Here is a 72,089-nt window from a genome sequence, read left to right as displayed (position 1 = left end):
AACTCTCTCGCCCTGATTTATACAATAGATGTGAAAGAAGTTACCCTGGCGATTAAGATTAGTCCTGCTGGGAACTCCCCAGGCCTGGACTAGGTCCTAATGGAACTGTGCAAAGAGAATAGTCCCTTTTCTGCCCAAATATTACCTAACATAATTAGAGCAGCTGTAGTTTGCCCAATTCCAGCATCATGGAAGGAGGCAGCAATAGTGTCTATGTTCAAAAGATTTGCACAAAGGTTACAGTCCAATCTTTTTATTGTATTCCATCACAAAAAATCCTGGACAGAATACTTCTCCCAAGACTGGAGACATGGACAGAGAAAAACCGCGTACTGTCTGAGATGAAATTTGCATACTACCCAAGCCTGGGTACTGTAGAAAAAGATTTAACCACATGCGTGCGGTGGTTATTTTTGCCTGTGCGGCTTTTTTCTAAAAGCCGCGTTACATGACGAGCGCAGCTCGTCATCCGCAAACGACCACCGTGGCTGATGACGAGCTGAGCTCGTCATCAGCAGCGAAGGGGTGAAATCTCTTTATCGTCATTAGAAAGTATGTTAAAGCCAGAAGAGGAGCCATTAATATGGCATTTATGGACTTCACCTGTGTGTTCAGCACGGTAAGCTGTTCTAAAATATGGTGGAAAAGGCCCTAGTCACTCTGCTGAGAAGAATACACTCGGAAATGTCAGCTAGGGTTCAATAAGGGCAAAATGAAGAATGTTCAGTCCCATAAGATCCACAGCTGTGGTTCCTCGGGGATGTGTACTAGCTCCTTTTTTGTTTACCATCTATATGAATAGGTTAGAAAAACACCTGACCACGAGCTCGAAAAGACATGCCTTAATTGGGAAAATATCCAGTTCTAGTCCAGCTGCATGCAAGAGATTCGCTCCTTATTTCGAGGACTGCAAATAGCCTACTAAGTCTAGACTCCTTTACAAGTTTCATAAAGGACTTAGACATATATAAACACCAACTTATCTAAGTCATTCACCATGACATGCAGACCTAAAAATACAAAGGGCCTTATTATGAGTATTGCAGTCCTCAGGACTCACCTTGGCGGTCTAATCACTGCCAGCACTGTAAGTTCATTCGCAGTATTCTGAGTGTTGTGGCCGGACTGCCACAGGACCACCGCCTTCGCTGTGATCCAGGATTCCGCTGTGGTGGCACAGCGGAAAGGGGCAGCAATATGCTTGTGCTGTTGCTGCGGCATTGCTGAGCCTATTACGAATTGCCGATCTATCGCCCATTTCATGGCAGAAATCCCAACGTGAAAAGAGTGGTGGAGAGGCAACTAATGGGGCCCTAATGGGGTCCCCTGCCGCTTCTGGGACTGGGGGTGCATGCAGGGAGGCACATGTTGTGCCCCCTTTGGAATTGGAGCCCCGTTCCTGCCCATGCCACACCGTGCAGGAATGTGCTGCAGGCGCTGTGATGGTGGCGGTCTGCTTTTAAAGCTCTCCTATGAGCCTTAAATAGCCGCTTCAGTGAGACCGCTGCAGCACAACCTTTCCACCATGGATTAAAGTCGGAATCTGGCAGGCATCCGAGCGCACCACGGGCATAGCAGTCCTTCTGTGGGCGCAGCGGTGGTGGACCCACAGGAGGACTGCCAAACTCGTAATCAGGCCCAAAGTCAAACTCCCAACTATATGAGGGAGTTCCAGAAGCTAAAGTTTAAACTTTTACGTACTTAAGTATTCTGTTTAACTCTGCATTAACCTTGGGCCATAAGGACTTTAAAACTGCACAAAGCCATAGAATCAGTATTTCGATTTGCTCATAAACTGGGCAAATTGGTCTCTGTGAGCCAATATGGGGCTGGTGTATTTTGATGTTGAAATGTTATAGAAGGTAGAAATTACTAGTCATTCCCAAAGGTTCCTTAACATGTCCATGTCATCCTGAAGTGCGGCTGAGCTATTTGGAAGAGGTAATTAATGTATGTCCATAGGTATAATGGCTTGCAAACTGTTGGAAACAGGGAACCAGCTTCTCAATGGCAGTAATCTAAGGCTGCCTAAATCTAAACAACTGCAATCTCTTGGCTAAACTATGTGAAGCAGTCATTCAATACTCAGGGGATCTCTGAGTTTTTTTCAAATCTTGAGTGTCTAGGTACCACATCAAAAGATCTTAAGCGCCAGCTTTCACCTGATTGTGAGAAAGCGCACAATATGAGGACAAAAAGCATGCAGTCAGTAGTTCCTTATTTAGTTTTATCAACTATAACCGAGACAGAGCTTCATTAGGTTTATTACGGAACCCCAACATAGATTCTATCTTATTTGTCTCAGATTTAACACTTTGCGCTTTCTGTTTGCATTTCTAATGTATGGAACTTGATTTGCAAATCTTCTTAAAAGTCCTTGTACTAACTCCTCTCTACAAAGCACTTCACACTTTATGCTATTTTGCACCATCTACAGCACTTACCGAAAACGTTTCTTGGTCCCAATCTTACGAGCTGCCAATGTTATACAGCGCAAAATTGTTATGATATTTTTACAGCAACTTGGGTCAAAGCAAACCTGTTATACAGTGATCAATATTCCACGAGGAGGAGCGGCGGTGAACGGAGACCATATCACAGGTACCGTCGCGTTCTAACGCGAACTTCACCCCCACCGAAGCCGGTTATCTTACCGAGCTTACTGACCCCCCCTCCGCCCTGGAGCCCCCCCAAGGGGTCCCGAATCAATACACTTCTTGACTCTCCATAGTGATATTCTCCGGCCAATCCGGGGGACTCGAACCACCATTCCACTTGGAATTGAGTGTGAAGCACTTTTCAGGAACACACTGTGATCTACTGTGATCGTCCTTGAACCCGATTTCCTAAGAGGAACCACATCGAGAATCACCGCATGGACTTGACTGTCTAGTATATGCCCTGATGAAATTCCCAAGACACAAATGGGAATGAAACGTGTTGGCTGTGCCGTTGTATGTGAAAATAAAGAATACTTTTAAAAAAAAGAACAGAAGATCTACACATTTCATGGACTCTCTTGTATCACTGACTTCATTGTGTGCGCCTCTCAACTCTTATATATTACAGTGATCAATTGCATCAGGTGCACTAGGAAAATTAATAAAATGAAGTTAGTTATTGATCCTCTTGATCCTTAGAAAATGTTGCTGTTGCCCCTGGTTTAAACTATCTGATTTTATGGTTGCTGGTATATCCTTATTTTAATTTAGTATATGGTTCTTTTATGTTTTTAATGTGTGCATTTATAGTCCTGTACATTTATGACTTTTATAGTTGAATAAACATTAATGACCTGAACTGAACTAACAAGAGCATTGGGGTGAATATTTTATTGACCACCGTACGTACTCTAAATGAACTTAGAGAAGTCCAACATGAAGCACCTGACAATTACAAGGAAGGATGGATTACAGTAGGATGCAGCAAAGATGAGAATAATACTTGGGTTTCAAATGATGGTAGGCTAGTGTTGCCTGATTCACTATTTCCTTCTATGGGGCAACAATTCCATGGTCCTTCCCATGTGAGGAGGAATAGATTGATCTGTATCTTTCAGAGGTACTTGTTCAACACTCATTTCAGGTCCATGGTTGAAAACTTGTGTCTGTGATGTATTACATGCCAGCAATCAAAGGCCGGTAAGAAAACAGTTGTGACCATGAGTCACTTAGGAAAGTTAGGCAGTCCTTTATCTCGCATTCAGGTTGATTTAGTTGAGATGCCTGTTTGCAAGGGCCTGTGGTACATATTAGCCTCCTGACAGTCCCACTGTGGCCAAATTATTATTGAGGTAATTGATCCGTTGTTTTGGCATGTCTGTTTCGTTTGAATCAGATGGTGGTCTTCTTTTTAAAAATAATGTAATGGAGTTATGTGCCTAGCTTTGGGCACAGATTAGAAATTCCATTACAGTTATAGACCAAAAGCATCAGGAGTGGTGGAACAGGTCAACTGTGTGGTGAATCCAGACTCACCATATTATGTGCCTCCACCTCAGTCAAATGTTCCAGTGCATTGCCACTTGACTCAGATACACACCAAACAAAGGAACAGGACTCTCCCTTCATGAGGTACTGCTGGGGAGGGCCAAGTGAATACCTGCTGTATCTGCAGCTGCACTTGTGAACATCACAGATTACATTGTTCTTGAGTATTGCAGAGGTTTGGCAAATGTGGTGTATTGTGTGTTTTATCAGGTCAAATTTCCAGCCCCATCTGCGGTACAGGAACAGTGTTACACCCTAAAACCTGGAAATTGGATCCTAGTAAAGAAGCATGTGCACAAGAACTTTCAGGAACCTCGTTGGAAATGCCTTCACATGGTTATCCTTGTAGTCAACTCTACTGTGAAATGCACAGTATTGTTACAGTGGGATCATTTGTTACACGCAAAGAGGGTGTGACAAACTGATAAAGCAGCGGTGACAACAGCCAGCGGTTTACCGAGCCTGACCCCAATCAGACATGTGTAGGAGAGGACAGACGTGTGTAGGAGAGGAATCTTAAGTTGAATCTCTGCAAGATGGGTACCTGGATGTGCAGTGTGATCAAGCCCTAGAGTTATGGGGAAAGATCTAGGTAGAGATACTAAAGAATCTCTCCTCCAGGGAAACAACAGAAATAATAAAGGTCCTGAATGGTTTCATCTAGTTTTTGTCCAGCAAAGTGAACAGTTAGATGAAGGAACCATTGTTTTGGTGGATAGTAAATTCATGTTTGAAAGTCCACCATGAACTGAGAGACAAGCGTTCCTGAATAGCTTGCTGATGGAATATTTAACTGAGATTCGAACTGAAATGTTAAAATTAAAGTTTGTTTTGTACCTTAGGTTTTGAAGATATTAGGTTTCCTTAGGTATTCATCTGAAGATTTAGAATTTTAATTTTAGCTGTTGGGTTCAAGAGTATTCCTTTCCTTAACTAACATTAACTATATGTACTGAAACTGTTGTTGGGATCATGAGAGATTCTTGATTTTTGATTTTGTACTGTAAATCTAGTAGTTAGATTTTGATTTTTACTATAATGTTTAGTATTAGTCTTAGTGATTAAGATATTGATATTTATAATAGACTATGTGATGGGAAATAATGCTGAAGTTGGCTATACTTCACCCAAAATAAAAACTAACCAGACCTTAGAAGATGAGATCATTCAGTTGGATATTAAATGACTGCATAGAGATAGGAAATTTTGGAGAAAATGTTGATTTTAGGTTATTAGATGATTATTTAAAACTCATGGAAGCACATGATTGCTATATCTGTATCTTTTTTGCCTGCATCTGCTACTGGGAGGATGACTTATTACTATATTCCATTAGCTATGCCCTAACCTGTTTTGTATTTATAAACTTGTTTTATCAACAAGATTAGATTTTCTTAAACTGTATCTTTCAAATGTTGATGTCCTCTAGAGTGTGCGCTTCTTTGGAAGGAAATGCAAAAGCCTCTGGACTATGTTCGTAAACATTGCACACATTACTCAAATTTCCAACCTAACAATGATGATAATACATTTACATGTTGATTAAATTGAGGTGAGAAGGACTTTGCAGAAGAGCTCAATGAGTGTATTGGGAGATTTAGTGAAAAAGTTGAGGAAGGGAAGAAGACGGAGATAGATAAGGAAGAAGAGAAGATTGGAAATTCAAAGGCGCATTCAAAATTTAAGGCCAGATGTACTAAGATTATGAACGGTGAGTTCCTGATTGCGATTATCTCTGAATCGCAATTGGGAAATCGTCATTACTGATGTATCCTATTATTTTTTGTTTTCAATTAGAGACTTCCAGTGGGTTGTAAATCAACCTACCTCATGAATATTAATGAAGTAATTCACAATTTGAGACCCAAAAGGAATGATAGCCATCACAGGGTCGGCGGCCTGCTTGAGTCAGCAGACCACCAAATCTGTATTTGCTTTTTAATAAAGCAATCTTATTTTCTTTTTCTTTTAAATTAAACCCGCTTTCCTTAAAGGAAATCGGGATGCATTTAAATAAAGAAAGTTAAGCATTTAGCAAATGCTTAAAAAATACAGTAACAAGCCTTCATCAAACACACACATGATTAAATATTAATATTGTATTTAAATTCACAAACAAATGTAAAAAAAATCTAAATATTAATTTAATTTAGTGAGGAAGATAGGATGTTACTAAATTCAAATGAGGCCACTCATCATCCATATTACATTCACTTTGAGGCACTTACGCGACTGCCACAAATTAAGCTGTGGATACTAACAAAATTTCAGCCCTTCTTTATTTATGTACACTTAATAATCTGTTAATATTATTGAATTTCCTAACGGGTCACCAACCACCCGAGTAGGCATTGTAGATGCAGAGGGATCATTACACCGCCGTTAAGAACCACTGCTTTAGGGGATTTGCACCGCTCCCGTTCATCAGTAGGCACGTTAGATTTCAAACAGGGAAAAAATGCTACACATCATGGATGGAAGTATCTGGTATTTGCATAGCATGAACATAGGCAAATGGCAGCAGTAGCTGTACAGGATCAAAGATGAAGCATCAACATTTGATTGGATGTGTAGCAGGGTTCAGCCTGAATCAGTTGTCTCTACTTTAGAAGGAAGCTAACCTAACCCACACACTACAAGGAGAGTATTTTTATGTTTTTTCACTCATGGGTGACCCGCTCCACAGATTTTACTTTATGTGCGTCTATATGCTCACTGTGATCATGAAGGTATATACTCTACAATAATAATAATAGAAATACGACTACTACTACTAATAATGAAAAGAACATGTCTTTATATGTTCAGTATTGCCTCTTGGGCTTAATTATTAATGACCTCTTCATCAGTCCAAATCGTCCCAATCTTTACTAGGTCAACAATAGTCTGTTCCGGATACAAAGAAGAACAAAAGGTAGCAGTGGGATACTCGAGACAGCCAGCACCTCAGCTAGGTTTGCAATGAAGTCAACTTAATTCTCTTTCTTTATAAGCGTGCTCAATTTCTTTACACTGTGCCACCTGGTAATCAGACAAAATATCGAAAAAAAAATATCGGAAAGACAAAATATCGAAGTTAAAATATCGAAGGTCACAAATATAGGAAAGCAAAAATATCGGATACAAAAATATCGGAATAGGTAAGTTATAAAAAATATCGAAAACAATAATATTGTGTGACAAAATATCGACAAAAAAAAATATCGTGTAGTAATGGAAATAATCAATAGTATAGGAAAAAGTAAAATAATTGTATATAAAATGTAGTAAAAAAGGTGTATCCTTAAAAAAAAAAAATTAATAAATAAATTAATTTAAAAAACATATCTAGGTTTAGGAGCGGGTTATTGGGTTTATAGGGGATAAGGGTGGGAAGTAATTTAATAATAATTAATTAATTAATATATGTTATTAAATATTCCTCAATTATACCTAATTGGTAATTATTTATAATTAATTAGTTAATTAATTAAGATCATATAGTCCATAATATTAATTACTAATTAATTGTTAATTAATTAATATTTATTAAGAACTTATGTTAATGTATTTAAATAATTTAACATATATACTTTTTTATTTTTATTTAAAAAAATTATAACAATAATTTTTAATAAAAACATTTCTAGGTTTAGGAGCGGGTTATTGGGTTTATAGGGGATAAGGGTGGGAAGTAATTTAAAAATAATTAATTTATTAATATATGTTATTAAAAAATCCTCAATTATGCCTAATTGGTAATTTTTTTAACTTAATTAGTTAATTAATTAAGATCATATAGTCCATAATATTACTTACTAATTAATTGGCAATTAACTAATAATAATTAGTTAATTATATTAATGAGGTTAATTATTTCTACATATATTTTTTGGGGGTTATTTTACATTTTATAAATAAATTTTTTAACAAAAAACATATCTAGGTGTATGAGTGTTTTTTTGGGTTTATAGGGGATAAGGGTGGGAAGTAATATAATAATAATTAATTACTTATTAAATGTTAATCTATATTTCTAATTTTTAGCTAATTGGTAATTATTGTTAATTAATTAATTAATGAATTAAGATCATATACTACATATAATTATTTACTCATTAATTGTTTTTGGGTAAAGGGGTATTTGTTGGGTTCAGGGTCAGTTTTCAGTTTTTGGGTAAAGGGGTATTTGTTGGGTTCAGGGTCAGTTTTCAGTTTTTGGGTGAAGGGGTATTTGTTGGGTTCAGGGTCAGTTTTCTGTTTTTGGGTAAAGGGGTATTTGTTGGGTTCAGGGTCAGTTTTCAGTTTTTGGGTAAAGGGGTATTTGTTGGGTTCAGGGTCAGTTTTCAGTTTTTGAGTAAATGGGTATTTGTTGGGGTCAGGGTCAGTTTTAAATTTTAGGGTTAAGGGGTATTTGTTGGGTTCTGGGTCAGTTTTCAGTTTTTGGGTGAAGGGGTATTTGTTGGCTTCAGGGTCAGTTTTCAGTTTTTGGATAAAGGGGTATTTGTTGGGTTCAGGGTCAGTTTTTAGTTTTTTGGTAAAGGGCTATTTGTTGGGTTCAGGGTCAGTTTTTAGTTTTGGGTAAAGGGGTATTTGTTGGGTTCAGGGTCAGTTTTCAGTTTTTGGGTAAAGGGGTATTTGTTGGGTTCAGGGTCAGTTTTCAGTTTTTGGGTGAAGGGGTATTTGTTGGGTTCAGGGTCAGTTTTCAGTTTTTGGGTAAAGGGGTATTTGTTGGGTTCAGGGTCAGTTTTTAGTTTTTTGCTAAAGGGCTATTTGTTGGGTTCAGGGTCAGTTTTTTGTTTTTGGGTAAAGGGGTATTTGTTGGGTTCAGGGTCAGTTTTTAGTTTTTGGGTAAAGGGGTATTTGTTGGCTTCAGGGTCAGTTTTTAGTTTTTGGGTACAGGGGTATTTGTTGGGTTCCAGGTCAGTTTTCAGTTTTTGGGTAAAGGGGTATTTTTAGGGTTCTGGGTCAGTTTTTAGTTTTTGGGTAAAGGGGTATTTTTAGGGTTTTGGGTCAGTTTTCAGTTTTTGGGTAAAGGGGTATTTGTTGGGTTCTGGGTCAGTTTTCAGTTTTTGGGTAAAGGGGTATTTGTTGAGTTAAGGGTCAGTTTTTAGTTTTTGGGCAAAGGGGTATTTGTTGGGTTCAGGGTCAGTTTTCAGTTTTTAGGTAAAGGTGGTATTTTTGGGTTCTGGGTCAGTTTTCAGATTTTGGGTAAAGGAGTATTTCTTGGGTTCAGGGTCAGTTTTCTGTTTTTGGGTCAAGGGGTATTTGTAGGGTTCAGGGTCAGTTTTGTGTTTTTGGTGTCCAGTTCTACAGGGTAAAAATATAATTATTATACATTCAGTCAATTAAAGGAAATTAAACATATATAACATTACACCAACTCAAATTTACTGTAGACTACAGTTGGAATATTATTTTATAATTAATTAGTGTCCAGCACATATTAAAATTTAATGTAGAATCCAGTAGGAATATTAATTCTTATTTTATTAGTGTGTAACACCTACTCTAATTTAATGTACACTGGATTTGGTATATGATTCATTACATTATTAGAGTCCAACATATACTCACATTTAATATACAGTTAAAAATTATTAAGATTGATACTTTCTTGTAAGATAATGATACAAATTGTTCAACATGATTGTAGAAACTATTAGTTTATTAATGTTTTAACAAAAAAATGTTTTTTCATAATAACATATTTTTATTTACATTTCCTTTGAAAACATTTTTGATAAACACACTCAAAAACAACTATACAAAAGCATTATTATTTTTTAATCTTTTTTAACATAAATTAACATTCTTTCTTATCTCTTTTACATATTGTTATGTCAGAAAATAAATATAAATATCACAAATATTTTTCTATTAAGCATTTTTCTGCTTCATTTGTGAAGATCAAATTTTTATAATATAAGTAACACATTTTTTACTCTTTTTTACATTATTTCATTTTGTGACAATTATTTATATTTTTAAACATTGTTAACATAAACATTATTGTTTTCATAATCTTTAATTATTACATTCATGTAAATTTTTGGTTATGAAATCTTAGTAGGATTAAATAAAATATTTTTTCACAATAACATAAATTAATACATTTTTTTTACATATTTGGTTCAGTATAGATATTATATTTTACACTTGGGACTATTTTATTGCTTTTTGGTGCTTTCTTTTGTAACCGGGTTAGGTCGTTTTGGGTTATTTGGAAGAAGGGCTGATCGCGGTTGGGAGACACTTCACGTCGCTGCAGGTAAGGTTGATTTTATATGTTGTATGTGTATTATTATGATGTTTTTAGACTAGTGACCTTATATTTAGTGTTGTTGAATGTGAGGGAGTTATGTTTTAGATTTTGAAAACAGATATTTACGTATGGTATATACACGTCGTGTTAGTTAGTTAACTAATTATTTATAGAGTGAATTTAAGTCTTTTAGGGTATATCTAACATTTAATCATCAATGTTAATATGTTGGTATGTAATTATTTGCTAATTAATGTGGGTGGGAATGTCTGTTTTCTATGTTTTTGTCATAGGTGTACGCTACATCGGAAGTTCCGTTTTTTTTTAAAAGGAAGTGTTTGTTTTTTTCATTCAACACTGATTTACAAACACTTCTTTACATTTTTCGGGTTTCCAGGAGCGATTCTTTCTTTTTACTACTTTTTCGGGTTTTTTATGGTAGTTCGATGGCTAAGGACCGCGTGGATTTCTTAATTTTGGAACAGTTGTATTTTTACATTTTGTTTTGGGTTAATTTTGCACTACCTGGATTACTTTGGTGGAGAAGGACGTTATTGGATTGACAACATCATTGGTAAGTCATTGCTTTCTATTTTTGTGTGGGTGGGTAATGTCATATTTATTATGGAATTGTTTTTAACTTGTTAATTTTTTTTAATGTGTGCATATATTAAAATAATATCTTTATATATTGCATACATTAAATACTTTAGAAGCTCACGTTACATATTTTTGCATACTTAGGTGCTACTTTTGGTGTTTTATAACTGTTTGAGAATTATTTACAGTAGTGTTTTGGCTATGATGTTTAGGTATTCTATGCCTTTTGTATTAGGGTAAAGTTTAACTTGTTCTTCCAGGTACTTGTGCATTTGTTTATTTTGCTTGGATGTTTTTGGGACAAGTTCTGTTACAGATTGGTCCATTCTAAATTCTTGATAGCTCTGTTCTTTCTGTAGGCATTTAATGAATTTTTTTAGAGTAGGTTTGGTTCTGCCAGTTGATTGTACAAATGCATTGTGCCAACCTTCCACGGCATTGTTAGTTTTTGATTCCCCGTTAAGGGTACTATTGTACACGTTCCACCAGGGTATGAGGAATTTGGATTTCGTCTGTGGCCAGATCTGTGGAGTCTGCCTACCCAGGTGTCTTCAAAGTAATCGAGAAAAGGACTTAATCTAGCTTCGTTTTGTTTGTAGAATGGACTATCTATAATAATGTTGTAATGTTCAGCTACATCTGTTGAAGGGACATAGGCAAGTGCAATTAGTTTTTTGATTTGGAAAGCAAATTATGAATTTGTAGCATATTCGACACTTAGGGTAGTTTTTTGAAGGTGTCTCCATAAACACTGGTTGAAATGATAATAGCAGCCTTGAATGCAGGTATGGGGGTGGATTTTTAGAATAGTTGAGAGCATTGCATGCTCAAAATCAAGAATGATTTTTTCTGGAGAGAAATCATTCGTTTTTTGTTTGATGACATTTAATAATTCCATATATGTAGAATTGTTTTTGTTAGTGTCAGTGAGGTAGTGTGGCTCACTGGTTAGAGGCGGCAGACCCGAGAGCAGAGGACGGCCCGGGACCAGGGTTCGATTCCCGGCGTGGCAGGTTTCTGCACCAGTGTCAGTGGACTCGATAATTCTCTCGCCTCGGTGCCCACTCTGATCAGCGATCACACTCGGCAACTCTGGGCATTAGCTTGCCTCATCTTCACTAACGGCCCCACCAGACCGCCGGGGATGCCTGGTCTCACCCTGGAGATACCCATTAAGGGACCATCTCTCAGGGAAGCCAGGAAGGGTTTCGCAGCGGTCGAAGCGTGGAGATACTCCCCCGGGAGTGATTCTAGCGCTATATAAACACGCAAATTAAATTAAATTAAAATTAGGCAATAGTGCATATAGCAAAGGGATGTTGCAGTTGTGGTAGAGGCCATGGATTGTGTATAATTGGAAGAATGGTTTGGGACAGATGTTAAATGTTCCATCCATCATCCAATATTGGCTTTGCTGCAATTTCTCTAAATTCATATTGGTACCAAAAATTATAAGCCTTTTGTCATTGCTTTCGTTGTCATAAACTATAAATGGTTGTTTATTTAAAGTTATTATTTCGTTTGCAGTAAAATTTATATCCTGATATGTTCTGGGAGATGGTGTTGAAGCAGTTGTAGCTTTTTTGGTTTGTGCTATAGTTCTTTTTAATGATAGGATATTTGGCATTTGTGTTGTGGCTGTTTTTGGGATTTTAGGAATGGCTTCTTTTAAAATGACATTTGTTTGCTTTTGGGAACCGGTACTAGCTTCTTTTATACTTTCCATAGCTGTTCTAACTTCTATTTCTGTAATATTAGGTGGATGATTGTGTTGCCTAGTATATAGTACTGTAGCTTCTCTAGTTGTTGCTCTTCCATAGCACTTGTTCGAATAATATTTACAACATTTCCAATTAACTTTCATGCCATATTGCTTTTCCTGTGTGTACGTGTAACCCATGTAGCATAGTAATAATTTTCCTTTTTGGCTGGTCACAAATTCGGCTCCTTCGGTCATTTTGTACTTTGTATATCTATAAAATATATATATAATAGTTAATGTCAAATTAAATGTGATAAATAATCTATGTTAGTGATAAGTAGGAATGTTTATACTTACGTGTTTTAGAATGTACAGCAAAACTTAGGAGTTTCTTGCTTCTTTAGTTGAGGATAAAGGGTTGTGATGTTGTTGTAGCTGTTATGAGAAACATGAAAGTAGTATATTATTAATTAATGTTTAGGTACATTTGCAATGTTAGAGCTCATTTCTACTACAAAAGTGTATCTTCATGATTGACATTGTGAAGATACTTACATAATTGTTTTGGTTGGTATTTGGCAGTATAATTGTTTCTTCAGCTTCTGGAGAGTAGTTTGTAGTGTTATCTTTAAAGAATAAGGAACATATGAGTTAGTTTAATCACCATGTTGGTAGGTTTTTTTAAACATTATGTGGTAAATATGTTCTTTAATATACTTACTTTGTGATTTGTATTAGTATTATTTAGAATGTGAAGTTCTGTATGTTGTCTGTATATTTATTTGCCGTGTTTGCTCTGTAAATGAACAATATATAATTGAAATTAATTAGAACAGTTATAAATGTTTGTATGGTTTTTCCACATTTATTTCAGTTGCATAATACTTACAACCTAAAATGTATTTTAGAAATAGTACTGAGGTCCTTAGTTAATTAGTAGTGCAGTTTTCAGTAGTCGAATCTACAGAAAAATAAAAATATGTTGAGCACAACTGATTATTTCAGTGTGTTTAGATTTTTGAGCACATAATGAAAACAATGTGACATAACTTACATAGTTATTCGATTCTGTATTCCTATGCTTTGTTCACAGTTAGTTTGAGTAGAATATTCAGTAGTCGTAGTATCTAAAACAATAATATTATGTAATTATTTAGCATGTTAAGTTGTATGAATAGCAAAGGGCCACTGGGTATTTAGCAGGTAAATAATTAGTAGTAGCAAATTAAGCAGTTTCTATTTTATGTACTTACTTAGCAAAAAGTAGTGTAGAAATAGTACTGATGTTCTTAGTTCAGTAGTAGTGCAGATTTTAGTAGTAGAATCTATAGAAAAAAAGAAATATGTGGGGCACACATGATTATTTCTGTGTGTTTAGATTTATGTGCACATAATGAAACAATGTGAAATTACTTACATAGTTTTGTGATTCTGTATTCCTATGCTTTGTTCACAGTTATTTTGAGTAGAATATTCAGTACTCGTAGTATCTTAAAAAAAATAGTTGTAGATAATTATTTAGCATGTTAACTACAATGATTAGCAAAGGGGTACTGGGTATTTAGCAGGTAATTAAGTAGTACTAGCAAATAAAGCAGTTTCTATTTTATTTACTTACTTAGTAAAAAGTATTGTAGATATAGTACTGATGTCCTTAGTTCAGTAGTAGTGCAGTTTTCAGTAGTAGAATCTACAGAAAAATAAAAAGATGGTGTGCAAAAGTCATTATTTCTGTGTGTTTAGATTAATGTGCACATAATGAAACAATGTGAAATTACTTACATAGTTTTTAGATTCTGCATTCCTATGTTTTGTTCACAATTATTTTGAGTAGAATAATCAGTAGTGGTAGTATCTAAAAAAAATATTTTTATATCATTATTTAGCATGTTAAGTAGTATGAATAGCAAAGGGCCACTGGGTATTTAGCAGGTAAGTAAATACTATTAGCAAATAATGCAGTATCTATTTTATTTACTTACTTAGAAGATGTAATAGTAGGTTGATAGTCTGGTTCTTCTAGTTGTTGTGCAGCAATTCGGATAGAGATGAATCTCCTTCAGTGACTTTTGGCAAGTAGTTTGTGCTTACTTTTTCATTGCTTATATAGGGGAGTGTCAGTAGTAATTACTTTGCTATTGGTTCATTTAAAAAATTAGGGTTGTGATTGGTTAGTTAGTATATTTGAATTTCAGTTGTGATTACTTAGTATTAGAATTGAAAAACCAACAATAATTATAAAAGTATACAAAGTAGCATAGAATATTTTTATATGTGTAGGTAATATAATTATACCAATAGTAAATATTAGATGAATTTATAGTGTGTCTATAGTATAAATGAAAGTATTGTATGTTTATTTTGATGTGAAAACATATAAAGCGTTAATTAATTATGTAAAGAAATGCTTATAAAAAGTCGATATAGTTTATAATCCGATATTTTTGTGCATGATATATTTGATGTCGATATTTTTGTTAATGTCATTATTTTTTGCAGAATGCGATATTTTTGTATTACGATATTAATGTAGTCGATATCACAGTAAACAATGTTTTTGTATATCGATATTAAAAAATCGATATTTGTGTAGATATCTAGCTAAGTATAGGAACCCGATAATTTTGATGTCGATATATTCCGATATTTTTGTACATCGATATTGTGGATTTCGATATTTTGTCAGACATTCGTGCCACCCACAGTAACACCTAATATATAGCAGAAGTCCCCCTATATATTAATCAACTTGAACATATAGACAGAGAACAACAATGGATGTTTCAAAAACTAGTTGAGCCCAACCAGTAAAATTATTTAATGCAAAATTCTTCCAATGAAATCTGTTCAACGAACAATATTCTTGACAGATGTTTCGTGGTTACAACATTGACGCAGCCACAGCCGACACGTGTTATGTCGTGTTTTGCGACTTTTTCAAGGCTGTTAGAATGAATCACTGACATAACCTCGACAGACCGAATATCGACTAGACAAAATATCGATGACAAATTATCGAATACAAAAATATCGACTCCCAATACTTAAACAAGAAATAACAAATATATCGAAACAACAGTATCGGTTAAAAAAATTATCGACTACTAAATTATCGACCATCTACATTATCGCATGTAAAAACCTCGACCAGCAATCCTTAACATTAAACACCGTCAAAATATCGACCACCACTATATAGAATACTATAATATTGAAAAATCAATATTATAGACTTTACAAAATGCATACAAAATAGGCTTTCTATTTAAAAAAACATATTATACACATCACAAATATACATAATATATTAAAAAAAAGATACTACATACAATTTCGAAAAATCAATATTATCGACTTTAGAAAATGCATACAAAATAGGCTTTCTTTTTTAAAAAACATATTATACACATCACAAATATACATAATATATTTAAAAAAAAGATACTACATACAATAAACATTTATAAAATAAAAAAAAACATTCACATCAAATATACATTTTAGAATACATATAAAACATTGCAAATAATTATACATTGCTTAATACACATAATAATATATTCTTTCTCTTTAAATGTAAAAAAACGCCATTAAACATTACAAAAAATTGCTTTACCTATAAAAAAAACATTAATTGGCGTCCACCATTTAAGGACAACAATTACCAAAACAAGTAAAGAAATTCTAATAAATCAACAAGAACAAGGTATCAAAGTGGATAACCAATAAACTTTCAGAAACAATTTAACACACCCTATAAAAAGAAAAATTACACCTGCTAAAATCGCAATCGAAAACGCCTCAAAAAAAGGAAGGAGAAACTCTGCCAGTTTGCTGAAAGAAAATGGATTTACTTCTACCAAAAAGCTGCTACACCTATCTAAAGTACGTACTACCACCTTTATATCTTGATAAAACGTAAATCTAAAACTTCTAACCAGTATTTAGAAAACAAATAACTGAAACATCTCTTTTATTCCTACTCTATTTTCTACAGATAAAAAGAAATTATAGAAGAACTGCACAACATCAACACTTCAAAGAAAAAATATAAAAAGTAGGTATCTAATCTAAAAAATGACTAAAAAACTTAATAAATAGAAAACTAAGGACAAACTAGGTAGCTAACCAAAACCAAAGAAACATTAAGAAATATACATTCTTCTAACACATATTCTCCATCTTAACAGGTACAGAAAAAATACAGCAAAAAGAAAACTTCGAAGAAAACCAACAACTGTATTCAACAAAGAAATAAACTGGTAAATAATTAACGTGCAAATCAATGTTATTATAATACTAAATACATGATTTAAAAACGTTTCTAATAATGTAATGTTTAATTTTTCCTAGCACCAAAAAGCAAATATGACTGAAGGAGCTAAATTTGTGTATTCTCAAAAAGGCAAAATGCTTCTGTGTTACATGGGATATGTATACACTCAAGAGAAACCGAAAGATATGAAAGTTTTTTGGATATGCACCGAATACTATTCTAACAAATGTTATGAGAGAGCTATAACTCAGGAAACTACTGTAACTTATACTAAGGAACATAACCACCTACCCAATGTTACAGAAATAGAGATTAGAGAAGTGCTTGATTCCATTAAAGAAGCTAGCACTACTAGTGATACACCAACAACTACTATTCTAAAACAGCAATTAAGTGCTCTACCCCAACATGCCTCGAGCCAACTACCAAGTATAGATTCCCTTAAAAGAACCATAGCTAGACAAAAAAGAGCTACAGCAACTACTCCGCCCACACCTAAAACCTTTGAAGAAGTTCAATATCCCCCTGAACTCTGTGTAACTTATAATAATGAACCATTTACACTATATGACAACAACTCAACAGATAGAAGAATAATACTGTTTGCCACTGCAGACAACATGACTAAACTAAACCAATGCCAAACGTGGATGATGGATGGTACTTTTGCAGTATGTCCTAAACCTTTTTACCAATTGTACACTATCCATGGTCATTTCCAAAATGCTAATATTCCATTCCTATATGCCCTCCTACCAAACAAACAACAATCTACCTACCAAGAAATCCTAACCAAAGTCAAACAACTAACTAATGACTCTTTCCCAGAAAAAATTCTCATTGATTTCGAAAAAGCAATGATAACCAGTATCCTAAAAATATACCCACACACAGCAATACAAGGTTGCTATTATCATTTTAATCAATGTATATGGCGACATCTACAGAAATCTACATTAAGGGGGTCATTAGGATGTCGGGCGGATTGCCTCCGCCAGGCTGGCGGTGGCCACCGCCGGCCTGGCGGAGGCAATCCGCCCGACATGGCTGCATGGATTCCCCCTGCCAGATTAGGATGGCGGGGGGGGGAGGCAGCGGACGGAAAGACTGTCCGCTGCTTTACAGCCGCGGTCGCCTTGCGGCCGCTGTGGTAGTAGGAAAATATGGTGGCGGTGTCCAATGGACACCGCCAGCCATATTACGATTTCTGCATGGATGGGCCTTTCCGCGGCGGCAATGCCACCAACGGAAAGGCAGGCGGTGATTGCTGTGGGGGTCCCCTGCGGGACACCCTGTTGATGCCCGTGTTGAAGGAGGACAGGGGGGCTACCTATGGTACCCCCAACATTTGCATATGCAAAGCAGCAGGCACCGCGCAGTGCCTGCCGCTTTGCATATGCAAATGTGTGCACAAATGTTTATCATTGTGGCGGGCGGTGCAGAGGGCACCGCCCGCCACAATGATAAACATGTAGGATGTGCCCGCCACTGTGGCAGGCACATCCTAATTCCTCCTACGGGACCTCTGCACTTATGGCGGGCGGTCCCGTTCTCCGTTGGGGTGGCGGACGGACAAAGTCCGCCCGTCATCCTAATGAGCCCCTAAGTGTCCAATACGCCACAGATAGCACCTTTGCTTATCAAATTCAAAAACGTATCTCTCTAGCCTATGTTCCTATAACAGACGTTGCAGAGCACTACAACCTATTAATAGACAGCCCGACTATAAAAGAAACGAAGAAAGATTAAGCCCTATGCTTGACTACTTCGAAGATACATGGGTAGGAAGGCTACACCGATCAGGTCATAGAAGACAGCCTAAATATCAAATAGCCTGGTGGAATGTCTACCTTAGCACCCTAAATAAGGAAGCAAAAACAAACAACAAAGTTGAGGGATGGCACAACGCCTTCCAAGCAACCACAGGCAGAGGAACACCTACCCTTTACAAATTAATTCAATCCCTACAAAAAGAACAGAGTTACCAAGAGCTCCGTATGGAGCAATCAGTAACCCTGATAGGACCAAAATTACCTAAACAAACCAAAAAAATGTATAACACACTCCAAAGCCAAGTTACCCTCTATCCAAGTACCAGAGGACTAGAATATCTCTCAATGATAGCGAAAACGATTCTATAAAATATATAACAACTATACAAACATTAGCAATTTATAAAGACACATTTTTCTACCATATGTAACAAATTGTAATTAAATTATCAAATAAATTACAAACACATTTATTACATTTATTTTGATAATTTACTTTCAAACTGTTACATATAACATAGCAATACAACACATTTAAACAGATTCCCCACCCAAAAACATTTCCTTATATACTTACAGTTTTTGTTGCTTCTTCAAAAGTAATCCAATGTCAAAAAATCGATACGAAATAATCCAAAATGTCCATACAATCCAAGGAAGCCCAAAAAAAAATGAAAAAATACAAGCAAATCCATGGCGACTCCTCTCCGATGTAATCCACAGAGTATACCCTTCAAAACCCGAAAATGGTAATTTAAATAAATAAACGCTCCTGGAAAACCCGAAAAACAAAGTATGTGTTTAAAAATCTGAGTATATAATACTCGTCACACTACTTTAAAAAAAAAAGAACGGACCTCCTCCTAAAACTAAAAGGGCAACGACAACCTAAAAATAGAAAAAACACATACCCACCCACACAAATACACCCATACACATATAAAAATACATTTTTATACTATGAACATAACCATTTAGTAACATTTAAACATATAAACATCTTTCACACAACTAGTACTAAAACACGATAAACACTAATCGTACACTCGAGCTAATACCTAAAACACAATATACGATATATATTACAATCCTACTCAAGCTAAATATACCACACATACACTTAAATTAAATTTCTTAGCTTATAAAATACAACAAAAACAAACTTACCCTGTCCAACGCGATGCAGCATCCAACCGCGAGCTGTTCCAGTACCAAATCAAACAAGGTAACATTGGCCGTTAAAAAATAGTCCCTGTATAACTGAAAAGCCTATTTATTTTCTATTTTCTTACACTTACAAATTAAAAATATAGGCTTACATTATATATTATGTCTCCTAATAATTTTTGTAAATAATTATAAATATATATTTATTTAAAATAATTTTTTACAACATTATTTAATAAGGAATGAAAAAAAAATATTATTTATATGTACAATTTGTAATTAATTAAAATGTTGAAATTACTTTAATCATTCACCTTCTGCTAAACCTTATGCTTATAAATATGTTAATGTGATTATAAAATGTATGTACAATTTAAAATTATTTTCTCATTATTGACTTTTGTAAAAAATAATATTATTAATATTTTCAATATTAATTTTATTAATTTATAAAATAAATATTATCATTTTGTCAGCAACAAAAATTTTACTATTTTGAGATTTGTAAAAAATGTATCTATCAATAATTTGTACTATAAAAGACCTAAATGTATGTGCAACAAATATAACAATTATTTTCAACATGTTTACTATTAAAATATTTCTATTTTGTATGTGATTTAAAATTATTGTTAGGAAATAAATTGTACACTATGTAATGATATTTGTATTAAAAATTGACATTTGCAATATATGTGAAGTAACATAAAAATTGTTTCATTTCAATTTATTAATATTTTTTTATATACAAATATTTACTTGCAATTTATTTTTGTTTTCTTAAACTATTCACTTACAAAATTAAACCACAAATAAAAACTTATCCTCTAATTGCCATTTCTTTTTACATCTTAATAAACAGTTTGTAAATGTTTTCATTTAAACATGTGTGTGTCTCCTTTTTTAATTTTCTAAATAAAATATAATGCAAATATATTTTAAATTATTTATTAATTATTTTTATTAAATTATAAAAATTGTGAGGTCTTTATCATTCTACTACTAATTTAACAATAATTAAAATTACTACTATAGTTAATAAATTTACAAAGAAATAATAATTGTAATATTCTACCAACCAAAATGTATATCGCAAAACATTTTTGCTATTCCCAATCCACCAAATATAAAGTCAGGGAAGGTGCTGGACAGTAAACCCATATAAATTACTATATCCACTCCACCAATTATAAACTCAGGGAAGGTGCTGGAAATTCAACCCATATAAATTACTATTCCCACTCCACCAAATATAAAGTCCGGGAAGGTGCTGGACATTAAACCCAAATAAATTACTATTCCCACTCCACCAAGTATAAACTCTGAGAAGGTGCTGGACATCCAACCCAGATAAATTAATATTCCCGCTCCACCAAGTATAAAGTCTGAGAAGGTGCTGGACAGTAAACCCATATAAATTACTATTCCCACTCCGCCAAGTATAAACTCAGAGAAGGTGCTGGACAGTAAACCCATATAAATTTATATTCCCACTCCACCAAGTATAAACTCAGGGACAGTGCTGGACAGTAAACTCATATAAATTACTATTCCCACTCCACCAAGTATAAACTCGGAGAAGGTGCAGGACAGTAAACCTATATAAATTACTATTCCCACTCCACCAAGTATAAACTCAGAGAAGGTGCTGGACATTCAACCCATATAAATTACTATTCCCACTCCACCAAGTATAAAGTCTGGGAAGGTGCTGGACATTAAACCCATATAAATGACTATTCCCATTCCACCAAGTATAAATTCAGAGAAGGTGTTGAACATTCAACCCAGATAAATGACTATTCCCACTCCACCAAGTATAAACTCAAAGAAGGTGCTGGACACTAAACCCATATAAATTACTATTCCAACTCCACCAGGTATAAAGTCAGGGAAGGTGCTGGACAGTAAACCCATATAAATTACTATTCCCACTCCACCAAGTATAAAGTCAGGGAAGGTGCTGGGCAGTGAACCCATATAAATTACTATTCCCACTCCACCAAGTATAAACTCAGAGAAGGTGTTGGAAAGTAAACCCATATAAATTACTATTCCCACTCCACCAAGTATAAACTCAGGGACGGTGCTGGACAATAAACCCATATAAATTACTATTCCCACTCCACCAAGTATAAACTCAGGAGAAGGGGCTGGACATTCAACCCATATACATTACTATTCCCACTCCACCAAGTATAAAGTCTGGGAAGGTGCTTGACATTACCCCCATATAAATTACTATTCCCACTCCACCAAGTATAAACTCAGAGAAGGTGCTGACATTCAACCCAGATAAAATACTATTCAAACTCCACCAAGTATAAACTCAAAGAAGGTGCTGGACAGTAAACCCATATAAATTACTATTCCCACTCCACCAAGTATAAACTCAAAGAAGGTGCTGGACAGTAAACCCATATAAATTACTATTCCCACTCCACCAAGTATAAAGTCAGGAAAGATGCTGGACAGTAAACCCATTTAAATTAATATTCCCACTCCACCAAGTATAAACTCAGGGACAGTGCTGGACAGTAAACCCATATAAATTACTATTCCCACTCCACCAAGTATAAAGTCAGGGAAGGTGCTGGACAGTAAACCCATATAAATACTATTCCCACTCCACCAAGTATAAACTCAGGGACGGTGCTGGACAGTAAACCCATATAAATTACTATTCCCACTCGACCAAGTATAAAGTCTGGCAAGGTACTGGACAGTAAACCCATATAAATTACTATTCCCACTCCACCAAGTATAAAGTCATGAAAGGGGCTGGACAGTAAACCCATATAACTTACTATTCCCACTCCACCAAGTATAAACTCAGGGACGGTGCTGGACAGTAAACCCATATAAATTACTATTCCCACTCCACCAAGTATAAAGTCTGGGAAGGTGCTGGACATTAAACCCATATAAATTACTATTCCCACTCCACCAAGTATAAACTCAAGAAAGGTGCTGGACAGTAAATCCATATAAAGTACTATTCCCACTCCACCAAGTATAAAGTCAAGGAAGCTGCTGTACAGTAAACGCATATAAATTACTATTCCCACTCCACCAAGTATAAACTCAGGGACGGTGCTGGACAGTAAACCCATATAAATTACTATTCCCACTCCCCAAGTATAAACTCAGAGAAGGTGCTGGACATTCAACCCATATAATTACTATTCCCACTCCACCAAGTATAAAGTCTGGGAAGGTGCTGGACATTACCCCCATATAAATTACTATTCCCACTCCACCAAGTATAAACTCAGAGAAGGTGCTGACATTCAACCCAAATAAAATACTATTCCCACTCCACCAAGTATAAACTCAAAGAAGGTGCTGGACAGTAAACCCATATAAATTACTATTCCCACTCCACCAAGTATAAACTCAGGGAAGGTGCTGGACAGTAAACCCATATAAATTACTATTCCCACTCCACCAAGTATAAATTCAGGGAAGGTGCTGGACAGTAAACCCATATAAATTACTATTCCCACTCCACCAAGTATAAAATCTGGGAAGGTGCTGGACAGTAAACCTATATAAATTACTATTCCCACTCCACCAAGTATAAAGTCAGGAAAGATGCTGGACAGTAAACCCATATAAATTAATATTCCCACTCCACCAAGTATAATCTCAGGGACAGTGCTGGACAGTAAACCCATATAAATTACTATTCCCACTCCACCAAGTATAAAATCTGGGAAGGTGCTGGACAGTAAACCCATATAAATTACTATTCCCACTCCACCAAGTATAAACTCAGGGACGGTGCTGGACAGTAAACCCATATAAATTACTATTCCCACTCCACCAAGTTTAAAGTCAGGGAAGGTGCTGGACAGTAAACCCATATAAATTGCTATTCCCACTCCACCAAGTATAAACTCAGGGACGGTGCTGGACAGTAAACCCATATAAATTACTATTCCCACTCCACCAAGTATAAAGTCTGGGAAGGTGCTGGACATTAAACCCATATAAATTACTATTCCCACTCCACCAAGTATAAACTCAAGAAAGGTGCTGGACAGTAAACCCATATAAAGTACTATTCCCACTCCACCAAGTATAAAGTCAAGGAAGCTGCTGTACAGTAAACCCATATAAATTACTATTCCCACTCCACCAAGTATAAATTCAGAGAAGGTGCTGGACAGTAAACCCATATAAATTACTATTCACACTCCACCAAGTATAAACTCAAGGACGGTGCTGGAGAGTAAACCCATATAAATTACTATTCCAACTCCATCAAGTATAAAGTCACGGAAGGTGCTGGACAGTATACCATTATAAATTACTATTCCCACTCCAAAAAGTATTAACTCAAGGAAAGTGCTGGTCAGTAAACCCATATAAATTACAATTCCCACTCCACAAAATATAAAATAAGAAAAGATACTGGACATTCACTCCTTACAAATTACCATTCCCACTCCACAAAATAAAAACTCATTAAAGATACTGGACAACAAAACCATATAACTTAAACAAAATCTACAAAACACTCCCATTGTTTTATATATTTCATACAATATAACATTTTAAATTTTATAAATAATTTACATTTTTTTTATTATTTTGTAAATTATTTTCATTTTATTTTATAAATTTAAATAAAATATTTCACATACATTTTTAAATTAATGAAAAATAATTATCTAAATTTAAATTCAAAAATCAAAAATAATTCAGAAATTAATTTCTAATACATTTTCAAATTCAAAATTATAATTTTGATTTATTTTCTATTTTATTTTAATAGAAATATCTAAACTTAAAGAAAATATTTAAATTTTATCTCCTAATTATTTTCAAATAAATATCAAACTTTTTAACAATAAATCTATTTATTTTCTAATTTAAATTCTAAATATTTTCTAAATTAAAAAATAAACATTTTCACCTAAAATAAGAAATTATTCTCAAATAATTCTCTAAATTTAAATTATTATTTTTAAAATAAATTCAAAATTAATTGCAAATTAATTTCGAAATTTCAATAAATAATTTCACAATAATTTCGAAAACAATTTCAGTTTTTTTTTTTTCAAATAAGTAATTTAAAATTCTATTCAAAATTTAATTTAAAATTATTTTAAAAAACTTCCCAGCCTATTCCCCTAATAACCCACAACCCGCTACTAAAACAACATTTTTTACTACATTTTACAATTATTATACATTTATTTTAATTAAATTCTATATATTTTAAAACACTCCCCACCCTATTCCCCTAAAAACCCACAACCCGCTCCTAAAAATTTTTATTATTTTTTAACTACATATTTTGTAATCTTTTTTTTATTATGTACATATTTTATTACATTAAATAACAGACATAAACAAAATTCTACTACAATAAATTAAAAGTACAACATTTTTAACATTATACATTCCAAAAATCGATATTTTAACAGTCAATATTTTCTCTTTAGATATTCTGACAGTCTATATTTTGACATTCGATATTTTTTACATATACAAAAAATCGATATTTTCTACACTCGATATAAACTACTCGATATTACTGCCATGTCGATATTCTGTAGTCGATATTCTGTCCAGTCGATAAAAAAACTTGATATTTAGACTGCACACCAACAGAATTGTATAAAAAATTGATTGTAATCGTTTGTTATTACACATGGAGAGATTTCATACATTTGATTTAAAGACATCTAGTTTTTAGTACACAGACCGTCGCTATCCCTTTCATTTAAGAGAGGAAACAAGAAGAAAAAATCAAATGAGAGCGAAAGGCCTGATTAATAAATCACGCAAAGTATATTGTGAAGCCTCGCCCCATTATTTAAGTAAGAGTATTACTCATAAAAGAGTGTTATTAATAGATCAGTTTCTCCAGCCTTTTGTTAAAAACTTACCATCTTTCATCTTAGATACCAAAGATCTACTCAACCAACTACAAGATTTCGCCTGGACGGACGACTGTAGCTTTGTCACATTAGATATCAGCTCCTTATATACATCGATTCCAACAAAGGAGGGCATAGAAGCTTCTAGATACTTTCTTTCGAAGAGAGATGCTTCTCTCTGGAAACATACTAGAATGCTGCTGGAGATGGTCACCCTTGTTTTAGCAAACGATGTATTCTTACACAATGGCGTTTGGTTTAAACAACACCAAGGTGTGGCCATGGGGTCAAAATTTTCTCCTGCATATGCAAATCTCTTTGTTGGATAGCAAGAGAAATTTTACATTTGGGGTCAATGTCCGGAACATCTCACTAATCATGCTATATATTGGGGACGATATATTGATGACGTCCTGTTGATTTGGACAGGAGACACACAACCAGGTTAAAACAGTTTTGTTCCTTTTTAAATTCCAATACTCACAACATTCGTTTTACACATGTTCATGACAAATGCCAAATTAACTTTTTAGATGTTAGACTCTACATTAAGAACAACTGCATTATGTCAGCACTGTACAAACAGGAGACAGCATGCAATGCGGTATTGCATGCTGATACCTCACATCCTATGTCACAGGTCAATTCCATCCCCTTTGGGGAGCTTACTGGGGTGAGACGAAATTGCAGTGAGGACAATATTTATAAACAGGAAATTACCAAAACCATTAAGAGGTTTGTGTCCAGAGGGTATGAAAGTAAGACCCTAATAGCAGCTAAGAAGAAGGCAGAACTTTTTGACCGGAGCAAATTGCTTGCACATACTAAAAAGGACAATGAGAACAAAAAGGTTGTCCACAAGAATGAGGTTGTGCTTGTGACTACATATAACACATATAGTCACAAACTATATACCATCATTAAAAAACACTGGCATGTCTTAAGAGTTGACACAACCATCCAGGGGGTGGCTGGAGTTAAACCTAGGATTGTCTACAGAAGGGGTATCACACTAAGAAACAGATTGAGTCCTAGTTTTTACAATCCCAAGAAGAAAAAAACAATCAACAAAACCTCACAAAATCTTAACCGGTTGGGAGGACAGGTAAATGGCTTTTACAAATGTGGCCACTGCTCAGTATGTCCACACTGCATGAATAAAATCAAGACCTTTCAGTACAATACATTGACACAACATATCATTAAATATTTTCTGAACTGCAATAGTAAATGTTTAGTCTATTGCATAATATGTGTCTGTCAGAAAATCTACATAGGCAGTACTATTAGGCCAGTGAAGGAACAGGAGCATATAAGGGCCATTAGGAATGGCAATGGCAATGCCAGTTATCCCTTGGCTGTCCATTTTAACGAAATCATGGGACAGCTGATTTGATACATCTCAAATTTCATGGTGTGGAATCTGTACAAGATAATCCCGGGGGGGAGATAAGGTTTTGAGTTTACGTAAATTAGAAGCCCTGTGGATTTGTAAATTGAGGGCGGTTGAACACGGGCTCAATTTTGACAAAGAGATGCATATATTCCTGAAAGACTGAGATAAATAGCACCCTGTAACATACTACCAGAAAATTGGGGATCCAATTTTTGGAATTGATAAGTTAAAAAAAAGCGCTATGAATGTTATAGTAGATAGCTAGTATCTGAGTATGTCCTTCAAGGTTGTGATATATTTTTAAATGTTCTTTACCGTGTAAATATTATGTAGATGATGTAGGATGTGAAGCTCATGTTGCATATAACTGCAGATAGGGTCTTTGTCTAAAAATACGTTTACTATGTGTTCCCTGTATGGGGTACGAAATGTTTACATTGGGTCGAAAACTTTATTGTCCATCGTATTATGTTGAAGTATATGTATGATCCAATTGTGTACTTGGTTACATGTTTTTTTAATCACCCAAAAAAAAAATAGAAGGCACGAAAATCACATAATGTACACTGATATGTACCATGTGATATGACTCTTTGATTGATGAATTTCAAAATTAGGAAAGAGGAGTTCGCTGTTAAAAAGTATTCTATAGGTATAGTATGCTATATTCTCATCTCTATACCTTTTTACACTATCCTTGTCTCATGCACATCTTGGTTCTTCCTGGCTGATTTTTCCACTATGCAATGATAGTTTACAGCGTGCATTACTGAAACTCATGTTCTCACTTAAGTTTTGAAAATGTTAAATCTTCCAACAAAGACTACCAAAATGGCGCTGACTCTTTACGTGATTTTACGCATTATTCATGACGACCTCAAATATTCAATACCACGATATGGGCGCGATCACCTTGCGCTTTTCCCGTTCTTTAGTGGTAATATCTCAACAAGATCACTTTAATGGTATAGATAATGACGGACAGTTATACTTTTTACCTCCACGCCTTGATGTGTACCATCATCATGGAAGGGTCCATTATTTATATAGGCACCCGATATGAATTTTACGACATATACCGAACAATAGAGACATAGAAATTATGTTTTCTACATACAATTTTGGACTACGATTTTATGGTTGTTCAAACTACCAAAATGGTGACGCTGCACACGATAATACGTGACTATATTAGGAGATCACATGATCACAACGCGGGTAAAATGGCAGCATTTAAACAGGGGAGTAATTTTGTTTGAAACATCATACTCACAGGAAGAGAGACGGCGTGGACAAATTTACTACCGACACTGGAGGTAAGTGTTTTAAACACACAAGAGCGTTGTCATGAACTACTTAACCAACCCTTTATTGTATATGGGGGATCTGAGCCATATACGTATTGCTTAGAAAAAGATAGCAGTAACTTAACTTATGGCTGCTGTTTTTTTTTTTTACTCTTTAGATAACCAAAGACTGAATCACAAAGATTGGCTTACATTGACTAGATGTCCCGTGGTTGGACCCCGTAAACGTTTTTGTAAATACCAAATTACGACACCTTCTACCTAAGAGAGGTGAGCGCGCTTATATTTACATAATTATGCACTAGAAATAGACAATGATATTCATTGTCAAGTTAAAATGGTTAGAAAACATGGGGATGCGCTATTTCGATATACTAAAGTGTTTCCCGTTTTCTTTACAGTACAAAAGTGGAAATACACGGTGACTATTTCCAATTCGGGGTCCTCTTTTAAATTGGAAACAATAGCTACTTCTACTATTGACCTTCTAGAATTAAAGTAAGTATACTAAAAGAGACAATGATTCACTAGGTTATATTAGGTTGGTTAATTCGAACTACTTGGAAGGGCAAGTTTTGGGTGACCGTTTCTGCAAACAACATAGCAACAATTGGGTGATGCATTTTAGATTTTCTCCCTCTCACCATAGAAATGTCATATGGGAACTGTAGGGAGCTTTAACTTATTTCCGGCAAAGGTGTTTGGACACTATTTATATAAATTCTATATATTCCGCTTAAAAGCTAAAACGATGTTTTTGCTTTTCCTGTTTTTCCACACGTGCATAAGAAGTAATTTTCACGGACGTGAGAATACCTGATCCATTTTTCTGGACTAATATATCCAGCTACATCGTGCTTGAGTTACCATTCTAGACGAGTGATTTTGACATTAGACTGCAATTTTCTTTAGATGGTATTTATCTTCTTATCCACAGATGGATTTGAAAACACAGTGTTTTTTTATGAGGTGATTGGATTCTATTCTCGTCTTCCTTTTTCTTGTTTCTTGGAATCTTTCTTATGCACTTTAATCAATTTGTAAATAGCACTCTTTTATGAGTAATACTCTTACTTAAATAATGGGGCGAGGCTTCACGATATACTTTGCGTGATTTATTAATCAGGCCGTTCGCTCTCATTTGATTTTTTCTTCTTGTTTACTCTCTTAAATGAAAGGTATAGTGACGGTCTGTCTACTAAAGCACTAGATGTCTTTTAATCAAATGTATGAAATCTCTCCATGTGTAATAACAAACGATTACAATCAATTTTTTGTACAATTCTGTTAACAGCCTTGAAAAAGTCACAAAATGCGACGAAATACGTGTCGGCTTTGGCTGCGTCAATGTTGTAACCACGAAACATCTGTCAAGAATATTGTTCGCTGAACAGATTTCACTGGAAGAATTTTGCATTAAATAATTTTACTGGTTGGGCTCAACCAGTTTTTCAAACATCCATTGTTGTGCTCTGTCTATATGTTCAAATATTCTGTTCCGATACTGCTGTATCCTATATTATTAAAAACTATTCTCCACTGCAAAGATGGCCGACACAAGTACTTTCTGTGTCAATGCTATGTAGACAGGGTGAACCATTGTATGTCTTTTCTCTGTGTCAGGTATACTCCTATGTTAGTAAGTACGAGCTTTGTTTACATAATTTTTTTATTAGTAGTCTTATTTTGAGTTTCTTTCAATTTCAGGAGTGCAGATAGGATTATTTTAGCGGCCTTTCTCTGCAGCCCTGTTTGTACAACTTGTAGGTTGGTCTTTAATCATGTCTCCCTCTGACTGGGTGATTCAGGATAATGTATGGGCAGTGAGCCTTTCTAATGGTGTTTGATTTCTTCTGTTTGCAGGAGCACTGCACCTGATTGCCACAGTGGCGATCCTGCAAGTTTGACTTTGCTTTCGGTGAATGCCTCACAACCAGGAAAGTGGGAAGTTGAATACTTCAGCACTCTGCTTACTTTCCGGATACACAGTATGGTATTTTTGTCCTGGTGTCACAAAGAAAAGAAAGTGAGCACAGGAGAGGAGGCACAGAGAAGAGGATTCCTCTGAAAATGAATTCCCTCAACAGGCTTTTGTGGATAATGCTGCTTTTGATGTTCAGCAAATGGATATGCTGCAAGAAATGATTAGTAAAGCTGTTGAAGCAGCATTTAACCCCTTCGATGCTCATGACGAGCTCAGCTCGTCATGAGGCACAGTGGAGCTGTGCCTATGACGAGCTGAGATCGTCATGACCACACCCATTAACATTGGCCCTCAGCACAGGAGGGGAAGATCTCAAGCAGTGATGGTGTTAAAGAGAGAGCCCCCCTCCTCCAAAGAAGAAATTCTTTCCTCAGAGTCCAGACAAAAAATTCTCATAGGAAGAGGTAGACCAAAGGCACAGATATGTGTAAGGCACGGACCTCACAAGGGTGATACATGGTCCAATGTTTCTTTCACTAGGTCTTCATTTGTGAATACTTTTTTGCACACTACAAAGGGAAAGACCCTGATTCACTGCCTATTCAAAAAGCCAGAATAAACATTTTGTGCAGAGAGTAGTAAGATGTGAATACAGTTGTTGTTCCCCCAGATCCTGGCAAGGAGATACGTACTGGAAGGCTTTTAGGAGGATTTTCCATCTTCAGTCACTGATAGCTGACCTGTCTTCATGCGGTACCATAATATCTAAGAATGATTTTCCATCTGATGCTTTGGATAGGAAAGAGGATGGTGCTATTAAAAGAGCGTACACCTCATCCAACATTGCTTTTATAACTGGAGCCTACATCTTGTATGTTGTCCAGACCCTACTTCATGACTTTCAGGATCTAGCTGAAAAGGTTCAAAAGGGGGAGGATTGCACCTCCAGACCTTCCATGACCGAGCAGGAAGTTTTTTTTTTATTATTATTATTTGTGCAATTTTATATAGCACAAACTTTACCCGAAGGTGTCAGAGCGCTTTACATAAGAACCATTTGAGAACATAGCAAATGTTTGCTTTACATAAGAACCAGTTGAAAACTTAAGGACTTAGGATTACATGCGTTACATAGATGATACAAACAGAAAAAAATTGCAAATGTACAAGAGATAGAGTCACATAAGGAGGAGATACAAATTGAAATACTCTAGGCATATACTGGTGATATCTCTATCTACAAAGGGAGGGGATACACATGGATATACTCTAAGAGTCACATAGGAATGGTAGAGAGCACAGCGCACTACTGCATACACTAGTGATTAGAGTTATCTCTATATACATAGGGAAGGGATAAGACTGGATATACTCTAAGAGTCACATAGGAATCGTAGAGAGCATAGCGGGCTCCTGCATAGTCTAGTGGTTAGAGTTATCTCTATATACATAGGGAGGGGATATGACTGGATATACTCTAAGAGTCACATAGGAGTGGTAGATAATACAAAGGTCTACTACATATACTAGTGATAAGAGTTATCTTTATATACATAGGGAAGGGAAACACATGGATATACTCTAAAAGTCACATAGGAGACTAGTTGTTAGTTATCTCTATATACATAGGGAGTGGAAACACATGGGTATACTCCAACAGTCACGTAGGAGACTGGTCGCTAGAGTTATCTCTATATACAAAGGAAGGGATATGACTGGATATACTCTAAGGATCAGATAGGAATGGTAGAGAGAACAACGGTCTACTGCATATACTAGTGATTAGGGTATGCAAAAAAAACAGAGTTCCATAAGTGTGGATGCAGTCACCCAGGGAGGGTGGGAGGGATGCAAGGGTATGGAGAGAAGGCAAAGCAGAAAAGGGAAGACCATTTGAGGATCATCAACGGGGGAAAGGGTTAAAGGCCGAGGGAATATAAGGAGGGTCAGAGTCCAGAGAAAACTGTCCGAAATCAGCAGCAAAGTGTCGGCCAGGACAGAACAAAAAATAAAGAAGTCCAGGAGAGAAGATGGGAGATGAAGCTGGACGCCAGCCGCAGGCGCGTTACCATCTTGGAGAGCTTGCGATCAGCCATCTCGGTGGGGGTGAGAGTGCGCCAGGTGGTGAAGGCCATGTTGACGCTGTTGGTGCGGTCACGCGTTGGCCGTGAGACGCTGCACGGCAGCCGGTGTGTTGTGTGTGGATTCAACCGCAAGCAGTGTGGACTCGAAATTTGCCTAGCTTTGTAACGGTAAGTTTCAATTCTATTAAGGACACAGAGGCGAGGGTTATGCTTTTCCTTCTTCACTGTTTATTACAATTACAAATCACAGCAGCCTAGAAAAGCACTGAAGTCTAGAAAAATATGACTGAATAATCTCCAAACCAAGAGATTAAGAACATGTAACATCACAATCCAGGAAGAGAAAACTACATTTCCCATCAAGTCCATGGAAAACTACACAACAATAGTCCTTTCACAGTGTCCATCGCACGAAGATAGGGCGTCCATCTTGTGTCCCCTTCCTCTTTCTTCGCGCGAGTCACGCCGAAACCTCAACGCTCCTGTTTCGAACCTTCATTACCTAGTGGAGTACAATAACAACAGCGTAAGCGTTGTACGAGTAACTATAACCAGCAGATACAATTATCAACTATCCACAAGGGAAAAAATGCATCAACACATTAAATAGCCTCAGAAGCAAAACTGTTTACTTACAGCCATACGGGTGGGATCTCCTCCGAAGGACCGGGAGGGATAATCCTCGCCTCCGTGCCCTTAATAGAATTGAAACTTACTGTTACAAAGCTAGGCAAATTTTGATTCTATGTCAGGACCGGAGGCTTCAGATTATGCTCGTTCAAAGCTTACTTACCACCATATGCGCAATATCCACCACCGGCTTAAAATAGAACCTTTTAAAGGTGGAATCCGAGGACCAATCCGCCGCACGCATCAAGTTCTCCAAGCGTGCACCTAAAGAAAAAGCTTTCGAGGCCATGGCCCCCCTAGCCGAATGGGCGCCAAACATCTTAGTGTTAATGCCAGCTTCCTGCAGCACCCACCGCACCCATCTGGCTATGGTGGGAGAAGAAACCGCCTTGTGTGGCTCACGCAGGGCTATGAGCAATTGTCTCTCGCCCGGAGGGCGAAGTTCAAGAGTGACATCCTCGTATGTTTTTAGACACTGAACCACACATAGTTTGGGGGCATCCACAAAGGCCGGGTAGGAGATCGATCTCGTCGCCGACTTTGAGCGACGACCCAAAGTAAACGTCACTCCTTCCGGTGAGAAAACTCTCGCAGAAATGTCCAGGGCCCTTACATCCGAGACCCTGCGGCACGATACCAAACACAGGAGCATAGCCAATTTGGCGGACAATTCCTTCAGGGACAGATACCTGTTGTGTTGCCAGGAAAGAAAGAGATTTAGCACTACATTCACGTCCCACAGGACGGAATAACGCGGCTCCGGGGGCAAAGATAGTCTGACTCCTCGTAGGAGCCTACAAACAAAAGGATGTTCTCCCACTGGAGCCCCGTCCACTGGTTCGTGAGCCGCTGAAATGGCTGACCGCATCGCATTAATAGTGCGGTAAGCTAGGCCTTCCGTCGCTAGGTCTTTCAAGAAATTCAAGATGGGAACAACTCCTGCGACCAGGGGATCCAGGTTTCGTCGAATACACCAACGAACCCACCTGGTCCAAGCAGATCGGTACCTCTTTGTAGTACTGCTGGCCCAGGCCTTAGACAAAAGGTCCTGAGCCGCGTCCGAAAGGCCTGGGAGCAACCAACGTCTCCGGAAAGTCGCCAAGCCATGACGCGGAGAGAATCTTGCAGGACAAGGTGATGTGGCTCCCCGTTCGGATTGAGGAGGAGATGAGGGAGCCGGGGTAGTAGGATTGGTGAATCCCAGGAAAAGTTCCAGAAGAACTGGAAACCAAACTTGCGACCTCCAAAATGGTGTCACCAATGTCACCTCTGCCCCCTGGCGGCGTAGCTGAGCTGCCGCCCTCAGCACCATTGAGAACGGGGGAAACGCATAGGGCCTTCCCTGACTCCAATCCTGGAGGAACGCATCCGTAGCCTCCGCCGGTGGGTCCAGCCTCCAACTGTAGAATCTCTGAAGTTGGAAATCTAGCCGGGACGCAAACAGGTCCACCGAGAATGGACCCCACAGGCTGTTCAGCCATTGGAAAACTTGGGTATCCAACTTCCAAAGACTGGAATCCCTCAGGTACCTTGAATGCCAGTCTGCCACTTGATTGTCCCGGCCCGGGAGATATTCCGCCGTCACCGAGACCCGATGAGCAAGGCAATAGTCCCAAAAGTCTGTCGCCAGATCCGCTAGCGCACGGGACCGGGGGCCGCCCAGATGGTTCACATAACGAACCGCCGAAACATTGTCCATACGCAAAAGGACGCATGATTTCACCAAGTCTCTGGTCCAACAGCGGATCGCAAAGGATCCCACTAGCAGCTCCAGACAATTGATGTGGAGCCTTTGTTCCTCGGACGACCAGACGCCGCCTGTAGAGAAATCCCAGCAGCGGGCGCCCCAACCGGATCTGCTGGCATCCGATTCGATAACCAAATCCGGAACGGACCCGAAGATTGCGCGGCCGTTCCACGCCTCCATGTGAGAGAGCCACCAAGCCATCTCCTCTTTTACTTCCTGGGATAGGGGGACTAGCTGGTCGTAGGACAAACCCTTTCTGAGGTGATGCGCCTTGAGGCGCTGCAGGGCACGATAGTGCAGGGGACCCGGGAAGATTGCCTGAATGGAGGAGGACAGGAGTCCTACCACTCTGGCAATCTGCCGCAGGGAGGTATGAGACTTTGCAATCGTCTGTTTCAGCACATGACGGATTTTGGCAATCTTTCTCGAGGGAAGGCTGAGGGAGGCTTGTACAGAGTCCACCACGAAACCTAAGAACGTCATCGTCTGAGAAGGTGAAAAAACGGATTTGTCCCCGTTGATGATGAAATCCAGGCCCTGCAGCAATGAAATTGTTCGATTGAGCTGAAGGAGCAACCTGTTGGGGCACTGGTCCATCAGAAGGATGTCGTCCAGATAGACGATCATTCGGACCCCTTGACCCCGAAGGACTTCCACCGCCGGGTGCAGCAGCTTGGTGAAGCACCAAGGGGCTGATGAAAGCCCGAACGGAAGGGCGGTGAATTCGAAGACCTGGTCCTTCCAGAGAAATTGAAGGAACCGACGGTGTGGAGGGTGAATGGGTACGACCAGATATGCATCCTTGAGGTCCAGACGGACCATCCAGTCGTTTGGGAGCAGCACGTCCCGGAGTAGGTGGATCCCCTCCATCTTGAAATGATGGTACACTAACCACCCGTTGAATTCTCTGAGGTTGATCACGGGCCTTTGCCCACCGTCTGTCTTCTCGACTAATAAGACGTTGCTGAGGAAGCCGAAGGGATGCCTCTCCGTTCGGCAGATGGCTCCCTTCCGTAAAAGTGCTGAGACTTCCTCGTCGATTAAGGCTGTATCTGCCTGCGAGAAGACTATAGGGTGTGGCGCCCTCAACTGATATGGCTGATCGTAAAACTTCATGCGAAAACCTCGCACTGTCTGCAGCACCCATGCGTCTGCTGTAATCGCTGCCCAAGCGTCCGGAAAGCCCGCCAGCCGTCCCCCAATTTGCACCTGATTTGCAGGTATCACACTTACCATGGGAACTGTTACCACCAGCGTCATTCCGGAAACCGCCTCCGCGCCTTCTGAAGCGCTGGCCTCTCGTCGGGTAAAAGTTGGTGTAGTTTGCCGACGTGTTGTATTGGCCACTGCCGGAGCCTTGCCCTTTGTTGGGTAAAGTTTGACCGCCACGGCCGGTCGCGTAGCCCCTACCGCGACCGGCCCCTCGGGAAAAACGCTGTTGGAAGACCCTCTTTATGCTGGACTGGGCCTTATCCCAGGAGGTAAACGTATTAACGAATTTGCCCAGCTCCTTGATAAAGGGGTCACCAAACAAACCGCCCTGCGCCACCGCGCCCGCCTCCGAGGAGGCTAGGTCACCTAACTTGGGGTCGAGTTTAATCAACAACGACCGGCGGCGCTCAGTTGAGAGGGCGCAGTTGGCGTTTCCCAGAAAGATGACTACTCTCTGCGCCCAGCTCAATAGCACGTCCGGTGATATAGGAGTGCCAGAAACCTTGGCCTCTTCGGCCATGTCCAGAATCTTTGTAATGGGGCCTATGGCGTCCAGCAGTATATCCTGACAGGAATGCCAGGATCGGTCTATTCCCTTTCGGTGGTCTTTGACAAATTTCGCCATGAATGTGGCCATTTTTCCATCTAATTCTGGGGTCATGGCAACATTCCCTTCCAGAGTAGGACGCGGACATTCTCCCCTCAGACAGCTCCGAGCTTCTTTTTCCAGCGGCTTGCGGAGGCGTGCCGCCACAAACTTCGCGACCTTTTCCCCAGGCACCCAGGCTACCGACCGCGGATGAACAATCTCGTCCGGATCCAGCATGCCTGAGCTATCCTGCGGAAGTTCAGCCGCGGAGCCGGACGGCCGCCACGAGCACACCGACTCGTCGTCGTCGTCAGTGTCTGCCGGGGAGAACCCTCCCGGGGAGGAAGGGGCTGTCCCAGACTGCCCTGAAGGTCCTGGGGCTGGATTCGACTCAGGGGTAGGCTCGGTTGCCTTTGCCAAAAAAGCGTCGCGCAGGCACTCAAAGGCACCCCTGTCCACACCCTGCATGGACCCAGTAGCACCGTCCTTACAAATTTTCTTAGGAGCAGGGGGTACCCCCTCAGAGGCCACAGAGGCACCTCCAGACGCTCCCAAATGTGCTTGACCTAATTTTGCACATTCCTCCACAATGCGCGCGGAGAGCCTGTCCTCCATGGGGCCTACAATCTCCTGCACGCAGCGATAAATAGAGCTGTCAACAGCGTCGTAGAACTCATCATCGTTAAGGTACTGATGAGATTCTTCCTCTTCTACATAGTACCCCTCTGCCATGATGAACTACCCTGCCAAGGGACAAGAAGAGAGTAAGGCACGGGGTTAACAGGTAAGCGCAGTACCTGGGTATGGTCCAGCCAGAGGCTAGTAATCAGGTGGGCTGGAAACCAGACCTATCAAGGCAGCACCCGCCTCCAAACGCGCAGACCCTCTCAAGGACCGGGTCTATGCCGCCCCCCCTGCGCGCTAAGGAAAGGGGCCCTAGTTCGGCCCTTACGTAGGGATCGGAACTAAACAATGCGGTGAGAACCGCTAAGGTGCCGTTATACTGCCCATAGGCGTTCAAGGGCGGTAATCCGCCGTACAGACCCCTTCGGGGCATCAATGTTAAATTGGGGTAAATACAACCCGTAATCGGGCGTCCGGGTTGAGGCGGCAACAAAGGCGAGGCTCCGGCGCGGCTCCTTCTCCTCAGCGCGGTTCCCCGTCAGTGAAAGGAACCGCGCCAGGGGGAACGAGACGTGACGGCTCCCTCTAGCGGTCGCAGCTGCGCCGCATCAGAAACGGGGACATCGCGTAAGGGGCGAAAGCGTCCCTGCGATGACTAAATCAAGGGCTCTGAGGAAAAAAGACATAACATTGCCACAAGAGCCCTCACATAGCTACGCAAGCGTATAATAAACATAAATAGTCCCAAACATGCAATTTTTAACCCTCACCACAGCAAAAACGCAAGAGGAAAAAAGCAAGGGACTTAACTGGCTGCGAAGCAGCGAAGAAAGAGGAAGGGGACACAAGATGGACGCCCTATCTTCGTGCGATGGACACTGTGAAAGGACTATTGTTGTGTGGTTTTCCATGGACTTGATGGGAAATGTAGTTTTCTCTTCCTGGATTGTGATGTTACATGTTCTTAATCTCTTGGTTTGGAGATTATTCAGTCATATTTTTCTAGACTTCAGTGCTTTTCTAGGCTGCTGTGATTTGTAATTGTAATAAACAGCGAAGAAGGAAAAGCATAATCTGAAGCCTCCGGTCCTGACATAGAATCCGGGAGCAGCGGCACATTCAGAACACTGGTGCCATGTGCGGGGAGGGGTGAGTGGTCCGGAGATCCGGCCCGAGTTGCAGGGCCGCAGGGCATTCTGGCACTGGCCCCAAACTGGCAGCAGGTCGGGAGGTAGGCCAGAAAATCCGAGAGAGGGCCGCAGGATTAGCAGGAGGCCGGAGAGAAGTTGCGGTGAGCCAGTGGAAGCGGCGATCGCCATCCAGAAGTCACCGCCGGCCGCCATCTTAGAGTCAGGCAGGCGCTGGGAGGATTCCCTCGGTGGGGTCTCCACCGAAGTTAAGCTAGTCGAAATTATGCCAGCTGCTGCGAAGATCGGCGAGAGTCTCGACAAACCGAAATTGGAAGGTGTACACATCTCAGCAGTCTTTGCTCACTCACCTTCCAATCAGCAACAGCAATGTTGTTGGTTTTGATTTGGAGGAGCTAGCGAAGAAATGAAGCATATTAGGTTCTGGCTCCCATCCAGCCTCCTTTTAAATGGAAAGGTTTTGTTTTGACGAGCCTTCTGTCGTTCCTCTATGGGCTTCACTCACAGTTTTGGAAGGAGCTGTTACTGTGGCAGCTCCTCCTCTGACAAATCCTGCTCGAAACTTCTGTTGCTCCCTCCACCCCTTCCTTGCAGAAGTCACAGGAGGAAGGCTTTTTCACTTTGCAGAGGCTTTGAGGTCAAGTGTGCAGGATTCCTTTGTTTTTTTTAGAACACAAGAAGATTGTTTCTGCTCAAAACCTGTTTCACAATGTCCCCCTCATCATCAGGCTTTGACTCGGAGTGTGCTGGACCTCCTCATGAATGGAGCAATCAGACCTCTTCCTGAGGAGGAGAAGGGCCAGGGATGCTACTTATTCATGTTTTTGGTACAAAAATCTTTAGGGGGACAAACATCTTGTTGTGGATCTTAAGAAAGTTAACGTTTTCATCCCTCATCAGAAATTCAAGATGGCAACCATTCAGTCTATCAGTCCTCTGGTTCTTCTGGGTATGTTCTTGACCTCTCAGGAGTTAATGGATGCATACTTGCACATTCCATTTCTTTCAGACTCCCAAAGGTTCATAAGATTTTTCATTGTGAGATAAATGTATCAGGTCTGCGTTCTTTCTTCTTTTCTTGCCTTTCCTTTCTTCAGCTTCAATAATATTCACAAAGACCTTAGCACCTTTGGTGAGTAATCTGCATGTTCTGGGTACCTTGCTTTTCCATTCTTGGATTACTGCTTAATTTGGGCCTCCTCTTTCTACAAAGACACCAAAAAAGACAATCAAGTATGCAGACCTCTGAAGGACATGATGAACTGCTGAATGAGAAAAATCCTGCCTTCAGCCATCTCATAATCTTAGGTTGATTAGAGCTCTGTTCAATACTGGTCTGAAAGCAATATATCTTCACCCCCTTGAGGTTCCGTGAATTCTGAACCCGTTTCATAAATGTCATGGTTTTGTTATGAATTTGATAGTAGTGAACCGTAACTAGCGAGTACGGCAAGTACGAGTGATTTCGTTATGTTAGACCGATGGAATCACTGTGCATTTATGGATTTCGTTCCGAATCATGGGTTCCATTTTTGTATGGCAGCCATTTTGTGGTTGCCCTCACATAAGCCGATGACTACGGCCGAACGAGTCTTTAGTACACGTACACGTTAGCTGACTTCTGAATGACCTGAGTGAACTGACCCCGTTGCCTGAAGCTGACCTTGCTAAGCCAGTTCCTGGCCCGGTAGCTGATCAAGATTGAGGATCAAAGCACAGGACATTGTTGAGTTTACTACATATACACACACCCCTTATCCTGCTTCTTATCTGTTTCTGTTCCTTCTTTTATGGTCTATTTATGATATGGGTTGTGGTCTTTTATTATGGGTTTGTCCGGCTTGTGCAAGAAGGAATGTTGGGCTTTCCCGTGTGATTAATGGTGGGCCGGACAACTGAAAAGTGGGTTTGTAGTCATGAGATACCTTTTGCAATGTTACCTATGATTGGACAAATTGTAAATAGTGGGTGTTTGTCCAGAATGTGATTTTTGGCATAAAAGAGGATGACTTGTCTTACGAATTTGAGCAGTCTCCTGCGAATATACTTGTGTTGTACTTCGTGGACTTCTGCTTCTGGTTGCAGCCAATAAATTCGATCTTTGACGCCATCGAGAAGTATGCCGTGTCTCTGTATTCTAAGACAGGTGAACCCGAAGACTTTGGGCGAGCCCCTGGCGCCGCTGGGTTCTAAAACTCGGTTCTTCAGTTGGCGCCCAACGTTGGGCGACTACAGTGGTACCGGTCCAATCCTGAAGATCGTGAGGAGCTTCGTGAGGAAATTCTGGAAGAGGGCCCTCACTTCATTGACCCCGGCATGTCGAATGTGGACTGAAGGTTTTTGCTGCGAGGCTTCCCGCTTTCCGACGGCTTCGAAGGACTGCTGCCCTGACTGTCGCCCTGTCTTGGACCCTTTGTGACGATTTGTATGGCGAGACAATAGACGGGTCTTCTGGTGACGTGACTGATACCTTAGTTAAGTATAAGTGGGTCCCTCCCAGTCCTTTGTTTTGGGTTTCCCTTGGGTCTTTGATTTGGTACTTGCAAGCACCAAAGCAGAGGGACTCGTACATTTACGAGACTATCGTTTTTGGATAATCCCTTGAAGTTTGAAGCTAGATTAGTGAGCGAAGATGCCTGGTCTTAGCAAAATTAGGAATTTGTTTTGTTGTAGTTGTAACAGGGATTCCCGATTGGAGGACTCCTGTCCGATACCTCCGGTTGGAACTCCGACCTATGAGCTCTATTCTAAACATGGCGTGGGCCCTATTACGTTTAATGAAGTATGGGTCCGCTATTCTAGGAAAGACGGTGTCTTAAAATGGCCACATCATGGTAGTTTTGAATCAGAGATTTTAGATAATTTGGAAGTTAAACTATTTAAGAAGAAAGCCCGGCCGGCGATGTTTGACTCTTTCCGCCTCTGGCGTAAGGAAGCCAAACAGAGAGCAATTAAACAAGCTAAAAGAGATAAGAGAGAAAAGGGTATATCGATAATGCAAGCTGCTAGGCAGTTTAAGGAAAATGAGAAGATCAAGCGATTGAGGAGTTGCATAGGCAACATAAAATGGCTATCGATAAATGTTATCCATCTTTGCCACCTCTTCTACAAGGTGCAACGAAGGACCCTGAAAAGGATCCTTTGATGTCCCATTTGTTGAGATTACCACCCCCTTATGTGCAGAGTGCTACCGCACCTCCGCAACCTTAAGTTGTGCAACCTCCAGTTGTTGTACCTCCTGTTGTTGCTCAGCTGCCAGCTCCTCTTCAGCTGGTTCCTCCTCCTCTGGCGCAGCCTCCTCTAGTGCCGCCGACTTTGCTATCAGTTCTGCCTCAAACTCCTGTGTCTTCTTCTCCTGTACTTGCGACTTCTTCTGCTACTACTCCTACGTTTGTTTCATCTCAGAATAGTTTGTCTCCTGTCCTTATGACAGCTTCTCCTTCTGTTCGACAAAGAATGGCTGATACTGTTACTGGTCTTTTGTCTCCTTTCTTTGGGTCATTGAGTGTGACCCCTGTTTCTGCGCGCAAACAATTACGTAGCCAGCTTCCTGGTCCCGAAGAACGGGCAGTGTTAGATCTTTTGGCTCGTAGATGGGTTTTGAATACTTTGAGATATAATCTAGAGTCGGTTATGGATGTCTTCCAGCAATGGGAAGCACCGAAGCAGAGGTACATCTTCAATGTTGTGTACTTTCCTACGTGAGGAATGGGAAGATGGTGAGTTGGGTCAGATCCCATTGGAGTTATAAGATGTACAGTCCAAGTTTGCGAAAGGGACAATAGTGGGTCCCGATGTTGAGAAAGCAGTTGCCACGGTACTTGCGTTTAGGAGCGAGTTTCCTTCTCAGTCGTTGTTTGAACCTGATCCTTCTGTTAGGAGAAAAGTGAAGCAGTACCCCATGAGAGAAGTTCCTCCGGTATGGAAAGAGGAAGTTGTGGCTAATGTTAATCAGGGTATTCAGGATGTACCGGCTCATTTTCAGCGTGTTTGGGTACATGTTCCGTGGAAGAGAGCTTAAGTTTTGGCTCTTAAACAGACTCTACCTGACCACCGTAAGAATCCTGCAGGGTATTACAAGGAGTTGTCACAGACAGTTCACTCGTGCATCATGAATTTAGCTGATATAGATATGTTGTTGGGTAACGTAGTTCCTCAACCTTTGTGGGCGAAGATTCGTCATGAGAATCATGCAGTAGAGTTAGGTGATACATGGGCAAATATTTTTGCTGCAGATGGTCGTCAAGGTGGAGGGGCTAAACCTGAGCCTTTAGTTGCGGAACTTCCTGGTAGGATTATTACTTTTATGAAGACTTTGATGCCTGCTATGCAAGTGAATTGGGTAAAGTTAGCAGCATGCAAGCAGAAGAAAGATGAAAGTGTGTCTGATTTCTTCACTAGGTTTGAAGAGACGTTTATCGATCACAGTGGTCAAGACATGAGTACGGAAGATGGCCAAAGGTTCTTTGTGGATAAGTTTGTTCATAATTTGCTTCCCGAGTTGTGTAATAAGTTGAAGGACTCTGAGAGTTCATGGGCTGTTTCTTCGTCAGCCCAGATATTGGCTACTGCACAATATTACGAGAATATAGATAAAGATGAGAAAGAGAAAGCAGAGAGAAAGACTAAAGATTTAAAGACGAAGGCTCTTTTGCAACAGGCGTATCCGCCTCGTAATAATCAGCGTTAGTTTCAACAACCTCAACAGTTTCAGAGAGGGTCGCAAAGGCCCCAGTCTTTTCAGCAGCGTGTTCCAGTAGGCCCTAATCAGTGTGCGTATTGTAAGGAAGAAGGTCACTTCAAGAATAGTTGTCCGATTTTGCTGCAGCGTGCGAATGGTGTGTCTGGTGTGAGAGGTCGAGGTGTTCAGCAAGTGCCTAGAGGTAGAGGGCATGGTGTGTTCCCCCAGAATGGACCATCCTTTCCTCCACAGAATTCTATGAATTGTTTTGATCAACAGAATGTCGCGTCTGGTCAGTCAACTCAATACTATGCTGATGATTACTATGTTGAGAGTGAGAATGCTGACAGTAATGATTGCTAGGACAGCCATAGACAAAGAGAGGGAGTAGTGTCAGTTCCAGTAGATCAGAGTGGACCTTATGTTGAAGTGATTATATCAGGTGTGTGTAATGGCCGGATTTTCCGCTTAGATGGGATCAGCCCCTAGGGGCCCCTATAACCCAGCCAGAACGTACTCACCTCCCTCCTTAGAGCGTATTCACAATGGATATAGGTATATATACAAGTCGTACCTAAGGATGGGGAAATAGCAATAAACATGCATAGGTTTTCTACCATATCTTATTCACATCAGTTAGTCTCGCGGCCACTCCGACCCAGACTGATCTACCCCAGGGCAGATATGACACACAATCCGGTGTGTCTACACATGGGCCTGCAGAACCCAATGCTCTCTTTTCTAAACGGTTTACAATCCGGCAAACCTACACGCTGGTAATCCACTCCAGCGCTCTCACTTACACAAGCCACAATCCTGTGGGTATACGCGCTGGTAATCCACCCCAACGCTCTCACTAACGCCGTATATCAACGACGACCACATTCCTATGAGCACCTATCGGAACAGTTTCTCCTTTGTCTACTTGGGATAAAACTATAATATTAGAATTTAGTACGGTTTCCAAATAGTATAATGTGCCTCTTATCCTTGGCATCAAAGGTCCACTTCGCTCCCTATTTATGTGATCACCACTTACCTGATTGGGGTTACTCATCCATTCACATAAACAACAACCACATAGAAGCCACGTTTACCAAGATTGAACAAGAATACTCGGCACACTTCCGTTCACTAAGAACTAGGGTATTTAGTGTCAATAAACATATAACACAATACTATGCAACATGGATTATGCAAAGAAAAGGTAAAGATTAGAATGCGCGCTTATTATAAAGAGGGCGGATATCACCTTATTAATGTGAAGTCGGGACTCGGTAGTCATCTAGGTTCCCTTCTCATCTCTGTGTCCTGGCTCGTCTTGCAGTCACACCCCAGCCGTCACAAGTACACGTCTGCACCGCTAGGCTCAACCTCGTCTGCTTCCCTCCAGGCCACTGGAACCTTGCTGGTTATTAGCTACCGTATCTCTCTCTCTCTCTGTTTCAGTGCACTCCGCGCCAATTCTCCTTCAGTCCTTCTCAGAGAGTTTCGGTCTTAAATCTTTCTTGGACTTCAAAGATGGCGACTGTCCGCCATGAAATGATTAATGGCAGAGATGCTAACGGCTAGATGCCGCCTACGAACTGACTGTCGACTAACTAACACCTTCGCTAATATCAAAGCCTGTTCCTTCATGGAAAGCTACGGCCAGTAACCTGCCGCCCACCAAATTCTTGTACCTCCCCGTACCAAGGACACGTTCCCAGCCGGCCGGCCTGAAGTTGTGTCTTCGGAGTGGAGAAAAATACATTCCTTCGATAAGGGCCAGCCTGAGCCGGTTCTCTCCAAGCGAACAACAGCTTGAAACTAAAGCATTACACTTGACCTAGAAGGCCTCTCGAGCTACCAGGCAGAGGGCAAGATGGAGTCTGTCTCGTTTAAGACCTACAGGACCCACAATACGCATAACTCTATGGAAAATATCCTAACACGTTAGCAAAAGGGCAAATCATGATTAATACTTATATATCTATCCCCTAGCTTGAATTCATAAGCCCTACTCTAAAGAAAGGGACACGAAAATACTCTACTATATAAAAGGCAGAGATCCTATCTATAGTCCTAATCCCTATGCAATAAGGTTGATAGACTGGAGTCATTCTCCATCATTCTCCCTCTTAAAGGAGCCACAAAAGGTCAGCCATTACATTACACCCCTTGACTCCAGTCTATTAACTACAATCTATATAGAACTCACATCAGTAGAAGAATAATAGGAAACAAAATTAACTGACCTATGTCTCTTGCCAAGTCTACAAAACTGGAGCAGAGAAGGAATGCACTGAATAAAGCAACAAACAGCTATTAAAACACAAATGGCAACAATAACTCCCCCTAAAATCTGTCGTAAAGAATGCAAGTCAGGTAACCAATTAAAGAGCCAGTCAAATAAGCCCTGATCAATGTGTTGTCTAATTTCTGCAGTCAAGTCGTGGAGTTTGTCAATATGGGCTTGGATTGATTTGGAATGGTCGGACAAATTAAAACAGCATAGGCCCTCAAAATCAGAACATTCATGTCCATGTTTTAACAAAAGATAATCAATAGCTGCGCGATTCTGTAAAATAGCTCTACGTTCACCCTGGGCATCTAATAACAGATCAGACAAAACAGTAGAGGTTTGGTTGATGGATTTAACCATCCAGCAGGCCATCTTGCCAATTGTTTTGGCATTATAAACAGCCAATGCAGGGACTCCAATAATAGAAAAAGCTAAACCAAGATATTCCGATTTGGAGTAAAGGTGAACGGAGGAATCACAGTCCTCATGTAATGACATTGAATCTCGTACCATACGGGAATGTGAACTAGGATGTGAAGAAAACATTAATAAACTCAGTCTAGTGATGGCACAAGGACCACCGGAAATATTTGCGGGAATATATGGCCAAGACGAATTCCCGCAGGAGAAGAGCCAGCCAGAAGGTAATAACATGGAACGATAATAACTAGGGGCAACCAATAAACGTTTACAGGTCATATTATTGTTAACAGAAACACACGAATTTGGAAGTCTTTTTAAACACAGCAATCGTTGATGAGCTGAAAAAGAAGTTGCAGCCTGTATCTTTAACCTAAGGCATTCGGTGATGGCTTTGGGATCACATGTCATCATAAAACATAAATCACCTGGTGTGATATTGAAAGTAGTAATTCGGGAATGAATAGGGGTATCGAGGTCAGGAAGAACAGTACATAAGGGACAGAATTCATGGGCCGCGAAATCGCCCAGAATAACATTTGGTCGGGCATTCGAAATATTAAAAATATGCCGTAAAGTCTCAGTAGACGCTGGGACGGCAACCAGGCAGGTCGCCAAAATGTCAGTCACAGACCTCATGGGGGTAAGACAGAAATGTGGAGAGTTCGTCACTCTCTTAGCCAAAGTTATCCAGAAATTGGAAGAGGAGGACCATGCAGAAAAAAAACGCGGAACTCGGGATTTCCAATCAACCGAAGTCGGTGGATCCTCTCCTCTCCCGGCGTAGCAGGCCAAAAGGAGTCCAACGGCGACACATCCTGCAGCAGCAGTCCAGAGAATGATCTGAAAAAACACAAACACAGGCCTTAATCATTCTCGTAGGTAACATTTATCAGCTGGGACAGCTTCCCAGCTATCTTTCCCTGGCTTCATCACCAGAACGGTGTTGTCATGACCGGTCGCAATAATATCAGCCTGTTCAGGGGGATTTTTAGGCGATTGCACCCATATTTTAGCTCCAGGAAGATCAGACGATCCGAAGCCTTTTTGTCCTCGCACAGTTAGCAACGTTGGGGCAGAGCCTTTCTTGATCTCACCACTGAAGACAGGCATAATCAGTAACTGAGCAACACGGTCAGACTTTTTGATCAATAAGTCAGTCTCACTGCTATTAAGCAAGAGAACCTTAATCTCTCCCTGATAGTCACTGTCAATTACTCCTCCGAGTACTTGAATACCTTTCAGGGCAAGGCCTGATCTGGGGGCAATTAATCCAAAACTACCGGCAGGTATACAGACACCAATGCCAGTTTCAACAATGATTCGGTCTCTTCCATGTAATTTTGCATCATTTAAAGCATGCAGGTCTAGGCCTGCGGAACCTGGGGTCGCTCTACATGGAGCCAAAGCACCGGGGGTAATTTCCCAATACATGACAGTGTTGGACAAGGAATTAGGCTTCACATCAACATTTGGAGGAAACAAACGCATCAAAGGGGATTCAGCATGTAACAAAGGGCGATTATTTAAAATTAACAATGCCTGAAACAACACATCTCTCCAATTTTTATAATGGTCATCCGTCAATTCACGCAATTGTTCTTTTAACAAACCATTCATTCTCTCAATCAGTCCCGAAGCCTGTGGATAATATGGAATGTGAAACACCCAATCAATGTTATTTTCCACACAGAATTCCTGTACCAATCTTCCACGAAAGTGGGATGCGTTATCGGATTGAATTTGGAATGGAACACCATAATACAAAATAAGCAACTCCAGGGTCTTAATGGTATTCACTTGGGTAGCGTTCTTGCAAGGGAAAGCGACCAAAAGGCCACTATAAGTATCAACAACTGTACAGACATATTCACAATTTTTGCTCATAGGGAGCGGGCCAATATAATCAATCTGCCAAATTTGAGCGGGCAATTTTCCTCGATGTAACTGGCCTCGAACAATTTGAGGCACCTGCTTCTTTCTAGAATGCTGGCAAATGGGACAATGTAGAATGACATCTTTAATCAAAGAAAAAGGAATATGAATTCCTCGATCGGCAGCCCACCTGCTAGTGGCTTTCTCTCCAAAATGTCCTGCTTTCTGGTGGGCCCATTTCGCCAGTCCCGCCAAATCAGAATCTTGCATGTCCACCACTGCCTCAGCAATTTTAGATTTCTCATCTGCAATGTTATGAAAGAATTTATCAAGGGAGTCTATCGGAGTATGAGCATCCACGTGAAAGATTGTTACAGTACTCTGTGGGAGCAACCCCCAAATTTCTTGCCATCATTCTTTTCCCCACAGTTCTTTTGAATGCTATTCCCAATTATGAGAATGCCATGTTGGTAACCACACCGCCAGTCCATTAGCAGTGGACCAGGAATCAGTAAAAATATGACATGTGCCAGGCAATTCTTGTTTCAAAACTTGGTAAACTGCATAGAGTTCAGCATATTGACTACTCTTACCATCACCAGTTGTACTCAATAATTTCTGCGTGATTGGGTTATAGGAGACGGCTTTCCAATGTCTTTTCTCACCAATGAACTTCGCTGAACCATCCGTAAACCACACATGTTTTCTATCCTCCACGGACAGATCATCAAATGATTTACCCCACTTGACGGGAGATTCCTGCAGTACAGGTACGGAACAATCACTTCCAGTCTCATTGGAGGGTGCCCGCGCCACTCGCTCATGTAAAACTGCCACACCTTTCGGACCCACACGTGCCCTGTCCTGAATTTACCACTTCCATTTAATCACGCTCGCCTCTTGAGCATGTCCAATTCGATGAGATTTCGGCGAACTCAAAACCCACTGCATAATAGGAATTTCAGGTCTCAAAACCACAGCATGGCCTAGGGTTAATTGCTCGGTATCCACCAGAGCCCAGTAACATGCAAGTAATTGTTTTTCAAAAGGTGAGTAACGCTCACCAGCCTCAGGTAACTTTTTAGTCCAAAAACCTAATGGCACTTTTTGTCTGCCCTGCTTTTGCCACAGACTCCAATTGGCATACAGACCTTCCACGGATACATTCAAGTCCACAACACCTTCACCCACCGGCCACAAATCCAAAGCATACTGAATTGCTTCTTTCGCCAAATTAAAAGCATTCTGTTGTGGTTCACCCCATTCAAACGCATTCTTCTTACGAGTGACTCGATATAACGGAGCCAAAATCTGACTCAAATGGGGAATATGCTGACGCCAAAAGCCAAACAAACCAATGAAACACTGAGCCTCTTTCCTGTTCTTTGGAACTGCAAAATCTAGGATTTTTCGCTTCACCTGTGGGATCACTTCTCTGTGACCTTCATGCCAATTAATTCCTAAAAATTTTACATTTTGGGATGGACCTTGTAGTTTATCAGGATTCATTTCCCAACCTTTTGCTCGCAAACAATCAAGGATCTGATCTAAATGGGACTGTACCTGATCTTGCGTCTCACCTTGAATCAAAATGTCATCAATATAATGACACACCTGTATTTGTGGATTAGCGGGCACTTCAGACAAATGCTCTGCCACCAGCCGGTGACAGATCGTGGGACTATGTACATAACCTTGAGGAAGACTCCGGAACGTCATTTGACGTCCATTCCATGTAAAACTGAATTGTTCCTGACACTCGGGGGCAATCGGAATTGAAAAGAAAGCATTAGCAATATCAATAGAAGCATACCATGTATTTTGAATTCTCTGAATCAAAGTGACAATATCTGGTACTGCAACAGCCAATTTAGGTGTATGTTTATTCAATTCTCGATAATCAACAGTCATGCGCCAAGAATTATCACTTTTGCGCACGGGCCAGACAGGGTTATTCCAAGCAGACGTGACCGGAGTAATAACTCCCGCGTCAACCAAATCCTGAATTGTAGCATTAATTTCTTCATGACCACCTGGGATACGATACTGCTTCTGAGAAACCACTTTCGTGGCTAAAGGAATTTTAAATGGGGGCATCCGTAAACGGCCAACCCATACGGGTCTGGTCGAAATGTATTGTCTAGTTCCAAATTGATAACAACCATCATCCAGATGCAAAGTCATTCCTTTTAAAATATCAATTCCAATTATATACTCCAAAAGTGGTACAACTAACACAGAGTATTCTCTACGAGGAATCCTACCAATTTTAATTTCAAGTGTAGTTTGTACTGCGGGGGTTTCTTTTCCACCTAAACCAGTAATTGTGAAAAACTGTCCTTTAAATTTCTTTGATTTTCCATGAATTAAAGTAGCCTCCGCTCCCGTATCAACTAGTGCTCGGGCCCTTTGGATATTACGATGTTTCCAAAAAATCTCAATATCTACATAGGGTCTGTTGTCTCTGTGAGCCCACTTGTGTACTGGAGCTTGACCTATTTCCTAGTCATTTTTCCTGCGTTCTGTTAACCAAGACAAATTAGGGTAAATGCTCTCTGTCTTCTTTGGTATCAAAATGTCTTGTTCATATCCGTCTCCATTTTGAAACGGATTTTTGTCATTTTCAAAATACCATGAATTACGGTCAGAAAGTCTGTTACGATCCTCCCTTCTTCTCATTTCAGGGGAATAACTCCTCTCCTCTCTATGTCGGTTGGAAACACGATCATCTCTCCCCCTTTCATGGTCACCCTCTCTCCCTCTCTCGCAATTACGATGAGGAGATACATCACGTTCATAACGCCGATCATCACGGCGATCAGAATCCACACGTCGTCTCTCATCACCACTGTCATCAGAACCACGGTCATACTCATTCTTTCGCACACGACGGGCACCCTCCTTCCGATCTAAGCCACGCTTACGAAACATATCCCATAAGCGATTGTTAGGCTCACCGTCAATGTCCTCCCTTTTGACACCATCAGCAATAAGAGCAAGAAACATGTCACGTCTAGAGAACTTATAGTCCCCAGCAGTACGACCCTCAGGTCGAGATTGTCTTTCAGGTTTAAACCACTCACCCAGCTCACCAAGCTGACGAACAGATTCAAGCACAGCAGACAAAGGATTGCCAGTTTGATTAATCAACAAAGTCATCATGACCTGCTTATAAGCAACAGGCGAAGAACGGATAATGCGATTACGCACAGAAGATGTTAAAAGACCATCCAGCAATCTGTCAGAAGTACTAAGAAAGATAGCAGTTTTCATGACTTCCTCCTTCAAACGTTGCGACGCATCGCGCAAAGTGTACCATGGCTTGTCATTAACAGGCCAATCCGATTCAGTAGGGTATTTATGATTACAGCCGTCAGACGCAAGCTGGAGCAAAGTAATTTGACCAGCACCATTATAGTTCCGAAAATGATCTTGAATAGTGGAATCAGAACTCAAAGAGCAAAAGCGTATGCAATCAACAGCATCAAGCATAATACCGGCAGCGCCGAGTTCATAAAGGCGCACCATCCAAGTAAGCAAGGCCTCACCAGGCCGTTGACGAAATCGTTGTAAAATGTCACTAACCTCCTGTTGAGTAAAGTCTTCAATACAATCCAAAGCAATACCAGCTGGATTACCAGGGGCTTGTTGTAATTTGCGACGAAACACGGGGTGAGCAGAAACCTCAGGAAGAGCTTCCGAGGAAGTCCGCATCTTAGATTTAGCAGAACAATCGGGGCAAGATATATCATCCGAATGAGAAGAGCGAGCACGGTCGCTGTGAATAACAGTATCAGTATAAGAAGCAGATTTACAATCACGTCCGGAGCGAGAAGATTCACGCTTATCACCCTCCTCAGCCGAGGAGTCTGAAGCATTTGAATCCCAGATATTACCATCCCACTCATCAGGGTTCCAATCCATTCCGGCTTTTGCTACGACCAGACGCACTTTCCGTGTAGATACACGACCACGACGATGTTTGTACTTATATCGTGCAATGCGGACCGCAGCTCTTTCGGCTATAGTCTGATATGTTTCAAGTTTGTCGGCAAGCAATTTATTTTGACAGCGCAAAAGAGTATGCGCATTCTGCAACTCAACACACTGTCCTTCCATGTCCTTAAACTGCTTCTGTAGCTGAACAAACTTCCCATGAAGAATTCTGCATGCATTAAGAACAATCCAACCTCTGCGTCCCAAAATAGGAAGCTCATCACCTTTCACCACTGGCGCTTTCTGTAAGCACGATACCACATCAGCAGGCTCCGCCTGCTCCAAACAAGAAGACCAATTTTCACTCAAACCAGTAGAATCGGCCCACTCACGGGCCAAAGCCTTGTAAGGCGTAGACTCCCAGCCGGGAATCTGAATAGGCAACTTAAAAACCGACGGAGATTTTTTCGCAAACATATTGACACAAAAAAATTATATACACAATTATACACAAAATATTATACGTACGAGCCGAGCGCAAACCAACAAGATCAAAACAATACAGCGCACACAGGCTTCGTAAACAGTTCGTGACGCCAGATGTAATGGCCGGATTTTCCGCTTAGATGGGATCAGCCCCTAGGGGCCCCTATAACCCAGCCAGAACGTACTCACCTCCCTCCTTAGAGCATATTCACAATGGATATAGGTATATATACAAGTCGTACCTAAGGATGGGGAAATAGCAATAAACATGCATAGGTTTTCTACCATATCATATTCACATCAGTTAGTCTCGCGGCCACTCCGACCCAGACTGATCTACCCCAGGGCAGATATGACACACAATCCGGTGTGTCTACACATGGGCCTGCAGAACCCAATGCTCTCTTTTCCAAATGGTTTACAATCCGGCAAACCTACACGCTGGTAATCCACCCCAGCGCTCTCACTTACACAAGCCACAATCCTGTGGGTATATGCGCTGGTAATCCACCCCAACGCTCTCACTAACGCCGTATATCAACGACGACCACATTCCTATGAGCACCTATCGGAACAGTTTCTCCTTTGTCTACTTGGGATAAAACTATAATAATAGAATTTAGTACGGTTTCCAAATAGTATAATGTGCCTCTTATCCTTGGCATCAAAGGTCCACTTCGCTCCCTATTTATGTGATCACCACTTACCTGATTGGGGTTACTCATCCATTCACATAAACAACAACCACCTAGAAGCCACGTTTACCAAGATTGAACAAGAATACTCGGCACACTTCCGTTCACTAAGAACTAGGGTATTTATTGTCAATAAACATATAACACAATACTATGCAACATGGATTATGCAAAGAAAAGGTAAAGATTAGAATGCGCGCTTATTATAAAGAGGGCGGATATCACCTTATTAATGTGAAGTCGGGACTCGGCAGTCATCTAGGTTCCCTTCTCGTCTCTGTGTCCTGGCTCGTCTTGCAGTCACACCCCAGCCGTCACAAGTACACGTCTGCACCGCTAGGCTCAACCTCGTCTGCTTCCCTCCAGGCCACTGGAACCTTGCTGGTTATTAGCTACCGTATCTCTCTATCTCTCTGTTTCAGTGCGCTCCACGCCAATTCTCCTTCAGTCCTTCTCAGAGAGTTTCGGTCTTAAATCTTTCTTGGACTTCAAAGATGGCGACTGTCCGCCATGAAATGATTAATGGCAGACATGCTAACGGCTAGATGCCGCCTACGAACTGACTGTCGACTAACTAACACCTTCGCTAATATCAAAGCCTGTTCCTTCATGGAAAGCTACGGCCAGTAACCTGCCGCCCACCAAATTCTTGTACCTCCCCGTACCAAGGACATGTTCCCAGCCAGCCGGCCTGAAGTTGTGTCTTCGGAGTGGAGAAAAATACATTCCTTCGATAACGGCCAGCCTGAGCCGGTTCTCTCCAAGCGAACAACAGCTTGAAACTAAAACATTACACTTGACCTAGAAGGCCTCTCGAGCTACCAGGCAGAGGGCAAGATGGAGTCTGTCTCGTTTAAGACCTACAGGACCCACAATACGCATAACTCCATGGAAAATATCCTAACACGTTAGCAAAAGGGCAAATCATGATTAATACTTATATATCTATCCCCTAGCTTGAATTCATAAGCCCTACTCTAAAGAAAGGGACACGAAAATACTCTACTATATAAAAGGCAGAGATCCTATCTATAGTCCTAATCCCTATGCTATAAGGTTGATAGACTGGAGTCATTCTCCATCATTCTCCCTCTTAAAGGAGCCACAAAAGGTCAGCCATTACAGTGTGTCAGAGCCTTTTCTGTTGGATACTGGTGCAGCGAAGAGTTCTATCATGCACTCTAAACTCCCTGGCGCACCTTTGTCTGGCTTGACGAATGTTTCGGTAGGTTTTTCTGGCGCCCCAGTTCGTAATCCGGTTTCTAGTCCTTTGTCTCTTTCTGTTGGACCTTGTGAATTGGAAGCACCCCTCATTCTAACGACAGGTCGTGGTGAGAATTTGTTGGGTTTGGATTTGTTGAAAAGATTGTATGCGACATTGCATTGTTCTCCTTCAGGAGTACAGCTTACATTGGGTAAGAGAGTGATCTCTCCGATCTATTTGTCTAAAGATCGGCTTCCGCTGGAATTGCGTTCTCTCCCTGATACTCTTTGGGCTACTGGTCCTAACGACGTGGGTCTTTTGGAGATTCCACCTTATGTTGTGACGCTTAAAGCGAATGCTAGATTGCCACGTATTCCCCAATATAGGATTTCTAGTGATGGTGAAAGAGCGCTTTTATCGATCATTTATGATCTGATTGTGAAAGGTGTGATTGAGGAAACGAGAGGTAATGTGTGCAATAGTCCGGTTTTGCCTGTCTTGAAGCATACTGATTTTTCTCAGCCGCCTGTGTATAGGTTTGTGATCGACCTTCGAGAAGTGAATAAGATTGTTGTACCGCAGTTTCCTGTTGTCCCGGACATTACAGCTTTGTTGACTATGATCCCTGCTTCAGCTGCCTGGTTTTCGGTTATTGATCTGAAGAATGCTTTCCTTGGTATCCCGATTGCCGAGGAGAGTAGGGATATTTTTGGCTTCTCTTTAGGAGGCCGAAGCTTCTGGTTTAAGCGCGCTCCTCAAGGCTATTGTGAAAGTCCATCCATCTATAGTCAGGCTTTGAAAACACAGCTTGATACGATTGTCTTGCCTGATGGTGCTGCTCTTATTCAGTATGTGGACGATCTGTTAGTTGCTGCTGATTATGAAGAGATTTGTAAAGAAGCTACTCTTTCTTTGTTGCGACATTTGTCTGACCTTCATCATAAAGTGTCACCTTCAAACAAGAAGTGACCTACTTAGGTCATCTCTTATCGAAGGAGGGAAGAAGGTTGACTCCAGAACGAATTCAAGCGATTGCGCAAATGACTGTGCCAACCACACAGAGAGAAGTGCGTGCTTTCTTGGGTATCACCTCGTACTGTAGACAATGGATTCTGAATTTTTCATTACTTGCGAAACCTCTGTTGGCACTTACTCTTGGAGAAGTGTGGCTCAATGGTTAGAGCGGCAGACCCTGATGCAGAGTCTAACCCTGGAACAGGGTTCAATTCCCTGCCTCGGCGGGTCTTGGGCTCAAAAATTTCACGGACCTGATAATTCTCGCCTCGGTACATATTCCAATCATGGAGTCCCACTCTGCAACTCTGGACAATAGCTTGCTTAATCTCCACAACGGCCCCCACAATGCTAAGGATGCCTGGCCTCCACCTTGGGGGTGCCCAGGAGTGGACGCCTCACAGGGAAAGCCAGGATGGGTTCCACAGCGGTATTCGTACAAGCGCCTTGAGACCCTTGCGGGTGAGTAGTGCGCTATACAAATATCAATTTACAATTTTATTTACTCTTAAGGATACTCTGTATCCTCTTCCTTGGTCTGACGAATGTCAGAAGAGTTTTTCTGAATTGCGTGATGCATTGTGTTCGGCTCCGGTGTTGGGTACTCCCGACTACAGTAAGCCTTTTACACTCTATGTTCACGAGAGAGAGGGTTGTGCATTGTCAGTTCTGACACAACAGTTTGGCGACAAGCAGCCTTCATGTGCGTATTTCTCGTCGACTTTGGATCCGGTAGCGAGAGCGTTGCCGAGTTGTTTTAGAGCTACAGCGGCAGCGGCTGTTTCTAATCGACAGTCTGCTGGTTTGGTTATGGATAATACGTTGATTGTGATGGTTCCACATGCAGTAGATACTTTAGTAAACAGGACTAAAACACAGCACTTGACTAGTGCACGATTGTCAGGTTACGAGTTGATGCTTTTGGCGAGTCATGTGCATATAAAGCGATGCAACACTTTGAATCCAGCTACGTTGTTGCCGATTTCTGTAGAGACAGATGTTCAGGAACAGCATGATTGTTTTCTTAGGACAGAGGAAGAAACGAAGGGTAGGATTGATCTGAAAGATACTCCTCTTGTGAATTCTGATGGTACCTTATGGGTAGATGGTTCATGCTTTAAGCTTTCGAATGGCGATACGACTGCAGCATATGTGGTTACGACTTTGCATACGATTGTTGAAGCTTCACGTATACCACAGAATTCAGCTCAAGCAGCAGAGTTGATTGCACTAACGAGAGCGTGTGTGTTGTCGGAAGGAAAGAGAGTGACTGTGTACACCGATAGTCAATATGCGTTTGGTGTTGCCCATAGTTTTGGGCGTTTGTGGAAGGAACGTGGATTCCTCACTTCTCATGGTACGAATATTCAGCATGGACAGTTAGTGAATGAACTTCTTGAGTCACTTACGTTGCCGACGCAAGTTGCGATCGTGAAATGTAGTGCACATAAGAAGGTTACCGATGAAGTTGGTCGTGGTAATGCGTTTGCGGATGAAGTAGCGAAAGAAGCGGCGAAAGACGTGACGAGTCGAATGTATGTTGAGGGTCCAGCGAGATGGGTTCCGGATAGAGGAATGTGTGAGGATACAATAGAAAGTGTGAAATCGATTCAGGCTGAAGCTACTGAGAAAGAGTTGAGTGTGTGGAGAGAGAGTACGGGAATGTTGGATTTGACTGGTTGTTGGATTGAATTCAGCAAATCAAAAGGGAGAGAGAGGACTAGGTAAGCCAGTCCGGGTCCCCTGGTTATATGTAGAGATATCAATATAGGACTAGCTATGTTGTGTTAGAGGAAACTCAGAAGGTATATCTGTGGGCAAACCCTTAGGTTTGGTCATGAAGCCCTCACACACCAACCTAGTTGGTGTCATGCTTCATCATCGGGCCCACCACAGTGACACCGAATGTGTCCCGGGTGTGCTGCGACTCCAGATTACTGAGGAGCTGGTATTCTTACTGAGTGTGCAGTGTTGGTGAGAATGAAGGTGAAAGGTTTTAAAAGCTATACAGGTGGTCCCAGTTCCCGAGGGTAAGAGGTAAATTTAATACCTGGGCCCCTGTTAGCAAGATAAAAAGGCTGTGGACGATGTGGAGTATATTAGGGGCTCCTACGTCCTTGTGGTCTACATGTTTCAGCCAGGCCTTTTGATTAAAACTGGCTTTCCTCAGGACCAAATGAGGATGTGTGGGTGAAAATAAACTATATTAAGTGAAAGTGTGTGGTAAAAAAGTGTTGCACTCGCTAAGGTGCCGTACGTGTAAGAGGGGGATTCCCTCTGCTTTACTGTACATAAAACACAAAGACAGTACAGACATACAAAAAGAGTCATTGAGAATGGTATTAACCAAAACACAACAAATAGCCGGCTTCTGGTGTGCGTGAGCGACCTAGAGCGGCAAGTAACAATGCCATGAGTGTGCCATGGCTAAGGTGAACTATGGCGGTTAAATATTAAACGCAGTGGCAGTGGTGGGCTACACAGCGAAACAGGCATAGCGTGAGGTACAGGTAAGTATGGTACATAATTCCTCACACTTGCTACTTGCTGTTAAAGCCTCATGGGTCACTTGGCAGGGAGGGAAAGAAGATCCTAAATGTTTGTAGAGGATTACAGTTAGGATAGTACCTGTGGAGAGAAATTGTTGCTTACCCAGAGCGTTGTGCAGAGATCAAGCTTACTCACGGTATTTCCGATCAGCGGTTCCTGCGACCTATCGTCCTGCTCCAGTGTCCCGAATGAGCTTTGCCAGAGTCAGGTATGGGCTTAAATAGCCGGTTTGATTGTTATCACCTGGAGAGGGGAGAGGGCGCGGTCGCGTTTCCTTTTTAGAGCGCGGGCGCTGGGAGCTAGCGGTCTGCGTGTTGCGCATGCGCGATGTGAGGTTTCCAGCGCATGCGTGGTAGAGGTGTGTGCGAGCGCTATCCATTCGCGCATGCGCCATGGTACCAGGACTAGGTTAGCATAGGTAGTGGCATGTGCGCGCGAGTGCGTGCGCAACGGGAGCAAAAAGGGAAAGAAACCCGTGTGGGTCTTTTAAGGTTTAAAAAGCAACAACAGCGATTGCAAGGTATATAGGCAAAGAAGGCAATTACAGAGTAGGGACAGACCACGAGTCTGAGCGCAGACAGGGATACTGACCAATACTTTACATAGGAGTGTTTATCTCGCCAGAGCATTCCACGGGATGGAATCATTGAGCCCCTCTATATGGGTAGAAAGGCGGTAAATCCAGCGTTGCTCTTTGGTGAGCAGAGTCTTCTCATCACAAGCTGAAAGTGCGAATTGTTCGATGACCGTCCAGGTGAAATCATTCGGGGTGTGATTTTGCACGATGAAGTGCTGGGTCAGTTTGCTGATGTTTTTACCACAGCGCATGGTGCTCCTGTGTTCAGTCATCCTGGTTCTAACCTTCCTGGTCGTCATGCCTATGTATCTCAAGCCACAGCGACAGGTGATTAGGTATACTAGGTTAGATGAATTACAGTTCGTGAATTGTCGTTGTGTCCAGGTTTTTCCATCTTCCAACGACAATGTTTTGGAAGGGGTAGTCAGGTGGCAGACGCTACAGTTGTAACATGGTTGGTGGCCTGTTAGTTCTGGTAGGCCCCAAGTGTTTAAAATTGTATGGCCGGTTTGCTGTGTTTTTCTGGGTCTCGTGGTTACCAGCTGATCCTTCAGATTTTGTGCTCTTTTGTATGCAAAGCGGGGGAGGTCCCAGTTCCTCGCGCCTGAATTGATGATCTTCCAATTTTTGCGAATTATGCTGGAGACCTGATTGGAGGCGGTGTTATAGGTGGTGACACACGTCATGATGGGTGTTTCTGGTGGTCTGACCACGGTCTCAAGAAGGGCCTCCCTGTTTTGGTTGCGTGCTCGTTTACAGGATTTTGTGATGATTCTGGATGGGTAGCCACGGTCTCCCAACTTGTGGACCAAGGCTTTTGACTGGTGTTTGAAGTCATGGAGGTTGCTGCAGTTCCGGCGAATGCGCAGGAACTGTCCAAATGGCAGGTTCTCTCTCAAAGGTCTGGGGTGGAAACTGTCAAAACGCAACAACGAGTTCCTGGAAGTCGGTTTGTAATGAGTCGTTGTGGTCAGACCCCCCTGATCAGCTTTTATGTTGAGGTCCAGAAACGCCAGTTCAGTAGAACTGCTAGTGCAGGTGAACTTTAGAAAGGGATCAAGGCTATTGATCCAGGTGAGAAAATCTTTCAATGTCTCCTCATTGCCTTCCCAGACAATGAGGATATCGTCAATATATCGACGCCAAATTGTTATATTTGCTGAGTAGGGGTTCGTGGGGGCTTCGATATTTGTCTGCTCAAAGTGGTGGACATATAGCCCCGCCACGCTCGGCGCAAAGACACTGCCCATCGAGGTACCATTCGTTTGTAAGAAGAATGTATCTTCGTATTGGAAATAGTTCTCTTTTAATGCCAGCGTGGCGCAATCCAAGATGAAGTGACGGGGTGTACGATGTTGCCAGTCAATCTCCATCAAGACATCATGGAGTACCTTCAGTGTGGCATCCTGAGGGAGGCTCGTATATAGGCTCTCCACGTCCAATCCCACCAGGAGGTGTTTGTCTCTATCGAAACTGACATCCTTGATGATGTTAAGGAGGTGCTTCGTGTCTTTGACGTAGGATGGAGTTTTCTGAACCAATGGGTTGAGGTAGTGATCGCAGAACCGTGATAACGGTTCTAGGAGGGACTTTATCCCTGACACTATGGGTCTGCCCGGTGGTGGGGTGACCCCTTTATGCACCTTGGGCATGATGTAAAAGTAGGGTACTTTTGCATCACGTGTGTTGAGATACTCAGCTTCTTGCTTTGAGATGTATTCTGCGTCAGAAGCCTCCTGTACTAGTTCTGTGATCTTTTTTTGTAGATCTTTGGATGGGTCTCTCAGTAATTTTCTATAGTTACGAGTGTCGCTTAATAGTCTGCGGCATTCGGTGTCGTAGTCGATTTTGTTCATGATGACTATCCCTCCACCTTTATCTGCTGGTTTGATTATGCGGGTAGGGTCATTTTGGAGTTTTTTGGTGATCTCCCTATCTTGAAAAGACAGATTGTTGAAATGGTTTTGGGGTTGCAATTTCTCGACTTCTGAGTATACTGCCAACTCGAAGGTACTGATCTCCACTGGCACGGTGGCAGGTGGTGGAGTGAAGTTGGATTTGAGTTTCAACCCAGTTTCATTAGTGGTTTCTGAGTCAAGAGGTTTCTCCTTGTTTTCGAAAAACGCTTTTAGCTTTAGTTTTCTAAAAAACTCGGCCAGTTCGACATGGAGTTTGAAAGTATCTAGTCTGATGGTCGGGACAAATGACAGTCCTTTGTTCAGGACATTGGTTTCTTCATTGGTGAGGGGTACGTCGGAGAGGTTGAATACCAGGGTGCCGGTATTGGTTGGTTCAGCTATTTGCTGGGGCCCGCTTGCTCTTTGGCTTTGTTCCTCGTGTTGGCACTGACCGGATCCTCTTCTGTGGACCACTGTGCTGGTTGAGGCGCCCACTGTACTTGCTGTGGTGGATTCCTTCTCTTGCCACGGGGTCTGCGGCCTTGGCCTAAAAAAGGATATCGTTGATTTGGGTTGTTCTGGTAGTATGGTACCTGGCCAGGCGGATATAAAGGTGGATATCCATAATAAGGAGGCATTGGGCCAAATGGAGGAGGGCCGAAGTTCTGGAATTGCGGGGGGCCTTGCCATGGTTGTGCTTGTTGTTTCCCTCCACGGCCTCTCCCTCTGGCTTTGTGGGATCCATTACTGGAGCCGCTGGAAATGGAACTAGTATCTCCTGAGCTGTCCGTGTTCTGGCCTCTTGTGGGTGCAGTATACGTGTCGTCAGCATAGGGATAAGTTTTTAGATAGCTGAAGTTTTTTAGATCCTTCTCGAATTTCTTTATCTTGGTTTGGGTTAGGTATTCTTTGTAATCGTTCATCTCCCGATTTTGATCTTCCAATTTCTTTTTGTATCCTGTCAGAGTGGTTTTGAAGTGGGTCTCAGTTGCTTGGATCTCTATTATAACTGCGTCTGAAAGGCGTTTGGCAGTTTTTATTATCAAGATGAGCCAGTCCCTGGTGCAGTGCCAGGCTATCTGAGCCCAGTCTTTCCTGAAGGTGACATCATCAAGGAATATTCTGGGAGCGTTGGTGACCAGTAAGCCTTTAGGCGCTGTGTTGGTCCTCAGGTATTGTGCGAGGATAACGCCATGCAAAATAGTGCGTATCCTGTTTCGCTTTTTCTCAGTGAGAGTGTCCCAATCTGTAGTCTGCGCTATTGTTGTTGCTGTGTTAAAATCTGCCAAGAGTGTGGGGTCATCGAGGATTTCAGTGACGTCATCCTCGGTGAATGTTAGGCCTGTGTTTTGTGCCATCTTGTATCAGTCAGGTGTCTCTCGCAGCTGCGCGCTGCCAATTATCAGCAAATCAAAAGGGAGAGAGAGGACTAGGTAAGCCAGTCCGGGTCCCCTGGTTATATGTAGAGATATCAATATAGGACTAGCTATGTTGTGTTAGAGGAAACTCAGAAGGTATATCTGTGGGCAAACCCTTAGGTTTGGTCATGAAGCCCTCACACACCAACCTAGTTGGTGTCATGCTTCATCATCGGGCCCACCACAGTGACACCGAATGTGTCCCGGGTGTGCTGCGACTCCAGATTACTGAGGAGCTGGTATTCTTACTGAGTGTGCAGTGTTGGTGAGAATGAAGGTGAAAGGTTTTAAAAGCTATACAGGTGGTCCCAGTTCCCGAGGGTAAGAGGTAAATTTAATACCTGGGCCCCTGTTAGCAAGATAAAAAGGCTGTGGACGATGTGGAGTATATTAGGGGCTCCTACGTCCTTGTGGTCTACATGTTTCAGCCAGGCCTTTTGATTAAAACTGGCTTTCCTCAGGACCAAATGCATACAAAAGAGCACAAAATCTGAAGGATCAGCTGGTAACCACGAGACCCAGAAAAACACAGCAAACCGGCCATACAATTTTAAACACTTGGGGCCTACCAGAACTAACAGGCCACCAACCATGTTACAACTGTAGCGTCTGCCACCTGACTACCCCTTCCAAAACATTGTCGTTGGAAGATGGAAAAACCTGGACACAACGACAATTCACGAACTGTAATTCATCTAACCTAGTATACCTAATCACCTGTCGCTGTGGCTTGAGATACATAGGCATGACGACCAGGAAGGTTAGAACCAGGATGACTGAACACAGGAGCACCATGCGCTGTGGTAAAAACATCAGCAAACTGACCCAGCACTTCATCGTGCAAAATCACACCCCGAATGATTTCACCTGGACGGTCATCGAACAATTCGCACTTTCAGCTTGTGATGAGAAGACTCTGCTCACCAAAGAGCAACGCTGGATTTACCGCCTTTCTACCCATATAGAGGGGCTCAATGATTCCATCCCGTGGAATGCTCTGGCGAGATAAACACTCCTATGTAAAGTATTGGTCAGTATCCCTGTCTGCGCTCAGACTCGTGGTCTGTCCCTACTCTGTAATTGCCTTCTTTGCCTATATACCTTGCAATCGCTGTTGTTGCTTTTTAAACCTTAAAAGACCCACACGGGTTTCTTTCCCTTTTTGCTCCCGTTGCGCACGCACTCGCGCGCACATGCCACTACCTATGCTAACCTAGTCCTGGTACCATGGCGCATGCGCGAATGGATAGCGCTCGCACACACCTCTACCACGCATGCGCTGGAAACCTCACATCGCGCATGCGCAACACGCAGACCGCTAGCTCCCAGCGCCCGCGCTCTAAAAAGGAAACGCGACCGCGCCCTCTCCCCTCTCCAGGTGATAACAATCAAACCGGCTATTTAAGCCCATACCTGACTCTGGCAAAGCTCATTCGGGACACTGGAGCAGGACGATAGGTCGCAGGAACCGCTGATCGGAAATACCGTGAGTAAGCTTGATCTCTGCACAACGCTCTGGGTAAGCAACAATTTCTCTCCACAGGTACTATCCTAACTGTAATCCTCTACAAACATTTAGGATCTTCTTTCCCTCCCTGCCAAGTGACCCATGAGGCTTTAACAGCAAGTAGCAAGTGTGAGGAATTATGTACCATACTTACCTGTACCTCACGCTATGCCTGTTTCGCTGTGTAGCCCACCACTGCCACTGCGTTTAATATTTAACCGCCATAGTTCACCTTAGCCATGGCACACTCATGGCATTGTTACTTGCCGCTCTAGGTCGCTCACGCACACCAGAAGCCGGCTATTTGTTGTGTTTTGGTTAATACCATTCTCAATGACTCTTTTTGTATGTCTGTACTGTCTTTGTGTTTTATGTACAGTAAAGCAGAGGGAATCCCCCTCTTACACGTACGGCACCTTAGCGAGTGCAACACTTTTTTACCACACACTTTCACTTAATATAGTTTATTTTCACCCACACATACTCATTTGGTCCTGAGGAAAGCCAGTTTTAATCAAAAGGCCTGGCTGAAACATGTAGACCACAAGGACGTAGGAGCCCCTAATATACTCCACATCGTCCACAGCCTTTTTATCTTGCTAACAGGGGCCCAGGTATTAAATTTACCTCTTACCCTCGGGAACTGGGACCACCTGTATAGCTTTTAAAACCTTTCACCTTCATTCTCACCAACACTGCACACTCAGTAAGAATACCAGCTCCTCAGTAATCTGGAGTCGCAGCACACCCGGGACACATTCGGTGTCACTGTGGTGGGCCCGATGATGAAGCATGACACCAACTAGGTTGGTGTGTGAGGGCTTCATGACCAAACCTAAGGGTTTGCCCACAGATATACCTTCTGAGTTTCCTCTAACACAACATAGCTAGTCCTATATTGATATCTCTACTGTTGGATTGAATTGTCAGAACATCAGCAATGGTTGTTGCCTGATGTGTATGTGATTGCAGTGGTTATGATGGCACATGGAATGACTCACATTAGTGCAAAAGGGATTTGTAAGTTGTTGGCTCCAGTTTGGGAGAATGCTGGAATTCCTAAGTGTGCGGAGAATTTGGTCAAGAATTGCATGGTGTGTCTGATGTATAATCCTGGCAAGGGAACTCCAACTCCAGCTGGTCACTTTGCGCCTCCGACATATCCATTCGAGGTGCTGCAATTGGATTTTATCCACATGGAGAGATGTAACAATTTAAAATATGTCCTTGTGGTTGTCTGTGCCTTTTCAAGATGGGTAGAAGCTTACCCCTGAAAGATAATACTTCCTTATCCACAGCCAAAGTCTTGTTCAAGGAATTTTTCCCTAGATTTGGTTTGTCAAGGATGGTGTGGAGTGATAATGGAAGTGAATTTGTGGGCCTGGTTATGAAGAGAGTGTGCGAGGGATTGGGCATTAGGCAGAAATTCCATGCTGCGAATCACCCCCAATCAGCTGGTTTAGTCGAATGCTATAATGGCACTCTGAAGCTGAAGTTAGCCAAGATTCAGGCGAGTTCTGGTCTCCAATGGCCCGATGCTCTGCCGTTGGCACTTTTGTCAACTAGAACTACAGTGGATTCCCGAGTAGGCCTTAGTCCATACGAGATCGTATTCGGTCGCCCGGCAAATGTGTGGGAAGTGCCGAGGCCGACAAAATTTATCGAGATTGAATATCCTGTGTTGATTGATTACTTGTATGACCTGACGGCTAAATTGCGTGTCTTACAACAACAGGTTCATGATAACCTTCCACAAGCTTCTGAAGATCCAGGACACGCTATTAATCCTGGACATTGGGTCCTAGTTTGTAATTTTCAACGGACCAAGAATGATCAGCCCCGTTGGACAGGACCACACCAGGTGCTCCTATCAACACGAACAGAAGTGAGAGTCCACGGCAAGAAGAATTGGATCCACGGCGTACATTGTAAGAGGGTTCCTTTACCTCTGCCGTACGACCAGTGGGTCCGTGAAGGCGTTGGTGATTCAGAGACAGAAACAGTGCCGAGATTTGTGCCGTTCAGCGACGTACCTTTGATTGGAACAAGGTCTGAGTGAGAGGACGACGATATTTTGCAAGCAGCTGTGCCTCCTTCTTTGAGATTGGACACCACTGAGCCTGAGTTGTTGTTTCGAGATCAAACTGTGCCTGGTAAAGGCCGCTATAATTTGCGACCAAGAAACAATGGACAAATAAAAAAGTGATTTCTTTTTGTTTTCGAAAACTGCACTCTCTCATCCTGAAAGATGTTTTGATCTATTTTTCTTTTTCGAACTGCCATCCAGGTTCAGCTGTAGGGTCGCGGTATCAAGACTTGGAGTGTCAAGCCATGTAGACGTAAGGTTGACGGTTCTGGTTTGTTCTAGGGCGTTCCATGGACTTACAGACGTACACCTGAGCGAAGAGTACCACCTGCCGCGAACAGCACCGTTAGAGGATGGAGTTTTTTGAGATCGAGAGAGTTGTTGCAGAAATGAACTTTAAGACAAAACTGTGTAAATTGATGCGTAGCAAATGTTTTTTAATAACATGTCTTTTGGTATTTCTTAGCATGACGTTGTCTTTCGTGGGTTGGATTGTTTTCACTAGCCAATTGATGTCTGCACCCACCTCACAACCTATGTCTTTTCCTACTACTACTTCTTTGCATTCTTTTCATACTTTACCTGAACATGAATTAATTAGAAGATCAGAGTTCGTTAACAATTCCTTTGTGCAGCTTCTGCATCAACACCAGTTAGTAGTGAACACCACTAATTGTTGGGTGTGTGGTCTTATGCCACATACTACAGATAGAGGTATTCCTTATCTGGTTCTGCCATTCAGTTATAATGGGTCGGTATGGGCGTATCAGACGATGTTTATTTATGCCCACGAAATCTATCCCCTTCTTTCCATGAAAGATAACTTGAGTAATAGTGCCTTAGCGAAGGGAATAAGAGATATGATCAGAGATATCGATACATATGAGACTATTCCTAAAAATGAGGTATTAGCTTATATCGGATGGAACGTGACTGGATATAGTGTTAGTCTGAGTGAAAAGCAGCGACGGAAAAAGTCACCTCCGATTTGGATCGTACCCCATCGTGCTCATTTTTGTCTGCAAGGTAATGGCAAGAATCCGAGAGCTCAATTGGGGAAGAGTGTTTGTACTCAAACGTATGTTTTTGTGTCCCAGACTTCCCCACGGTTTTTAGCAGCTAAGGGCACGTATTTTGTCTGCTATGATAGAGCACATACATGGTCGCCCCCTGATTTTTCGGGAACATGTTATGTTGCGTATTTGTTACCCCCTATGTATACTGCAGCCGCAGATTACCACAGAACGAGAGTGGTTAGAGGTGTCTTCGATAAGGAAGATACCACGGGACAAGAATTGGGAGACTTTCTCAAGGGTTTCCTGCCATTTTGGGGACCTATGGCAAACAGTAGAAACTTATGGCAATTGACGAGAGTGGTTGAGTCCACCATAAATGAAACTGCTGGTGCCCTTAGTAATTTGACTGCTGAGCTTCAATCGGATCGTCTTATGACATTACAAAATCGCATGGTTTTAGATGTCATACTTGCAGATCGAGGTGGAGTATGTAAACTGATCCAATCGAGTTGCTGCGTTTTCATACCAGACAATGCTCCTACAGTGTACCAAGCCATTTCTAAGTTACATAAGATCTCCGAGTCTGTACATGAGGACGAAGGAGATTGGTCGTTGACTGGATGTTTTTGGGAATTGTTATCCACTTGGGGATGGGAGATTCTGATGATCATTGGGATGGTTTTAGCGATTCTTTTCTCGTTTTGTCTTTGTGTACAGTGTGCTCCTGCTATATGTAGCCTTTGTGCTACTACGTGTGTAAGGAGACCTGTCTCGAGAGAAGTACTGAGTAATAGGATGATGCTCCAGCAACATCTTGATGGTCTGATGAAGATTGATATAGGCCTAGATTCAGATTGACGTGAGTTTAGGTTATTGCCTATGTAAGGGCAAAAGGAGGGGCTGAGGTTCCGTGAATTCTGAACCCGTTTCAAAAATGTCATGGTTTCGTTACGAGTTTGATAGTAGCGAACCGTAACTAGCGAGTATGGCAAGTATGAGTGATTTCGTTATGTTAGACCAATGGAATCACTGTGTATTTAGGGATTTCGTTCTGAATCATGGGTTCCATTTTTTGTATGGCAGCCATTTTGTGGTTGCCCTCACATAGGCCGATGACTACGACCGAACGAGCCTTTAGTACACGTACACGTTAGCTGACTTCTGAATGACCTGAGTGAACTGACCCCGTTGCCTGAAGCTGACCTTGCTAAGCCAGTTCCTTGCCCTGTAGCGGATCAAGATTGAGGATCAAAGCACAGGACATTGTTGAGTTTACTACCTATACACACACCCCTTATCCTGCTTCTTATCTGTTTCTGTTCCTTCTTTTATGGTCTATTTATGATATGGGTTGTGGTCTTTTATTATGGGTTTGTCCGGCTTGTGCAAGAAGGAATGTTGGGCTTTCCCTTGTGATTAATGGTGGGCCGGACAACTGAAAAGTGGGTTTGTCATCATGCGATACCTTTTGCAATGTAACCTATGATTGGACAAATTGTAAATAGTGGATGTTTGTCCAGAATGTGATTTTTGGCATAAAAGAAGATGACTTGTCTTACGAATTTGAGCAGTCTCCTACGAATATACTTGTGTTGTACTTCGTGGACTTCTGTTTCTGGTTGCAGCCAATAAATTCGATCTTTGACGCCACCGAGAAGTATCCTGTGTCTCTGTATTCTAAGACAGGTGAACCCGAAGACTTTGGGCGTGCCCCTGGCGCCGCTGGGTTCTAAAACCCGGTTCTTCACCCTGACCACAGAATAACTGCTTCAAAATCCATTCAGCTTCGGTAAGATTATGGTTGACTGTTAAGGGGGATGTGTCCCTTGGGCACATCTTCATTAGTGTCTCTTAGTCAACCATCTCCTCTTCCAATGGGACCCGTCCTTGGGGAATTACGAGGTCCGTGTTCTAGTGAGTCTGTACATATACAAAGATCAAAACAAAATGAAGGGGGGGTGGATCACTTGTACCTGTGTATCCAAGTTTGTTAGTTATTGGTGCCTTTTATTAAAACCCTTATACACATACTTAGGTGGAAGGGCGGTATATCTTGGTTCTCAGCCTATCCGTAACATGACAGCATCACCATAGGGTTTTATTTTGCAGTATGCTGACCGCCACCTGGAGCAGAACCACTGGTATTACAGTAGTGTCCAAAGACCAAAAACCTAAGTGCTCAGTGTGAAGTGAGGTTAAAATTCTTTCTACACGCTCTTTAGGGTGCAATTATTTATTGATGGAGGGATGCTGAAGTAGTTTAGTGGGTGTGCGTATGTGGATCGTGTAACTAAATCCAGCGCACTAGTGTAGTCCATATGTAAGGTCGACATGTTTCAGCCCCATTATGCCCAGCCGGGTCTAGGGGGCTTTCGTCAGGACCAGTAAAAGTGAGCTAACACTATTTGTGTAGCCGTTAGGAGTTGGTTGCTGTGTGTCTACTTTGATTAATAGGGTAATAGTACCTGGGGAACTCGTATGTGGGCATCCTTGGGGGACCTGCAAGATTCTCCCAGCCTTCTGCAGCTGCAGGAGTGTATTCTTGTACTTGCTCTGGAATCGGAGCATGGGTGCTGAAACATCTACTGTTCTTTAACATGGATGAATAGTAGGGGCGTGGCTAGCTGTCTAAGATGGATATCGGGTCTTGGTGGAGCTCCGGACCCTAGGGGGGATTAATTTCTCCTATACCGCAGTCCCCGGTCTACTGGTGACCTGGGACATCAACACTGAGTCGCTGGAGTCCCCAGCATAGCCACATACCATCTACGACCCTTAAGACTGAGGCCTGTGGAGTTTGGAGATCGGACCTACTCGCCGCTGCGAACGGGAGGAGGCCGGAATCTGCAGTGTGACGCGGGCTTGTGCACGGTGCGGGCACCCCAGGGCGCAGCAGGGCGAGACCCGCTACCAGGCTGGATACATTGGGAGTGGTGCAGATCCTGGCCTAGCATTGTAATGGCCATATGCTGCCTGCCTCTGCCCAGCGCCATTTACCCGGTGCGGCACGCACAAAAGCATTGACGAGCTGCGGGTGGGCAGGCATGCTGTGCGGCGATTCCCGCGAGGCGGTTGAGGACGGCCGCGTGGCCTGAGACCTGTGCCGCCCCTGAAGCATCTGACGGCGGGGAGAGCGATAACAGCACACCTGTCGGATCCCTCGGAGATTTATGTGATGAGGTGCAGCGCCCGCATTAGCCCGCAATGACATAGATGTTTCACCCTCTTAACAGATCTCTTTGCCAGAACGCGCTGCTATGGGCCCCCCCTGCAGTCTAAGGCCCGGTGTGGCCCAGACGATTGGACCATGGGCTGGCGATCCATAGGGAGAGACTAAGAACTACTACTGGGCCTACCCCTTAATTACTGCAGGCTTCTCCACTCCTACAGCAGGCAATCCCACCACATAGGTCCTGCGCTGCACGAAGCTGATCCTTGCTGTGCCACCGTGGATTCGCACGCGTACTCCGAGGTAGGGTCTGCATCACCGACACAGTGCCACCATACCGACTAGAGCGGCCAGGGTGGGCCTCGCCAGGCTCCGCTGTACTGTGCACGTGCGGGGAGGGGCATGGCCTGCTGGAAACAGATGGTACTATAAACAAGTAGTCTTTCCTGAGACACTACCTGTCTATATCTGGTTTTGAAAACTATACTGGCCTAATTGACTTTGCCTACTACAGTGAGGTCCTTTTGCGTGCCAACACTGGCAGCCACTCTGTGGAGAGGGTGCTTTTGCTGATTTCTCCGTGGGACCCCCCGGCCGCCTGACCCCATCTCGGACTGCAGAGGTCCAATGGTGGCGCACTCTTACGACCTACCGAGAGGCTGCACCATTCCGTCCCTGTAGACTCGCACCATGGGCAGAGTCAGGGCGAAGACACTAGAAGGCCACGAAGCAGCTGGCCCCCACTCTGCCACGGCAGAGCTCTCCAGTCGACCTTCCTCGCCAGGAGCTGCGTCCTCGGAGCTTATGTTATGTTATGGTATTCACACTTATACCGCGCACAGCTGCCCCAGCAAAGAGGCGTCCTGGCGCTTAACAAGGTACACAAAACACAACTAAGTTAAAACCAGAGAAAGGGAACAGCAAGATACAGACAATCGAGGCTAGACGAATAAGATGGTCTTAATGGCACGCCTAAACTGCAGAAGATCTTCCAGAGCCCGAATGTGAAGGAGAAGAGAATTCCAATATTTCACCGCTAACACCCGAAAGGAGCGGCCACCGGCTCTCCTCAACCTGAAGCGCGGAACAGCTGCCAGGTTTTGGCCCAGAGATCTGAGGGTTCACGAGGGTACATATGGTACCACCAAGTTCTCCAATATTTGGGGGGCTGAACCCTTGAGGATTTTAAAGGCAAGGCATAAAATCTTGAATTTGATCCTCTGGTTCACAGGGAGCCAGTGAAGAGAACGCAGCGTATTAGAAACCGAGCACTGCCTTGGCAGACCTATCACCACTCTGGCTGCAGAATTTTGAACTCGCTGCAGCCGGGTGAGTTCCGACTGATTAATCCCCGCCAGAAGCGAGCTAGCGTAATCCAGCCGGGACAACACTACGCTTGAACCACTAGTTGCCTGGTGGGTGCGTCGAAGAATTTCAGGATAGGTCTTAAACCTCTGATTATGCCGTAGCAGGAGGCCGCCACCTTCTTGGTATGGCAGATGAAACTAAGGGTCGGATCAAGTCAAACCCCTAAGTTTTTTATATCCGCTGCTGGAGAGGGGGGTCACACCCAATTCAGGAGGCCACCACAGGTCACCCCATAACTCTGCCTGCTTGCCGACCACCATAACCTCGGTATTTTTGGCGTTTAACTGGAGACAGTTGGAATTCATCCAGTTAGCCACTGCCCGTAGTCAGTCTCGGAACCTGGGGGCCTCCATATCAGAGTCCCCACTCAGCGTGACCGCCAGCTGCGTATCGTCTGCGTATGATACCATCGTCAAGCCCCAATGCTTGACAACCGCAGCCAGCGGCCTCACGTAAAGGTTGAATAGAATGGGACTTAACGAGGAACCTTGTGGGACCCCCAGATCCAATGGATAAGAGATAGACTGACCGGGTGGGATCGCCACCTTAAAAGACCGTTCGGCAATAAAAGAACGGAACCAGCATAGGGCAGAGTCCGTGACACCCACTTCTTCTAGGCGCTGGAGCAGAATCCTGTGCGAGATAGTGTCGAAGGCGGCACTAAGATCTAATAGCAACAGTGCCGCCGTCCGACCCATATCAAGCACAGAACGCAGATGTTCGACCATAGAGAGTAGAGCCGTCTCCGTGCTAGGACCCGCACGGAAACCGTTCTGAGTGGGATCGAGTATGTTAGCCCTAGTGAGATGGTTAGAAAGAATTCCGTTCACATGGGCCTCGCCAACTTTCGCTGCCCAAGGAAGCAGAGAAATAGGGCGGTAGTTCTCTGGTTTTAAGGGGTCAAGGGCGGCCTTCTTCAAGATAGGTGTAACTACGGCCTGTTTCCACCTAATAGGAACTAGACCTTAAGATAGAGACAGGTTAATCAAGGAAAGCATCGGAGTACGGCATAGCGGTGACATAATCCTGAGCTGAGCCGGTTTCATCGGGTCTGCAGGAGATCCTGATTTATTTTTGAGGCTCAAGGTGTCAAAGGCCTCTGTGGATAAGGGAGGCAGAGTAGTAAGAGACTCACATCCTCCCAGGCTACAGCTAACCTGCTCCGGGATAGAGGAGCCATTCGGAAATGTGCGATAGATGGCTTGAACTTTCTCAAGGAAGAAAGAGGCCAGATCCTCGCAATGGTAGTCCGAGCAGATTTCTGCCGTCGTTGCTCTCTTAGTCATCAAGTCCTTTAGCACTTTAAATATGAGTTTCGATGGGTTCGCGCTGTTCTGAAATTCTTGAGCATAGAAGGCTGCTCGTGTTCTACAGACAGCCCTATGATACATTTTAATTTTAGCGAGATAGGAGGCCTTCATTCTGGGATCGAACGATTTTCGCCACACCCTCTCAGCCTGTCTACATGCTTTTTTAAGAAGCGCTAAAGAGCTGTCATACCAGGGACTAGGCTCTTTCGTGCGACACTTAGACCGTACCAGGGGAATCAGAGAATCAAGAGCATAGGTGATCCACTCGCAGAAAAGATCATATCCGCGTTCGA

Source organism: Lissotriton vulgaris, chromosome 10 (genome assembly GCF_964263255.1).
Source record: "Lissotriton vulgaris chromosome 10, aLisVul1.2, whole genome shotgun sequence".
Classification (NCBI taxonomy): domain Eukaryota; kingdom Metazoa; phylum Chordata; class Amphibia; order Caudata; family Salamandridae; genus Lissotriton; species Lissotriton vulgaris.
Note: the sequence above shows the minus strand (reverse complement) of the source record.